The following is a 72089-nucleotide window of genomic DNA, read 5'->3' on the forward strand; positions in this document are numbered from 1 at the left end:
GGGCATGATCTGCAGGTTAAGAAAGCTACAGTCGGTGTAGAAGGCCGATACTATCTAAAAATTTGAAAACATTAGTATGTGTCACGAGAGAATCATCACTTAAGAGCAGAGCTGGGTGTAGTGGGACTTGTTCTTGATAGAGTTGCGAAAAATACAAAAGCCGTTCTTCATGATAAGCAGGACATTCAACTAGAATATGAAGAATGCTTAAGGCATTGTCACTGCTCACAAGTGGGGGCATCTTCCCCACGAAGGAGGTAGCCTTGAGTCAGATGAGTGTGACCAATCCTGAGCCGGCAAAGGACAACCTCAAAAAAGCGTTCCTGGTGGCGTGCACTCTGCCATTCGCTCAAAAGAGGTTTGATCATGTGCAACTTGTTGCCGATTTCTTGGTCCCATTCAGCCTGCCATTTGCACTTAACGTGACGCCTGAGAAGGCCTTTGTAGTCTGCATAAGGAATGCTGTGGAGGTCAACTGTTCGCTTTACACAAGTACTTGCTGCGCGATCTGCTGCCTCATTGCCCGGAATGCCCACGTGGCTGGGAATCCAGCAAAATACAGTTTCGTATCCCTGTCTTGAGGCAGCAACAACCTTATTTCGCAGTTCAAGGAGCAGGAAGTGCTTGAGGGGTGTTAGTGAAGACATTGCATGCAATGCACTGAGGGAGTAGGTGTGTACGATGGAGCGAAAGAGCTTTTTATCAAGTATGAAGCCTATGGTAAGAAGCAGCTAGACCATACAGCTCTGCTGTAAAAATAGAAGCAGAGGAGTTGATTCGCCTAACAAGTTGAACTGTTGGGCCAATCATGGAACACCCAGCAGCAGATTCCGTCTTTGAACCATCTGTGTAGAAGGTTATATATTCGGAATACTGACTTTGCAGTGCTAAGAATTCCTGAAGAAACACACCATTAGGAGTATCAGCTTTCTTGTATCGCATGAGTGAAAGGTCACACTTAATGACAGGGTGCTCCCAAGGTGCTCCCGCAACAGTAGACTGCACTACCGGGGGCCTCCAATCGAGTCCCATGTTCTGACTGGCACTTTTCAATCTCAAAAAGAAGGGAGGCACAATTGTGGTTTTGTTTTGAAACACCCTTTTAGAGCGCATGTCTTCCACAGCCATTCGCGCAGGGTGATCAGAGATGGACCTGACCCTCAGAGAATACATAAAGCCCAGTGAAAATCTTCTCTTCTCAAGAGACAGCTCGTTGGCCTCTGCATACAGACTTGGCACAGGAGACGTGCGAAAGGCACCTGTCGCCAGTCGCAACCCAAGATGATGGATAGGATCGAGCATTTTTAGAATGGAAGGCCTAGCTGAACCGTAAACAATACTGCCATAGTCCAGCCGTGATCGCACTATCGAGTGATAAATCCTCAAATGGCGCGTCCGGTCAGAACCCCAGGATCGGTGGGACAGGACTTTAAGAATATTAAGTGATTTGTGAGCTTTTAATCTTAGATTCTTAATATGGGCACCAAAGGTTAGTTTGCTGTCAAATGTAAGACCCAGAAACTTGTGCTCAGGCTTCACAGAAACTGTGGAATTGTTTAGTGCAAGAACAGGTTCTGGAAGTAGTCCGCGTTTCCGAGAAAAGCACACACAAACTGTTTTATCTGAGGAAAACTTAAACCCATTTTGATTGGCCCAGGTTGATAGCTTATTGATGGTTAGCTGAATTCGTCGCTCACACAGTGACAGATTGCAAGATGACACAGAGATCTGAAGGTCGTCTACATAGAGTGAATATTGCACCGATGGGGGAATAGCCAATGCAAGGGAGTTCATTTCGACAATAAACAAAGTGACACTAAGAACGCCTCCCTGAGGAACGCCATTTTCTTGGACAAACACTTTAGATAAAGCTGTTCCTATCTGAACACGAAAGGTGCGCCTGCTCAGGTAGCTCTCAATGGTACGAAGCATTCGATTACGGATACCCATATCATACAAGTCCCTCAGAGTACCAAAACGCCAGGCTGTATCATAGGCTTTTTCGAGGTCGAAAAATACAGATAGGCAATGTTGTCGATGAACGAAGGCCTCACGCACGACTGTCTCCAGCCGTACTAAATGATCAAGAGTGGACCGAGACGAACGATAGCCGCATTGGTTCACACCTAGATGTTTATTTAGTTCAAGGAAATACATCAATCTTCTATTAATTATTCATTCAAGAGTCTTTCCAAAGCAGCTAGTCAAAGCGATTGACCTATAACTACCTGCACAGGATGGATCCCTACCGGGCTTGAGTATGGGTATGATTGTTGCCATTCTCCAGTCCAATGGAAAATAGCCCTTGAACCGATTAAAAAGGTATAAAACAATATCAAGTGTGGAAGGATGGAGATTGTGACCAGTCGGTAGCGCCCCCTCCAGTCCGCCCGTCTGTGGCCGCCAGGCTCGGCGGGCAACATTGATCACCGCGCCCAATAAACGCCGTTGAGCGCACGCCGCTCCAGTCAATCATCGTCCACCCTCACAACCAGGCTGCGTGTCGTCTCTTCTCGGCGGGTGCTTCGGCCCCCTTCGTCCACGTTCCAGAAAGATTGTGACAGAGATGTTGAAGCATATAATAATGATTACCATCTGGACCAGGAGCTGATCACTTAGAGTTTTGGAGCACCATGTTCAGTTCGTGTAAGGTAAAGGGGGCATTATAAGCTTCGCGTTCACCACCGGATGTTTTGAGTACCATACTTTCAGCTTTCCTTTTATGTTGCAGAAAAGCAGGCGAGTAATGCTGCGAGTTGGAAATGAGTTCAAAATGCTCGCCTAGGATGTTGCCCTGCTCTTTAAGATTGCTTTTTGCATTTTCCATTTCTTGAAAGAAGTGGAATAGTGAAAGCATGATATGAGCCATTTACTTTATGAATCCTGTCCCATACTTCCTTGGAAGAAGTACTACTATTGATAGAGGACGTATATTTTTGCCAGCTCTTGCGTTTCGCTTTCCGACGAATGTACCTAGCACGAGCTTTCATTTTTCGGAAAGATATCAGGTTATCCCGAGTTGGATAACGTCTTAGAACACTCCAAGCTTTGTTTTGCTGTTTGCGACTCTCTTTGCAGTCTTCATTCCACCACGGCTTCGGTCGTCTAGGGAGCTGTCCAGATGACCGCGGGATTGAGAGTGACGCTGCAGTGAGAATGTGAGATGTTAAAAAGATGGCTGAGCTCATCAATCGAAAGCTGATCGAGGCGAAAACAGGCCGAGTGACGACTGCTTAAAAAGGCTCCAGTCTGCTTTTTCAAACTTCCAGCGTGGATGGCGCGTAGGTGAAGACTGCGGAGTGTCGTTACATTTTGAAATAATGGGGAAGTTGTCACTTCCATGGGGATTCTGATGAACTGTCCATGATAAATCGGGTAGCAGATTTGCACTGCCAATAGAAAGATCGATGCATGTAGATGACAAGGATGAAGCACTAAAATATGTAGGATGGCCTGTATTAAAAAATGCATAATGACTGTGATAATAATATGGATTCGATTATCTTTCCATGTGTATCTGTATGATCACTTCCCCAGAGGGTACTATGTGCGTTAAAATCACCGAGTAAAAGAAAGGGCTCTGGAAGCTGGCTTAAAAGAGAGTCGAGATCTTGTCGCTTCAGAGAAAGACAGGGTGCACTCTGAAAAAAAAGGGTGTAGTGGTTACACCCATGGGGGTGTAACGGGATTGTCCCATATAATGCACCCCAGATGACACCTGGACTAGTGGTGCATGCATGCACCGCATTTAGTGGTGCACATATGCTCCCTCTCCTACACCCCCAGGTGTTCAGACACACCCCATTCATGGGTATACTAATGTTCTCTTTCTTACACCATCTCCACTTATTGGGAATACATATACACCCCATTCTAGGGTGCACAAATATTCCCTTCCCTACACCCCCACCATCTTGTGGGAGTACATGCACACTTCATTTATGGGTGTACTAATGTTCTCTTTCTTGCACCATCTCCACTTATTGGGAATACAGATACACCCCATTCTAGGGTGCACAAATATTCCCTTCCCTACACCCTCACCATCTTGTGGGAGTACATGCACACTCCATTCATGGGTGTACTGTTGTTCCCTTTCTTACACCGTGACCACTTATCGGGGACATTGATGCACCTTAATTTAGGGTGCACATATATTCCCCTCTTGACACCCTCACCATCTTATGGGAGTACATGCACACTCCATTTGCGGGTGTACTATTGTTCCCTTTCGTACACCACAACCACTTATCGGGGATATTGATGCACCTTAATTTGGGGTGCATATATATTCCCCTCCTTACACCCTCACTGTCTTATGGGAGTACATGCACACTCCATTTACGCGTGTACTGTTGTTCCCTTTTCTACACCATGACCGCTTACCGGGGATATTGATGCACCTTAATTTAGGGCGCATATATATTCCCCTCCTTGCACCCCTACCATCTTATGGGAGTACATGCACACTCCATTCACGGGTGTACTATTGTTCTGTTTCGTACACCATGACCAATTATAAAGAATACCAGTACACCCCATTCTAGGGTGCACCAATATTCCCCCCTGCACCCTCACCATCTCGTGGGATTACATGCACACTCCATTCACCCATTTGCAAAAAAAAGAGGCATACGAAGAACCTTTGATAACAAACTTCGTTTATTTCAATTTCGTTCCTTAGGCGTAACTTGCGCTTAATCCTTAAGCATAACTTGCGCGACCACGGTGTGGCCCAAGGCCGTCAGCTGTGTGAAGGCCAAGCCAACTAGCCTCTCGATGACAGCGAAAGTCTTTTGCGCCCCTGGAGCATACTTGATATTAAAGGCCCAGTACAATGAAATCATTAATGAGACTGAGCCTAAAACATCAAGTCCATCCAGGGTCAGATCTTCCACTGTCACCAAGAAGCTGTCGGCACTGAAGGCTGAGTCGCCAGAGAAGAGCACCGTTGGGTGCATGTGCACCTTGCTTGGGTCCTAAAAAAAAATAGAACATAGAAGTTAGTGCAAGTCAACCAAGAAGCTACTTTGAGCTGTACAGAGGGTTCGGCACTTGTGTTTTAAAAAAGTGAAAGCATACAAAACTATGCAATTCTTTTTTCTTTTTTTTAAATTTCACTTTACCTAAGAAATGCGAGTAACCTTTTTCCGAGAAAACTGAATTTTGAAAAATAACTTCTCGATGTACAAGAGTATTTTCAAACCTGCTGCGAGTTGCACTGATGAAATCCACTTTCCAGCACATTTACAAATCTGCTGCAAAGCTGAGTTTAAAAATATGGCCCAAGTTGCCTTTGCAGTTCACATTTGATTGTTTTGTCAAAGTTAGATGCAGCAACACTTTGCCTTGTCAGCATACCAGTCCCAAGTGTGAATGCTGGGGGAGCATTTTCTGAACAGATGGTTATAAATAGGCCATATACATTATAGGTTCAGCTGAAAGATACCAATAAACATTCACCAGTCTCAAAAATAAAAGATTGGTCAATCTTTTATTCAACCTGTATGTAGCTCCTTGTCAGACACATCCACCCGTATTCACCAGGCGCGAGTAGTGCCTGTTTAACCACTGACTAGCGACGTCATCGACTAAAATGATCACGTGGCAAGCGATAGTCGCCGCTAAGTGAGCGCTTGGTATTCACCGGTCGTGTTTAGGGCCTAGTCGCCCTGTGCGACTAAGGAGTCGACTAACAAATCTTAGTCATGGGGTAGGGCTAGTTTGGCCGGTGTTTAGCGGGCGACCAGCGGCTTGGCGCCATGGCCGACTCGTATCACCGCTGACCGCCAGCGCTATAACAAAGCACTTACTGTCTCGGAACGCTGGGGGACATACCTAGAAAGAATCGGAGGAGCAAATATTGACTAAATAGCCATGTTCAACGGCCAGAGACATTGCTAAAGCGATCTCGGCAGGGCGGTGGACGGCGCGAAAAAACGCATTTACGGGCGCTTCCATATTCGTTTATGTCGCTGGCAATGCGGCTTTCGTGTTTCTCCCTGGCGTTGTTTTGAAATTTTTAGTTGTAAAACTCTGTCTAAGACAATATGTCTCTCATTGTAACTTTTTTTTCCTGATAAACATTTAAATATTAGTTTTTATAAGATAAAATACCCATTTACGCAGCGGCGTTGAAGTTCGCGTGCCCGTGACCTATCTTTTTGTGTCACTTCCGCTTCTTAGTTCTGACTAGATAGTCACCCGCTCGCTTCGCGCTCGTGAATACCGCAGAACATAATCGCCCGTTAGTCGCGGATTTCTCGTTTAGCTCGCAACTACTTAGTCGTGCTACTAACCTTAAAACGCCTCTAGTTAGCCGCGCCTGGTGAATACGGGTGATCTTGACTAGAACCATGCACCCTCCTTGTCTATTCAGAAATTCACGTGGGTCTTGAAAAAGGCTTTTAAAATCACATACTGTCCTCTGGGGCCACACACTCGCCTAGTAGAACAGCCGCCTAAGGCAAAAGCATCTACAGGCTTCTTGCGCGCGACAAATACAAGCTCAGAGATCTACAATGCAGGTTCCTTTCTTAGCGCCAATACCAATGCTGACACCATACTATTTTTAAATCTTCATGCACCGGACTGCCCACCACTATCCCAAGTGTCACTAGACATTGTTGGGATGTGTGTAACACAAATGCTAAGAGAGTGTGTTCAAAATTGTGCATTGAGAACAGGAAGGAGCACATGGGCATGACAGCCATTCAATGTAATCATGCCTCTATTATAAAAAGGAAGTTAAGTATAGATGCTCCTATGAGATGAAGAGATGTAAATAATTGGAATACTTTAGTGTATTGGGTGTTTTGTTTTCATTGATGTCGAAACAAGGGGTACAGGGAACCTCCAGCCTCCAGCCCCCCCACCCCCCTCCCCTTCCAGAAATTTCAGACAGGTATAGTAAACTCTGTGAAGGGGGCGGGGTCAAGCTTCCGAACACTTCCGACACCACTGTTTGTGTCTCTTAGTCATTGTCCCTGATAATTTCCACCTTCGTGTTTGCATGAGATATACCATCACCAAAATACACTGGTGTTTTCAAAAGAAATAGATACCAATAGAGATCTGCTGAATTTTCTTTTCTCTAATCACCGGAAAGTATATCACCTACTTATAACGAGAAAAAAAAATGGGTGTGCTTTAATGAAGAAAACTTGGTCATTTATATATGTATTTATTATATTACAGAAAGCAATTGCAATACAGATGAGAAATGAAACACAAGGTTGCTAGGTGGGTTGAAATATCACTCGTTTGTACCATTGTACCATATTTTTGGACTATAGTCCGCAGGGGCGATATTGGGGTCAAAAATAAAAGTTTTTGCTTAGATAGTCTGCACCCGCTATACATAGTTCGCACCCGGTGCATAGTCTGCACGTAAAAATTATACACAGCACACCTTGACAAATGCCTGCTGTATTAGCTCACATAGAAGTTTGTATCATTTGTTAAATCACTATTAATATACTCTGTTACTCATAAAATCTTTCCTATCTTGTCACAGTGAAAGATCAAGAAAAATACAAATCCTTGTATGGTCCATATTTCCATATAGTCCGCACCGCGTAAAATTTTAACTTTGAAACATGTATAGTCTGTGGACTATAGTCTGGAAAATACAGTACTTACATGAACATGCATTTCTTTCTTCAGTTTTCATGGTGTACATATTTCACAAATGAACAAGTCATATTTCTATATCAGGTGTTTGATTTTAATGGAAACAGCTTTATAAACAAAAGAGGCTAACATCTACATGAATATCGTGTTTGATGTGTGCTTCTTGGGCTCGGCAGACATTAGAGTAGACATAATATGTTAAATAATTAGCTAAAGCTACTTAACTTTTCAGTTACTGACCTTATGAACCATATTGCAAGGCTAAAGCAATTTGCAGAATTGAAAAAATGCAACCGGCTTGGAGATATTGCTAGACAAAGATTGGTCTTTGTTTTAATGTCGAGAGTTGGGCTAGTTGGTATTCGTTGATCATAATGTAAAAACAGCGCAAACAAACACGGACGAAGGAGAAGAAACACGCAGACGGTACAAGCACTGTAAATCTGCACCCCTCATTTCCACCCAGTTTCGGAAACTTTGGTAACACAGGCCAAATTTGCCTAATATCTGTATCTAAAAGACAGTGGCTTTTCTTTTGATTCCGTAAATCAATTTAGCCTTGCACGGCCTCTGTCTTCAAAATTGGGAGTGCAACATGGGCCATAAAGCCCATAACTGAAAAGTTATTTAACAAATTTTAGCGAATTACCCAACAGATTGGTACGGTTATCACCTCCTCTAACGTCTGCTCAGCACAAGAAACACACACCGTAGATGGATTCATTCTCTGTTTATAGCACTGTTTCCATTAAAGTGAAACACCCAGTATGTCCTTGACATTATGTGTGGGGCCCAATCAATAGTAATTGCTCATCATTCATGGAAAAAGAAAAGCAAGACAAAGACCCCATGGTCCTTTATTGAATAAAGATACTTGTTCACCACAAAAAAAAACGATAAGACTTAATGTGCGCCCATATTCACCGTGAAGAAAATAACTTCTTTCCAAAGAAATAAAAAAATGCCAAACCTGGCAGTTGTACATTTTTTTTTATATGCAGCATGTCTTCTTTTGTGTGGGAGTTGCAAAGGGGGGAGTACTAACTAATAAAGGGCATTTGGCATGCCCCAGCTAAGGATTGAGGCATGCAACTGAAATTTGAGGTATGCCTTGTCCACGATAAACCTGTGAAGTTAAGGGCACCTTGGCTGGAGTTCCTAGGTAGCTTTACCTAGGAACCTAGGGGTCCTAGGTAGCTTTACCTAGGAATCCAATGAAGAGACTCAGGTATGGGCAGCAGAAACTGTTTGACACATTAACGTCAATCAAACTCAATGCCTTAACATCTTGTCTATTACTATAGGTTATGTAAGTTATCATGCTTACCAGTTTTTGCAGGTAACTGCCTGCATCCTCCTTCAGAAGTCGAGGAAGGAGCGACACAACTCCTGTGGCAAAGCAGCCTGCAATAAAATTAATTACACCATTATATCAGTCCAGGTTCTGCCAAGCTACGCCTGAAACATCTTCAACTGGTGATTTTGATTTGTCAAGTTAATTTCCTCCGCTATCACTGCAACTGGGAACACTTGTGGATTGCCATGGTCCTAGCTAGTACTGCTCGCAGAGGAGTTGATATTGACAGAGAAAATGCAAGTTTTGCTATTCGTCTCAAGATCAAACCGTGTCGCCACCGTGCGGCCAAAATCGGAAACATGCTGCCGCGCGTCGTCTGCTTCGGGCGCACATTCACAAGCATGAATCTGGACAATGCAAGCCCGTTTCCAGCTGAGCTGGACCCTCCTTATTAGATGTTTGATGTTTTTGTTGTTGATTCTTCTTACTAAACCTTGTATTGTGTTGTATTGTTTCACATGTGTGGAAATTCAACAAAGCGATAAATATTAGGCCGGAGGCTTCCATAATCTTAGTGCTGTGGTTTGTAGAAACTTTGGTCCTACATATCCTTGTTAACTCGCATAATCCATAGCTTTCATAAAATGTTAAATATTGATTGGAGCTGGGGGTTAAATAAAAAAATTAACCTGACTGATCGCCAACCGTTGATAGAATAATCAATCGATAAACCCGTTGATTATTCTCCAGTCACATTACATAGAAGACTTTAAACTACACTTCTTTTACTATTTTTACTATCTCGTAAATGGCATATGGCATTCCAATTTTAAACTTTGCAATGTGACGCTTACAGAAATGTGAATAAGGAAAGCCTTTTAAAGTGAAGTAATTTTTAAGTCATTATTTAAACAGTATAATCCTCCCCGATGACAATTACAGGCATGCCGAAGTGGTTTACCGTGCACTCTGTCCTAAAACAACTTTTACTTTTCCTGACTTTCACCAGCACAAGATTTCGATTAAAAGACAAAAAGAAATATTGCAATTAAGGCATCACTGAAATAATCTGAAGATTAATCGATGAACTGCGCAACCCCAATATGCATTAGGTGAGGGCAGAGGGTGACGTGAAAGTCTCGTGAGAGTCGCTAGCCCTCATCAATAAAATAATGTCGCTGCAGCCGATGCTGTTTGTGTCGTGGTGCAGGTCGTTTGTTGGAATCGCAGAGTCTACCATGTTTGAATAGATTATTATTTAGCCAGAAATTTATGATTTTAGCCTCCTGACATCCGCGGCTCTCTGAAAAAATTGAAGTGGGTGAACCCACAATACCGAGAGAAGCATCTAATAACACGCATGCTACTGCGTTGCTCGGTTACACTCATTTGTTCCACTCGCAGCAGATATATTAGAATAGTTTGTTTCACTTATTTCCGTTGTCTTGCCAAAGAACAGTTTGCAGATTGTAAATAGCAGAGGAACTCTCGCTGGCTGCAACAGAACTCATTAGAACGGTAATTTCCAACACAGCACTAACTTTTCTTCATGCTAAATATTTATATTACTGCAAAAGCTAAAAGTTACAAGAAAATACACAGAACCTGCGATTTCACAGCCTACAATACCAGTATTATGTTATCAGGGTTGGAGTTCATTGTTTTGTTGAATTCCCATGCTAATGAACCGATACATCTATTTAAAAAGAAACAAGCATATAACAGTGCAGTTCACATGAGATAGGCATCTGTCATGGTGATCCATGCTTCCCAACTTCTGCCTAGAGCAGACGACGCATGCACACAAGCGATTATTAAAATTTAGGCCATATGCTGGTAACACAACTCGATCTTCACTGAAGCAGCGAACAGTACTGCACCATTTTCCGCTAAAATTGTTTTCCCACCAATACTGTGCGACAAAATAAACGCAAGAATCTACACCGCCCCGCACGCAAACGTGGTAAGCCTATAGGGCGGCCATGGTTCTATCCCCGCTTTGATGATGACGATAGTGCGACAGTAGTGCCACCTTTAGGTCGATGTCGAGGCCAATAGCTTGCTCTGCAGGTGATCAGCGACACTAAGAGCGACAAACACATGTTAGGTTGCTATGTCGTTGCTTCTGCAACCCGTTGATACGCTCTCGGTTTATGTTTCCCAGTTGCCCTATTCACAAATGCCAGTCCTATTGCTCCCTCAGACATACAGGGCTTTTCTTTATTAACTGCACCAAATTTTGAAAAAAGAGGAATGTGAGATAGGGTAATTCGAGCCCTGGGGCAGTGCTATTGGACACGGCAGCCACGAGAAAAAAGTTCAAATTAGGTAATTTAATTACCTAATTTCAACTTTTTTCTAGTGGCTGCCGTGGCCAACTAATTAACTTGAGATTTTCAAAAATTGAAAAAAAGGGTCGACCTACATTCGTGTAAATATGGTAACTAATTAAATTAGTTGCCGTATTTACACTAATGTAGGTTGACCCTTTTTTTCAATTTTTGAAAATCTGAAATCTGAAAATCGACTTATCGAACCAAAGCATTCCACCACTGGCAAAAATGAAACAATCGCGATATCATGACCACCCCGACTTGTTACGAGTTCAGCCGGCTGTACCTCTAGCATTGCACTATTCTTTGTGTTCATTTTACAAATTAATTATTTTTTATTTGCACAAACGAGTATTATTGATAGCAATTTGCAAATTAACCCGAATATACGGCGGTAAACAGCGCACGGCGCGCCCGGCTCCCGGGGGGTGGCGGCACTTCTTGTAAGAGCCACTCTGGAGGCCGCTGCAACAGCCTCACAGCTCACTTGGCTCACTCACCCCGCAGCTTCTCTTCGCAGTTTTTCGTGCGATTCACGGTAGCTCTAGCACATCGTTTGATCGAGTGACGAGATCATGCTTTAGCGCTAACTATGTTTTTTTGTATTGACATGCGTGATCCGGGCAGTTCAGGTTTTCTGTGCTCGTTTATGGCCATTCTTCACTCAGAAGCAACCAGCAACTTTGGTGTTCGACGCAAGTTCGACCTGTCGGAGCGGTGATGCTCCAGTGGAGTCAGGAGTGGCGCAGGTTCTTAAACTGTTACGGCAAACAAAGGAAATTCCGTAGGCCAAAGTCTGGTCCCCGAGTTGGAAGTCAGGCTTGCAACGTACGCCGCAAAAGTGTGCAATCGGACCCTACTCCTGACGTCCAATGCGATCACCGAGCAAGCGCGGAAGATACGGTTGATCCTGCCATTTGCGAAGTACAAGATTTCGTTGAACGCCGCCGCCGACGTGCTTCGAGAAAGCGGCAGTGATGATGACGGGACTGACATCCTCAGTGCGGGCGAGTCGTAGTGTAGTCGCGGACGGAGTGAGAACGACATTGACCAGCTTCAGTTGTCCCGCCTCCAGCGTGAACTTCCCAGTTTGGATAACGCCTAGGCATCTCATGCACCTCGCGCGTGCATGTGCAGCCAAAGCACGCCAGAAGGCATCAATCGCGTGTTGGAGGCTTGGCTTTCGAAACAGATACTTTGCCATTCTCACGTGTTCACAGTAAAATACTCATCTACAGATTTTTTTTGTTTTTTTTTTCGCTGATGTGCAATGTGGGGGGGTCGACTTACAATCGAGTCGACCTACAATCGTGTAAATACGGTAGCTAATGAACCAAAAAAGGCATTTTTAAAAAGGGGACTCCACCCTCAGCCCCCCTGGGGGCGGTTTGCTCATCTTGCAGCCGCGGCTGCAACCAAGAGGGATTTTTATGTCGCCTGACCAGCTCCATGGGGACAAGAAAGGACCTAGCGTCTATGCCTAAGGGCAGAGAAATCCGTGCCTCTTCGAGTACTAATGTCTAATTTCGCTCGCAGAAACTAACTGCCGATGCTTTTAACTGGGGTCCAATTAACCGCCCCTTTATACTTTATGAGCGGCAGGTAAAGTCATGGCCAGGAAAGGTAAATATTGGCCGAAATAAAGGAAAAATCACCTGAGATAAAAGTGGTGGCAGTATATTTATATCTCCGCGCTAGTGCTGGAGACCTAAGCCTTCTGCTTTAGTTGAGAGGTAAGAGCGCCAGTGCTTGTCGCGGCGTGAAAGTTCCAAATTCAAACCTTGCTGGAAATTTTTTTTTTTGTGGTGCTTATTTTGTGGAAGCTTTTTTCTCTTTTTAATTGACACAACTACAGTGTGTATAAGTATGAATTAGGTGCCTCCTGTTATTGAAAAGAGTCGTAGCAAGAGCATTGTATATCTGAAAAAGCATAAAAGTGCATGTAGTTGCTAGGGGAAGAAAGCTTTTTTCGGCCTCGTTTGTGTTAAAGTCATACCAATGCTGTAATCTTGGTTTCCTTTTAATGAATATTAAGAAACGATTGTATTGGCACGTTAACTTGGCTTGATGTTTTTTTTTTCTTCCGGTGTGATGATTGAATAGGTGGGACAAATAGTAAACACCGTGCAAGTGGATGACTTGGACAATTTGTAAAAAGGATCACAGTTAAGAGATAAGACATATGCACAATATATATATATATATATATATATATATATAAAAAGAAAAGCTTCTGGTGCGATTTGAACTTGGGAGTTTCACGCCACGATGACAAGTCTCGGCGCTCCCACCTCTCGACTACAGCAAAAAGTGAGTCTCGCCGACGAATGGCGTGGGTATATAACTATACTGCACCGCTTTTATCTTGCGATTTTTCCTTTATTTTGGCTCATTTTTACCTTCCTTAGCGTAACTTTACCTGCCGCTCTTAAAGTATGATGGCGCGGTTAACTGGACTTCAGTTTAAAGCTTCTGTGGTCAGTTTCTGCAAGCGAAATTAGACAGTTGTACTCAAAGCGACATGGATTTCTCAGCCATTAGGCAGGGACACTAGGTACTTCTTGTCCCCATGGAACTGGTCACGTGACATAAAAATGCCTCTTGGCCGTAGCTGCAACCGCGAAGTGAGCAAACCGCCCCACGGGGAGATGGTGAGAGGCAAACTGTAGTACAAAGAATTTTCATCCTGGCTGAAAAATATTCTGTAGGTCAGGTTTTAACAGCATGTGTGCTTGAAACATGCTTCAAGCACTGCAGCAAAGCTGAAAAAAAGGTAAAAACTCGAGAACAGCTTACCACCCTTCTCCCCTTCCGGCAGTACATCCAGGCGCTTGTGGAGTTCAACGACTGAGGGTTTGAGTCGCCATTTCCTCTCTGCCAAGGTCACAACCCTCTTGCCATATTTTTTTATGGCTGCCTCCAGCTCAGTGTCTAGATGGTGTTTCGTTAGGAGGTGGAACTCCTGACGAATCTGTGCCAATATTGGAAAATGATAGAGAGGAACAATTAATTGGTAAAGCCCACATTAACTGCAGGCACTTAGAAATCCTGCAAAACAATGCACAGAGGCTCAATGAAAATGCTATAGTCTGTTACAAGTTAAAAATAGCAGAACAATGTAGAGGAGGAAACCACGTCTCTTCGCCGTGATTGGTGGTTTCCTCCTCTCCAGTGTTCACTTTGCTAACGTGGAGCAAGGAGAGAACTCTCTGCTATTCTTGACCTGTAACAGTCAACTTCTGGAGCAGAGGCAAGATTTCGCTTAAATAAGACTCAGCAAAACGTCAACCGCTGCCCTGAGGCTACCAGAAAGCTCCTCTTCAGCTGAGTATCTACAGTGTTGTCTAAATGTCAAGACGAGACCTAAAGACAAGACGAGACGAGCTATGACACTGTAATTTACTAGCTGAGTGTGGGTAGGCGGTGGATGCAATTAATTAAAATACCAAGCACGATACTTGACCCACTCAGAAATTACAAAGGAAAACAATAAAATTCCTGTGTATTTCAATCTAGTCAAAAAGGTGTTGTCGTGGGTCATTGATCTAAAAAAAAGTGGAAGGAAGAACAAAACTTTTTACCTTGCTATTGTTCCCCGTTTTCTTTTTTTTTTTTTTTCTATCAAACTTCCCGTGGCCCACAAAAATGTTTTCTAGCTTTGAGAGAAAAAGGCTTAACCTCATGTCGGTCCAGGGGGGCTCGCTCTTCAGATAAGATCACGCATACGTGTCCCCAGTCAACACTTTTTCTTCACAATTTTATGCTACTCCTTCTATGTGTGACAAAACCAAAAACGTTTTTGCAAGAAAAAAATATTTTGTGAGAAAACAAAATTAAAACTACATGAAGGTGGCATCCAGTTTTGGAGTTTTGTCATTTTTGTCAAGTTTGACGACAAGTAATACACCAAATCATGTCTGTTACGTCACGCCACAGTGGTGGTGCTTCGGGAGCACTTCAGGTAAAAAGCTGTGGGTGGAAGAAAACAAGTGTGCCGTGCATCGCTATGGCATTTTGGTAGGTTATCGAGTTTATTTGCCTGCACACCAAAACGCTTCAGAGCAGTGTAGCTCGGGGCTGTGCGTCATGATCAAGGAAAGGTTCCAATACAGGTTTTCACATGTTTCAAAAGAAAAAACTCGAACTGAAACGGGCGTTGTCGACAAGTGCTGATGTGAGATGGCGCGCTTTCTGCCACTTTAACGTGCACGTGCGGCGCCATACGCGCCGATAGAGGCATGTTTGTTTGTTTATGGACTCGAGTTGGTGTATAGACAACATACAAATAATAGAAAACTCAAATATTTTATATAAATAGTAGCTTTAGTGACTATATTCACAAATATTTATAGAATATTGAAATACATATCACGCGTCAAAAGTGCACAAACTTGGCTACTTTGACATTTTTGCCTCATATTTGAGATTTTTTATCCCGTCGTGTCTTAAAGAAGACATAATATTGAAAACTTTTGTATGTCTTTTTCCTAAAAGGGTCTTATCACCTAAATAGAACTTGTTGACATAAGTTACAATTAACAATGGTTACAGGGCTTCAAACATGTCCAAAAGTGAAAAGTCCCGTAACTCTAACGCGCAATAAAAAAATTAGATTAATATCTTAGATTTTTTTAAAAATTAAGGTAAAGCAGTCCACACACTATCGGTGTGTTTTTCTATAAAAAAAAACACATAGCATTATTCTGCCACCGTCAAAACTATAGCGCTTCACACTTCACATAACTGGCTAGTTACTCCCCACACATTGAGGATTAACATACAAAAATATGAACAAAAACAAAAATGTCGACCGGATGTGTGTGATTCTATCTGAACAGACCCCATAAAAGTTTTATTGTTTTTATTTTTAACTTTCAACTGGGACAAGTCTTTGATATTTTCATAAATTAAATCCACCATGTAGCCGAACTGGTCTGGTAAATTACAGGGTCGTAGCTTGTACATCCGATTTTCTGTGATTTATTTTGGTCTTGGCCCAACATCTAGACCTTCCTGTACAATATGTGTCATATAGTTTTTAGACAATGGGGTTTATCCGTCTCAAGGAGCACATGATATTTCCACTGTAAATGAGCGACTTGGTCAGTGCAGTGTTGCTGCTAACCTAAGGTCTCCGATATGCACCAAGAAGACGTCTTCACTTGAGCACATGCTGGTATAATGCTCATCCAAAATGAAACAGACCAGGGTGAGCATTGAACTAAGAATCCCCGAGTTCTGCAGGGTGAGCTCTCCCCAAAGTATCTACGGGTGCAAAATAGGACAGATAGCACAAGCTGCTATTCTGATGCTCCGCAGAGCATGTCCTGCTTGAGTTTGCCAACCAGCCCTTGCTACTTTTTATCAATAATTATTTGCGAAATTTCAGGAAAAAATACAATGCTGAGACTTTGTATGTTTCCATGGCAGTCTCTAAGGGTTGCTTTCCCTCTCCAACTTAAAGTACTATCGTGGACACTACGAGCTGAAACTACACACGGCACACGGAACTATTAGCACCACCTGCCGCATTGCTTCGCAAACACCGACAGACTCCGACGCCAAAGCAAATCTCCTCCTGCAACCGTTGCGAAACTGTGCTCTTCCAGCCGTCTGCTAGCGAGATGGAGGGTGCGGCACCGGCCAACCTTGCACTGGCTACGGAGGCTCCCAGCCGTCTGCTAGCAAGATGGAGGGTGCGGCACCGGCCAACCTTGCACTGGCTACGGAGGCTCCAAGGTCACACTTGTCATTCCCCACAAATACAAACCGACACCTGCGTCTGAGCCATTTAATCACGACCCGATTATTGCACGATAAGTTGAGGCACCGCATATGGAGATAAAAGGCACTGCAGAACTTTTTAATAAAATTTCTGTTCGGTTTGTGCTGTTTCATGCAGAGCAATCACGCAAGTAAGAAAGGAATCGGCATTGAAAAAAGAAAACCAGGTGCGTAACAACGGATTTTGCAATCCGCTGCTGCCATGAAATGCACGTGAAGCGTATTGATCGTGACGGTGGTTCTGTTGACAATTGTGTTCGCTGGCAGACGGCCCAGAAGTGCTGAATGGCGCAACGAGTGCAGGAGGAAATTTCTCTCGGCCTAGCATGCACCGGTGTTTGTGGAGTGATACGACAAGTGGTGCTAGTAGCACCGTGCACCATGCGTCTTGCCATTTCAGAACATAGTACCCGTGATAGTACACATGGACCAGACCACATCACACCTTCCTTGTAAAAGAACATAAAATGATAGAACATGTGATGGGGGCTACAACATATTCTTGAGCCCTTATCTGAAGCATGAAAGTCTCTGATATACAGGTGCTGCTCTGGCTAACAGACTTTCAGTGCATCTTAACACTGAAAAAAAACTGTGCAGTAAGAACAAGTTGCTTGGCATGTACAAAAATTTTGAAAATATAGAAGCATTCTGCAGCATAATCAAAAACCAATTACCATATTTTCCTATGTATAAGACACTTTTTTTCCAAACCTTTCAGCGGTGTCTCTTATAGAACAGTGTGTCATATATGTATATTTTATTTTTCCTTTTGGCAAACTGAAAAAACTCCTGTTGATGCTGATTAGTCTTTTTATAACTATTATGACAGCTCAATGCAAATGATGCATCGTAAATGCAAGTCAAGCTCCCAAAACTAGAGTTCCATAACAAAAAACAAAAAAGAAAGTCAAGAAAACGAAAAGAAAGAAAGAAAGAAAACACGTTGCTTTGTGACGTGCTTCGAGTAATAAAATGTTTCTCCTGCAATTATGCAGGATCTCTTAATGCATGGTTGTGCTATTTTTTCCCCGCAAATTTGGCGCTTCATAAGTGTTCTTAGATACGCGTCTTATACACAGGTGCGTCTTATATGCCAACTCTTACTTAGAAGAAACTTGCAAGAAGTGGGGGGGTGTCTTATTAAACGATGCATCTTATACGCCAGGAAACACTGTACATCTTTTTGTGTTGATTTATTTCACATTTACTTGCCCTCCATGCCTTTCAACGAGGCATGAGTCGGAGAATATATGATATTCAGGAAGAACCAAACAAAAAAACAATAGTCATGGCCCCCAACACTGCCAGCCTGTCACCAACAATAGAATGCAGTTTGTGCAATTGAAACAAGTATGCCTGATCGGAATTTCTTTTCACGTCCTACCTAGCCTAAAGCAGCATGACTGAATAAATGTAAATTATAGTCATCGTCAGCTTCCTGTGCTAAGTTGGCAAGGCTAGCGTAGCTTCCACAACGCTGCATTCCCTCCCACTTGAATTAAAAAAAGGTGAGGGCCTCGCCCAAAGAGCATGTGGAGACGTATTTTTGTCTTTCCTCTCTCTCTCTATTTTTACAGACTTTTTCTCAGTGTTCTGGACACTAAGCTAGCCCTGCCAAATTAGCATAAAAAGGTGACGCCAGGCATAAATATCTTAAAAACGAAAAATGGTAATAAGAGCTTACAGCTTGGGGATATTCAAGTGCTGGATACTTGGCCAAAATGTCGGCCACAAGTGGCTGTACCGACTGCATCCAGTGCCTGCGTTCGTCGAATGTCCTCTCCATCGACAATGCAATTTTCTGCCAGTCCGGGTTTGCTTTCCGCACCTCCTTGGCCATGAAGGCCAGATGGCCGGCAACAGAATCTTCGTCTTCGGCGTCACCCCAGTAGGTAACACCGCTGAGCTGGAAAGGTGTGTTACAAGCATTATTCAGTAGCATTTCCTAATTCAGCACTAATATGATACACTCAAAATAAATTCTACTTAACAGTACATTCAGTGCCTTCTGCTATCTGCACTATATCAGCAAAGTGGTTTTAACAAACGTGAAAACAATTACGAAATTCAATTATGCATGCTAGGATGGTCCACAAGGGTGCGACTACTTTAACATATCAAAGCACCTACCGAAATCAGGCACAACGAAATATTGGGTGCTTGTGTGTCTCAAAAGAATAGCAAGATGATAAGTTACAAATAAATAAAAAATCACTCATCAGGTTCATTTATTAAGCATGAAGGAGCAAAAACCTTGAAAGAGTAAATCTGAAGCTTGATATCTAGAACAGGAGTGACCAAACTGATGCTTCCCAAGAGCTGCAGGAAAAGCATAGTGAACAGTATATGATTCTACTAAGCACCGGAGGAACAAAAGAATGAAGTGCAGACTTAGACGTTCTGGTGCCTTACATGTCTGGCGATGTGCTGCACTGCCACTGCGGGCCTGGCGTCAGCGCTGTTCTGCTTAGCTTCACTCGCCTTCTGGTGCTTCGCCCGTGCTGCACCAACACCTGGCACGGTGCTTTCCATTGCGCGCCTCCCATTCTTTGCCTTCACGCGCAGGTGTGCTCGCCAGACCTCCTGGAAGAAAGCAGTACAAGTGCCCATGATTCCAATTTTCGATTACACCAAAGTAACACAAACTCACATATTTTAAACAAGAACCATCCCTTAGCTTAGGATACTTGGCTACGAGCTGCTCTGCAGCAACAGCGTAGAGTGGTCCAGGATACCTGCATGGAAGTGTGAAAATATGCCATTCATTTTCCTCCTTTCTGTGCTTCGATTAGTTCTACGCTCTTTGTCATACCACCTTTTGTATATCAGATGTCCAAGCCCACCACCGTATTTTAGTATGTAATGTAATATACTGAGAAATTGAACACCTCTTCCACAGGCCAACAGGCATGGAACAAGCTAAACATAGCGAAGTCTGCAACTTCCATAAAATAAAATGCCAACTCACAGTGTGTAACTGCAGAGGTCATAGTATATGTGGTTGACAATTTGCCTCTTCAAATCTTCCGACACATCTGCAAGCCCTTTCACTCTGCTGAGGGCATCCTCCACATGGTCTGGCATCCGAGGGAGGCGATATCTCGACACGTCTTTTGTTGCCGCCTGTGCAGGACGCTCTGCACTCTGAAACAGCAGCAGTTCAGACTGCCTGGAACAATGGAACAAAGCAATAATGATAAAAGTCATAACATTATATAAAACTTTCAAAAGTGCTCTTCCATTTTTTGAAAGGGAACATTGCATTTGAGTAATCCAGGCTCATTTAATGGTTGTGCTCACTGAAGAGTAGTGAAATTCTAAAGTGCATAGAAAACTTCCTCGGCGATGTACTATCTTGGACTCTGTTAGCTATAACACAGCAGTCGTGGGAGTTCCATACCGCCAGCGCTACATAGCAAGTGCCCTCCGAAGCACTGCGCCAACCGCATGTGGTGGAACATCATACTCTGTCTTCGTCATCTGCTAGGTGCAAACGAGACGCCACCACAGCGCTTGCAGATGTTTGCTTCACAGGCTTTTGTGCGTGCCTCTTTCAGTATGGGGATTCCGCTAAACATAATCAATGTCGATGATTGCATATATATCTAGGTGGAAAACTTTTCTCAATCGGACAGATGGCTGTTGATGGCCTTTCCTCGTTTCAAACAATTTCACAACTGGTTTGTAAATGCATACCTGCCAACCCAGCAACATGAATATTTAGGAGACCGCCGCGTGGGATGGGGGGTCAAAACATCTTTTTTTCTAGTTCGACAAGAAATCTTGTAAAGAGGCACTCTGCGCGGATCACACTGTCTTCGCAGTTGCTTTGAAGTAAACTGCTGATGGTGCCTGGCTTTCTATGGCACGAACATGATTGTGAAGCTTTCGTGAAGCGATGTGCATCTTGATGTCAGGCTTGCTGCCGTGCAAAACGCTCACATCACAGGCACACATGTTACAGAAGCCATACTTGTCAGCTTTCAGTGAAGCGACAAAGCACGGGTACTCAGTCGCGTATGATCTCAAAAATACTTGCAAGAACTTCTACTTGGTTTTTGAAAGTGCCATCTATCGATCCAACTAAACTCGGGGAAACACAAAGAATAGTTTGGTGTTCCGCACCTCACTTGACGACCTGACAAAGCCAACTGAAGCCTAGCGCACCCATGATCATATAAGATGTGTTCCAAAATCCACTTGAACTTACTCAGGAGTACAGATCTCGTACCTTGGCGTTTGAAAATCTACTCTCGTTTTACGCTGCTGCTCTGAGTTGTCATGTGGTAACCTGCCAGAGTAAACTAAACCTACTCTCGAGTAACTCGCACTGACACATGCGTGATGATTATGGCAATAGAGCGTCAAAAAAAAAAAAAAAAACTACGGCAGCCACTTTTTGGGAGATTTGAGGTCGCATCCGTACAATCGAGACATATATTCCAAAATCGGGAGGCTCCCGAACAATTCGGGATAGTTGGCAGGTATGTAAATGTATCATAATGAAGCAAGCAGTAAACACTGGATTCATTATCAGTCTGGGCTTAAATATACACTTATTTATTTACAACTCCTTCTAAGAGTCGGTAAACTGCTGTGGCAGTGTCCGCTTTGCGCCTAGCAGACGACAGAGTTTGAGTGCAACCTGGAAGAGCAATGCTGCAGCACAGAATCGGTGCTGTGTTCCGGACAGCGTCTGCTGTGTGGCGCTGGGGGTACGAAACAACCACAGCTGCCGTGTTATAGCTTACAGTGTCCACAATAGTTATTTTCTTTAAAATGAAGATTTGTTTACTATTCAAAAGGGAACATGCAGAACTCTGTGACATTCTCCAAAAAAAAGTACATATAAAATAAAAATTTAATCAAAATAGGTTTGGAGCTATAACTATGGTGCTTGGAACGTGCATCTGACTCGTGTGTTCACCATCAATGCCTCCCATGCATTGGAAGTGGCTCCGAAGCTGCAGCAAATTATGTCATGGGAGCTGCCATTTCATATTGTCGCCTGTTGCGATCCCGTTTGTAGGATGTCGAAACGCTGGCAAAGATGGCGAGTGGATGCAAGGGCTGCTGTCTTAGCGTCTCAACCAGTGCCTGAGAAAGTTTCTTTCGAATGACTAGATGCAGAGCAAGCTACAGCAGAACAGGCACCTGCCATATATGCCCCCGCTTTTGTAAGGCCCGGTTCAAACCAAAAATGATTTCTCCTTTTTCTACCGCTGGAACTAGGACAATTCCTGTGAGACACTGTGACGTCACAGTGGCATTTGCCCAGCATTCCTCCTGTCCGAAACCCCACAGCAACATCCTGGCATCTTGCAGGAATCATCCTAGTTCCGTACAAGGAAAAAGAAAAATCCTTCGTTTTGAACTGGCCGTAACACCACCAGGAACGTGGCCAGCAACAACATCGCACTTTTGTGACATCATCAAGCGGAAATCAAGGGACCACTTTTTGGCCATGGTAAACGCACCAGACGGAAATGCATTCCAGGCTCCATACTATGAATAAGATTTCAAAAAGATTATTGTGAGAAAAAAAAAATAATCAGCAAAGGCTGTTTGGGGATTACAACTATGTTTCCTCTTGCATGTAAGTGATAACTCAATAAATATAGTTACTTTAGAGCAGGAGACTGTCTTTGTTAGATATAAATGCAGCGCAAAATGATCAGCTGATGAGTCAAGTTGCGGCTCGCAAATGATTACGTCTTGTTAACCCAGTGCATCATGTCATCCATTGGAATGGGCAGCAGCCAGCAGTGATTCCCCCCCCCCCCCCCTTGGTTTTTCTGAAGGCACCCCCTTAACTCGCAACGGCTCCTCCATTCTCAATGCCCCCCTCCCCCCTAAAAATTTAGACACCGTGCGCCCTAATTTCAATTTCTGGGGAAACCCCTGACAGCAACTGAAATTTAACTAGTTCTAGAAAAAAATAAAGCAAAGTATTTATTTGGAATTACCCAGTAGCTACTTCGGTAGCCCCAGCTTCCAGCTGGATTTCAAGTTTGATTTTTGAATATTGTTGTAGAACAGTGATTCCGTCCAGGTCGACATATTCTTGAAAGCGGTCATCGAACACCTAGGTAGAGCAAGAATGTTAGTAACGAGATCATATTTCATAGCAGGTTTAACCACAGCACACTGGAGCTGACAAGTTTCTGCGGCTGCAAAGAGGCTAGCTACTCATTCACATGATCACAAGCCAACAATTTTCGCTCTAGTTGAAAAATAGTTCTCTTGCACAGAACACAATTTCCAAATGTGAGTGAGCCCAATATAGCAATAGACAGTGTTGAAAAGTTGCCTGTTTTCACTGCATGTTTTTTTCTGTTTTCTACCCCAGTCTCTGATATTACAGTCATGGTAGCAGCCTTCCACAAGATTTAAAGGCACACCTGAGCATTTCCGGCCCAACCACATGGAGCACTTTTCACGAGGTTGCGCATCTGTCCGCGTCAGAACAAGGGATAGGGCGGCCAGCCACATGGGGACTTGCACCTGCCAGCATCGCTAGACCGTCTACTAGGCTTAAACAATCTGACTGCCACTTCAATAACTGAGTTGGTGACCTCAATTAACGAGGGACAAAAGACAACAGGTGGTGGGCGAGGGCTACAGGGTGCGCACACCTATGCCAATGCCGACAACAATGCCCCTTTTTATTGAAATGGGGCTTCTAATGCTAATGCATTTTAACCGTCCATCAATACCTCATTCCTCGATGTGGATACTCAATGAAAGGCACAAAGCTTGCACTAGTTTGTTGCACCTCAAGAATAGCAGAAGAGTGGAGAGAAGGACACCACCTCCCTACACCAGGATTGCTGGTTTCCTTCTCTCGAGCCTTCACTCTGCTAATGTGGAAAGAAGGGAGCTTTGCGGGAGGGGCTTGCTGCTGCTGTTTTGAGTTGCAAAAGTACCCAAGCACCAAAGAGCATGCACGGAACAGAGGTCTCGCATGCATGCTATGGCACGATGAGGGCTTTCCGCTGGCTCCATATCTAACTTGGCAGCCATCCAATTTCATGGGCTCACTCACCGAAGCAGTTATCATGGCAGCGGAAGCTTTAAATTGTGTCATCACGTACACACAATACTTATAGTCCCAGCAGGCGCCTTGGTACTTGAATAATTAAAAAAAAGTCTATTGTACAGTAAAAGCTTACTTGGATCAGCAAGCTCTCTGGCTCAAGGTGGCTGAAGTGTGGAGAGGTCCTCAATGCGATTAGGACATCTTCAAGCCGGTAGGAGCCCCCGACTGCGATTGTTTTGCTGGACTGACCGAGCCTTACCAGGCACGTGATGTCCATTTGATCTACAAGCTGGAAGTAAATGTGCTTCAATATTTATTTCAGTTACAAGGAACATTCCTTTGAAACACAAGTGGACTTGAAGATGAGCTGAACAGTACTAGATTTAGCCTCCAAAAACCGAGTTCACGTTGAAACCGAAACCAACCAAACTGAAGCAACCTAATGGCGTCGAGTGCGTCAGCGCCCTCTATCCGCCGATGAGGCAACTACTAAAATGAAAAGGTCTATAGCTTTACTCCATTTTATTTGTCCCACCCAGCCTCAGGTTCTCTTTCAATGCAAAATTATAGTCCTTTATTTTAGTGCAGGCGTGCATATACAAAATGTTTTGGGATGACATTTCTTGCGGAAACAGGCATCGTAATGATTGGAAATAAAGCACATGACGGTCGGTCGGGGCCGTAAGCGGTGACTGTTAGCGAGTTCGTTTCACACGCGCTGGCACCGTTCGAGTTCTCTCCCAGAATGCATCGCACTTGCAGGGTGTTGCACGGAGAACTGGGCTCAAACGAACTCGCCAAGCGCACCGAGTGCAGAAGACTGATGCTGCCGCCATCTATGTTGTCGAAAAGGTACCGACCTCAAACCGAAACTAGCGCCTTTTTGTTCGGAATGATGGGTGGGAATGCGAGAGTGCAGTCGCTACCACCATTTATCTAAAATTGTTGGTCGCTGCAACCTGTAGTTTATGGTTGCGATGACTTCAAGGAACTCGGCTGTCGTAGAGATATTTACAGACGGCGTAAATTTCCGCAACCAGCTGTCTACAAAGCAGCTGGTTGCAATCTTTCAATTCGTGTAACCGTTTAAACTGAAGAAAACTGATGATGCTGTCCGAGCAGAGGCGTGATCCGTTTGAGCATGTTATTTCACGTAAACCACTGAAAGGGTACGGCTTAAAACTAAACTGTTAGAATATTGAGCAAAACTTTTCGTGTGACTTTAGATTTCGGTCGTCATTACAGGTGGATCACATATTAGCCTTGGTGAGGGCGTCGAGAACGAGAGCTTTCTCGAACAAAATACAACGGGGCAAGTTAGCTGACGTAGGTAAGTGTTAAACATGATGATGTTGCCCAAGCCTCGGGTAAAGTGACTATGTTTAGCTTTCTCTGATGCTTACTGGGCAGTCAGAGGTTTCTGCTGGGGGAGTTTTGTCGACAAATGTTCAATTTTCCCACCACACACGGATGGTGATAAACATATCGGGCCGCTGATGCGTTTGTTCTGAGCAATTTTTACACACTGGTATATTTCAGCGTTTGTACGGCAATAGAGCGACTTGAAACCTCCAAATAAAGCATAGTCTGTCAATTTCTTTCTTCGTGAAATAGCAGACGCTCACAATTCAAGCTCGCGCCGCGGTTTATTCTGTTGCCCGCGGGACGAGATTTCTATAAAAAAAAATCTACTTTTTTTCGTTTAGGTTCCGCGACACATCGTAGCAGACGAACCCTCGTCGTCTGCTCCCGCTCCTCGCCGGAGCTAGGCATGATGGGATTGCATTTGGGCGCACTCCCGATTTTCTCGGTGCAGCGAGCGCATGCACGCGTGGGGTGCCGCCGCTGAAACGAACTCGGAGAGTGCAACCACTCGTGGGGTGACAGCGGAAACGAGCTCGCTTTACGCCGCAAATAAGCACGCGTGGACAGGACAGCCAACGAAACGAACTCGCTTAGTGTCGTTTACGGTCCTTCCCGGCGCAATGAAATGCAAAGCTTTTGATTTGGCCGTGCGGCGAAGAGTGGCTTCGGTAATGAGCATGCAACCCATTGTGCAGCCAGCAAGAAAGCGGCAAGCCTATCGCTTGCCGCAAACTTGTTCAGGATTTTGCGAGTGGATCGACTGCTTTATTGCCTTTTTCGTGGAATCCGTTTCTATGAGCGCAAATAAATTGTTTCGAAAGCTCTGTGGCGACCAAAAACGAGTACATGGACAGCACAATGAACTTGATACGTGCGGCCGTCCCGAAAGTGGTACCCACATTGCCAAGGGCCGACACCGATCGACCGATCCGCAAAATATAAGAAGCAAGCTTACCAGACACAGTTGTTTGGGTAAGAACGAAGGGGGGTCGATACGAATCAACGTGTCGCTGCAACGGCGCTGACGACACGACACCACAAGACAACCCTAACGTGCTAACGTAACGAGCCGACGAGCCTGCTGACAAAGAGACAGGCGTGATAGGGAAAATGGGGAGGGGAGCCCTAGCGGGAGCAAGGAGCTCCGGCGGCTGAAAAAAGTTCGCTAATTTAGGCAAATATTTCCGTTCACCCACCGCTCACACTGGAATAATTTGAAGGTATTAAATTTCTTTCCTTTTTTTTTCAGATTCGGCATATTGTTGAGGATCACTTTAAGGATAATTAGGCGATAAGGCGATAACAACCATCAAACCCGAGCAACACTGTAATTGTTCGCCCCTAAGCTCACAGTGCGGTTACAGTGGCTGTAGTGCGGTGGAAGCTGGGTGCTCGCCGGACCAATCAATGGCCTGCCTCTAACGCCTGACCTCGCTCATCGCGAGTGATTATGGGGGGGGGGGGGGGGGAGGGAGGTTATCACGTGCTGCAAGGCCGGCACTGGTTTAACGAGCATGCAGCTTCCACCCCACTGTCAACGTCCTGTCCGTTTTTTTTTTTTTTTTTGAGGGGGGGGCTTGGCTTCCGTTTCCGTGCTCTTGTTTTATCGCAAAGGTTCCAATGCCCTCCTGGTTAAGATGACGTTTTGGCCATGCCCGCTGTGCACGTTTTTTGCACCGAAATTGATAAGAGTCGTCAATCATGTCGCAGAAATGCATGGCTCCGAGCCTAACATCACAATACTCTGTGGCGTAGATGGCTGCTGCCATACGTTCAAGGTCGTGAACTCTTATTGCCGTCACCTTTACCGAAATCACCGTGAGCACATAGAGCCGCCCCGTAGTGGCATCTCTGATCCCAATGCGTCGGAAGTGCGGGACCCGATAGTGGCATCTCTGATCTCGATGCCGTCGGAAGCGCGGGACCCAGTTGTGGCGTCCCTGATCCCGATGCCATCGGAAGCGCGGGACCCCACGGAAACCTGCCTGATGGAGGACAGGAATTTTCAAACTACGATGATGAAGCCTGGACTACTCCCGTTTCACAAGGGGAAACGCCTGCCGAAACATTTTATGATTTTGTTCAGAGCCTACAAGACAGCATTTGCAGCTTCTTTTTCCAACTCGCAGAAAAGCACAAGGTACCACACAGTACCTGCGACAAAATCTTCGGGGATTTTCAGTGACTACTCGAGGTCATCCTGAACAAACACGCACAACAGGTGCAACAAGCCACCTCTTTCGCCGACGGCTCCACAGACAGCCATTGTCCATTTGGGGAGGACTTCCCACGCTGTCTTTTTGACAAAGTACGCAGTAGGTACCAGAGAGAAAAATATGCAAGAACAAACTTCTTGTATGTGAAGCCTGAAGAGCATCTGTTGCCAAGCCCACAGAGTTCTCCATTCCAGCACATCCCTATTGGGAAAGTTATCCAGAAAGTTTTCGAAGTTCCAGAGTTGGCAAGGGAACTCCTGCAACCAAGAGAACAGGTGGGGACCGCACCGGAAGTCCTAAGATGTTTTCGTGACGGCACGGCATCCAGACAAGTGGCAGCGAGTGCCAGCTCCAGTCAACCCACGCACAATCTGAACCTCTTGTTGTACACAGATGAATTGGGGATCACCAACCCCTTGGGGGCCAACCAAAAGCAGCACAAGTTGCTTGTTGTGTATTTCTCCTTCCTTGACCTGCACCCAAGGTACCGTGCGACTCTGAAGCACATACATCTGACACTGATGGCCAAGTACAAGGATACAGAGGCTGATGGACGAGAACGTGTTACAACCTCTGCTGCAAGACCTGGCCGAGCTCAAGAGCAATGGTCTTCAAGTTCGGTGTGGTGAAGGCACCATGACAGTGAAGGCCACGGTTGCCGCAGTGTGCGGCGACAATCTTTCGCTGAACAAGCTTGGAGGCTTTTCCTGCTGCTTCAGCAGTGGCAGGGTATGTCGCTTCTGCATGGCAACTAAAGCCAGGCTGGCAGAGCTCACGAGAGAAGAACTCTGTGTGATAAGGAGTGCAAATCGACACAGCATACACTTATCGGCAATTGCTATCAACCCATCGTTGAAAAAGCAATACGGAGTAACCGGGCCCTCTCCAATGCTGTCCTTGGAAGACTTCGACGTGACAAAACAACTCATGCCAGACATAATGCACGACATGTTTGAAGGAGGATTTGCAGTTGTTCTCCATTATGTTCTTCAAGGGCTCATCCAAGAGGGCACCCTTGCATTGTCAGACTTGGAGAAGGTAGCCAAGTTCAAATTTGGCTTCAACGACCGAAAGAACAAACCTGAGCCTCTAAGTGTCAACTTCACCAAGGACCACCGTGCCTTGAGAGGCACAGCTTCGCAAAAGTGGTGCTTGTTTAGGCTGCTCCCACTGATGATGGCCTCTAGCATCCCAGAAGGCAATGCGCATTGGGAGCTCTACCTAAAGTACCGGGAGATCACAGACATGATTCTTGCTCCTGAGGTTCCCACTGACTTCGTGCCATACCTAGAAGACAGAATTCAAGGTTTTCTAAAGGACTTCAGTGAGACATACCCATCAGCCAGTGTGCCCCCCAAGCTGCACTATCTTGTCCACTATCCCCGCATCATCCGAGAGTATGGGCCCCTGCAACAGTACTGGTGCATGCGCTTTGAGGCAAAGCACCAGTACTTCAAAGGTCTGGCATTGAAAACCAAAAATTTCTTGAACATCACCAAGACCTTGTCTACACGACACCAACTCCTGCAGAGTTACGAGCTCCATACCTTTGTCCTTGACAAACCTGTTTATGCCACAGGTCTCAAGGTGGTAGCCCCCGCAGAACTCAACCAGTGCGCAGAGAGCCTGGCATCTGATGGCCTGCAGGTCTGGGAAGCCAAGTCCATCGAGACAAGCACGGGAGTTTACCAAACTAACGATGTCCTTCTCATGAACAAGACAATGTCACTGAGCTTTGCTAAAGTTAGCACAGTGTACATGGTGAATCGTGAAGTGTTCCTTCTGCTCAATGAGCTGCAAGTGGAGAGATTCCGCAGACACAGGTGCAGCTATAGAGTGCAGAACACCGACAACTTCTACCTCAAGCAGCCTGGTGAAGAGGCCTGCTTCCAACGGTTGGACCTCTACAACGAGGGAGAGCTTGTGCCAAAGTGGGACAGCTTCTATTATCCTTAAGTACTTCCAGGAAGACCAGTGGACCCCCAAAAGAACTTGTGTGACTTCGCACAAACCTATCTTACTGACTCAAACCTTTTGCACACTATGAAGAGACGTGCCAAGTGTGATGGCAATTACAGCTGGACTCTATATGTATCTTTATCTTGTTTATGTGCCACAAACCATGCCTAAATGTTTTTCAATAAGCAGTGTTACTAACAAAATGAAGTTTTAAAACGTAACTGACTTCTGTTGTCTATTAGCTTGTTTTTTTTCATGTGGAACGGTAACCATGACCAAAACACTATAGTTGGTTACAAGTCAAGGAGGTAGCGGCAAATGCCCCTCAAAGAGAATCTTGTATTCCTTTGCCACCAATCTTGTCCCGTTGTTACCATGATATCACGACCTGCTCGAACCAATCTTGTTCTTGCAAAAAAATATTTTCAACATGGCTGCCGGGCAGATTTTTTACGACTCCAGCACCTTGCAGCAATTATTCTGCTCTTTAACGTGGTTTTTCACTTACCCGAGCGTACGTCGCTAAGTCATAAACGCGTCCACTTTTATTCGCAGTAGGTTCTGTGCGACAGCGTGCGAATCCAGCTAGAGCATTGCCATTGTAAAGTTTGATGCGGGAATAAGGCCTAGCATTGTATAGGGTGTCACAAAACAAAATTTACAGTGTCTTTTTTACCGCAAAAATAAACTAGGCATCGCCGAGCGCTCATTCTCCACCCAAAGGTAGCGCTAGAGGTCACAACCAGATGCCAAAGTTTCAGCCCAATCCGATAACTTAATCAGAAGTTATAAGTGATTTTCTGAAAATTTCGATGGGAAAATGGCGGCCGACGGAGTTTTCAAATATATGGGGCTCTATGGCACCAGAAACCGCAAACGGGCGAAAACGGGTTTCATTTTCCAATTGAAATTTTCAGAAAATCGGTTATAACTTTTGATTAAGTTATCGGATCGGGCTGAAACTTTGGCATCTGGTTGTGACCTCTAGCCCTATTTTTGGGCGGAGAATGGGCGTTCGGCGATGCCTACTTTATTTTTGCGGTGAAAAAAACCCTGTAAATTTTGTTTTGTGACACCCTGTACATATGTCAGACGCCGTCTGCTTCGTCTACCTCAGGTTGCGCCTCAACATTGCGACGGCACCTGCTTTTCTTCGCAGTGGTTTCCGTGGAGCGATGTTAAAATACAGCGGTCACCAAACTCTTCTTTAAAAGTGTAGTGGGCTGTGCGGGATGGGCATAAGTCAACCGCAAACAATTTGGACCGTATCTTTGCTGGCGTTAATAAATAGTCTGTTTAATGAAATTACGCCTTCAAATCAGTATGCACTCATCTGTGAAACGTATCGCCTTTGTCAAGTTTCCGTGTCGCAGTCAGCTGCACGGTAACCTATGACTGCGATAGTATCCTTGTATGCACCCTCGTTTGCAATAATGAGCTAATACATACATGTGACATACAAATGATAAAGCCAGTGATGCGTATGTTACAAATATTTAATTGATTTTGTTTTGGAGGTTAAGAAGCCGATATCTTCTTTTGGAAAAATTTCAGAGAAGTTTAGGGAAGCAGATTTGGTTCTCTCAAATGCTTCCGAACATTCTACTAGCTCTCAGAGGCCCTGTCAGTTGCTTGTTTATGCTTCAAACCCGAGTAAGTGACGCGTGTACCCCCACTCGTGTCATGGCCAAGGTATTACCGGCAAACACGCACCAACCTTTTCAACTTACTGTAGAAGGAAAATTTTGTCCACATTATTCGATTGCAGCATTGGTTTAATAATTTGTAACACCTGAAAAGTATGTCAATAAAAATTGATTGCAAGGGCAGCTTCCTTTCAATTCATGAATTGCGGCTTTCTTATATGCAAAATATTTATTTAAATAAAAAATTTAAAAACATACTGAATACCCAGATGTCCTGATCTTGGTTCGAATGCAAGCAGCATAATGGTTTGTCTTCATTACAATAAAATTGACAATGTTTAAATCAAGCAACGACAACGACACAATAGAGGAGACTTAAAAGAAAAGGAAATTAAACCAAGAAAAAATAAAATAAAAAAAAATAAAAAAAATCTTCTGCTTGCACCACAAAGCAATGGGCTCGAACTACCTAATTATGTTTCTGACATGTTGATCTCTGCATTATACCAGGCCGTAACCATGAACAAGCTCTTCAGAGTCTGCCATCGTCTTTCGCGTCTACCTTGGCAAAGTCAGACTCGTGTAGAAAACATATCGAACTTCTTCTTGGGGGCAACTTCGCAGTCCTCGTTGTCAGAGCCTCCATGGAGGCTCTGACATGTCACTCCCAAGGTTTCTGTCGTTTCCTCCGACACATTTCATCAACTTTTTATTGACACTTGTTTCATTGACACTGGTCGTTTTATTGACTTTACCACACTGTGCAGTAAAGTTTCATCGACACGCAAATTGCACGCTGTACGAACATTTCGCAGTGCGTTTATCATTGGGGCACATGTTAAACTATCCAACCCACCCAGTTCACGATGCTTTGTGGCGACAATCTGTGACAGTTCATTACAAAATTGTGAACCCACCCGACCCAACCGTACAGAGCACTAGCACTGGGGTTTTGCTTTCCACTGTGCTAGCACAAGTTATTGTCACTCCCAGGGTGGCTGCAGTCTTGTGAATGGCCAGAGGCATCCCATTTATGATTCAAAACAAATCACTGGCAGCGAGAGTTCGCTGTCAACAGTGTTGAGACGTTATTATGATTCCCAGCCACAGACATTCCGTTTATGCTTGAGACAGATTACTGGCAGCGAGAGCTTGCTGCCAACAGTGTTGACACATGTTATTGTGATTCTCAGCCACAGACTCCGTTTATGCTTGAGACAGATTACTGGCAGTGAGAGCTTGCTGCCAACAGTGTTGACACATGTTATTGTGATTCTCAGCCACAGACATTCTGTTTATGCCTCGAAACGGATCACTGGCAGTGAGAGCTTTTTGCCCACAGTGGTGACACACATTATTGTGATTCTCAGAATGGTCTCAAGGCCTGTCCAAACAGCACACTTCAGAAATCATGAGGCGACACGACTCCGTCAAAAATTGTGGAAGCTCAAGCGTCTGGCAGTCCGATGCCTGTTCGAACAGAACCAACCAAACATCACGACTTCCTTCCTCGCTTCCTCCTCTTTTCGGTGGCCTTGATAATCGTCAGATTTGACGTCACATATGCCACCTGCCAATGCAGTCTATCTGTTCTGCCGAGCCCTCGTACCCTTGTTCGTGCTCTAAAATTTACTCAATCTTACTCCAGTGTAAATAAAGGTTTTGTACCTTTTCGTTCAAAGCCCTACCCACACCTTACTGCTATTCAGCGCTTGAAGTCTCCCTTAAGTTGAGGGGGGTCCCTAAAAGAAGGGAGGAGGGCGGGAGGGGGGGGAGGGGTTCTGATGAAATGTACTAGATGGACATAAAATAAACCCCACAGCTGACTCTGCCCATGCTGTACCTGCAACCCTGAAATTGCTAATCCCCAAATGTCACATTCCTGAAAACAAGCTATTTTATTGCAAGATATGATTTTGATTTCACTAATGCTGGGGCTGTGGAGGAGGGTCCCATCCCTTAAAATCAGTGGGGGGGTCCGAGACCCCCTGAGACCCCCCAGCCTTTAAGCCCTGCTGCTATTCTCAGAGTTGCCTCAACTGTGTGAATGGCTACAGGGGTCCTGTTTATGCTTCAAAACAGATCACTAGCAGAACTCCCTGCCCAAAGTGCTCACACATTATTGTGATTCTCAGAGTGGCCTCGTGTAAATGCCCACAGACGTCCCGTTTAGGCTTTGTAACAGATCACTGGAAATGAGAGCTCGCTGCCCACAATGCTGACACACATTATTGCTACAGTCAAAGTGGCCTCAGTCCTGCGAATGGCCACAGGTGTCTCCCTTGGACTCCGAAAAAAAGCACTGGTACTGGGATTTTACTCTCCGCTGTGCTAACACACGGTATTGTTATCCCAGAACTGCCTCAGTCGCATATTTCAGCCTCAGTCCCATTTATGCTTTAAAACAGAGAACTGGCAGTGATCTGTTGTGTCGTCTTTCATAGACAAAAAAGAGCTTATTTGCAATCAAAATTTGATTCGTTGCATAGCAAAGATGTTTAGACAGCAGGAAGCCAATATGGCATCTGATGTCTCTGCTGTACCCACTGAACACGAAGTCGTCTATTAGACATCTAAAAACGTCTTGGCAAGAAGAGCAAGAGGTCTTGTATATGTCTTGGCAAGACGTGATAGTCTAAAACGTCTTGAGTCATCCTGTAGCCGCCCTGTAGACTTCATACCACTCCCTCTTTTTTGCGCTAAAGGACGTCTTGCAAGGCGTCTCCTAGACATCTTAGAGACAGCTGCAAGACGCCCAAGACATCAGTTGTCTCTTTGAGATGTTTTCTAGACGTCTACGTCAAGATATCTTAAGATGTCTTGCAAAGATGTCTCATAGACGTCTAGCGTAGCCCAAGACGTCTCTAGCTTAGTCGAGCCGTTTCAAGCCGGCTAAAGTCAAATTTGGGGGTTTTACGTGCCAAACCAACGACGGGCATCTGGCACGCCCCAGCGGAGGACTGAGGATTAATTTCGACCACCTGGGGATCTTTTGACGTGCAACCGAAAGCTCGGTTACACAGCGTCTTCTCCGCAATAAACCTCCGTCAGATTGCGGGCACCCCGGCCGGGATTCGAACCCGCCACAGCAAGCCGGCTACAAGACGCCTTGTGCTCAGGGGGTAGATGGGCTGCAAACTTTTGTTTTCGCGAAGTTCAACTCGATACTGGTAAATCATGGCGCAGTGCAATATATATCCTACGTAGAAATGCTTCCAGTCCAAGCTGTGTTATGGAACCGGAAATCGACTACAGCTGGAGCTCGAAATCTATATTACCAGCCGAATTCCAGGCTGTTTCCACCCAGGAATGGACAAATTTCTTGCTGGAAATTAGATTTTTCCTGATTTAGCTTGGAAACTTCCAGGTGGATCATGTACTGCCAAGCTAGAATTTCTGATTTTCAGCATGAGCAGCATTCATTTTCAGCTGTAACCAGGATTTCCAGCTGCTGTTGTACAATTTAGCCAAAAATGCGGCTGGAAATCTTCATTTCCAGCTGGAAGCTGCAGCTTATTTTATACACGTTTTCGAGTCCGGTCTCAGGGTGCCAACATCTTGCTCAGTGGGGTGGGCTTGGGTGCGGCCATAATCCAATTACGACGCCTTAGCACGGCTTTGTAAATGGATTATGACGCGTCCAAGCGCACCAAAGCCGAGCAGATGGCAGCTAGCGCCTTGAGACCGGACTTGAAAACGTGTATAGACCAGCTTAGACATTATCCCAACCAAAAGAAAAGTTTGTCTGGTGGCCGCCACATCAAAAAGCCACAAACAATGCTATACGGCAATGAAGCGGAGAAGCATGACAACAACCTGAGACACGGAAGGTTAGTCGTGGACAAGAACGACGATCCGATTTTATAGCATATAAGTAGTCCTTAAAAGGACCGTTTTGTGTTCCGAGATGTTGCACACTTTCATCTTAATGTTGCATTAAGCTTTGTCAAGGGGCTTGACACCAGACAGGTCACTCTCAGATGGGGTGTCCTCTCCATCGAGCTGGATGACGATGGGCTGGATGTGAGCACTTCTGGCACCGCCTCGTCCGAACGTTTCGTCAATGTCAATAACGTGCCTCACAGCATTAATCCAGTTGTCAGTGGTGATCGTGCCAACTTCTTTGTTGAGTGTCCCCACATCGACGAACTTGAACGTCGTGTTTCGGGCAGAAACGCCATTCTTGATTTGGGCCCATATCAGTTCGATGGGATGAAACTCGCAGCGATACGGTGGGAGCCTGACCACAAACCAGCCAGCCGTCTCGGCAGCAGTGTCCACATGATACTTTAGGTTCTGTGGCTTCACCAAGGCCACAATGTCGAGGAGGTGCTTCTTCAGCATCTTGGGGTCCTATAAAATTTTTTTAGGTGTCAGCCACTGTCAGATGTCGTCCTTGCGGGAACTCGTCGTCAGCACTTTCTTCAACTGCCGTGAATGATAAGGGTTGCCCATGACGATAACGCTTCCTGTTGGCAGTTTGTCAAGGACACCGTCGAACCACTTCTCGAAGCGGGCGCCACCCATTTCTTCGTGGTAATCGCCGGTCTTTTGGCCACGGAACACATCCAGGCAGCCATCGACGAAGCCTTCATCGCTGCCGATGTGGGTGACGGTAAGACGTTGGCCCTTCACCGGTGGCTGCTTGAGGCCCAACAAGAGACCATGCATGAAGGCGTCGTGAGACGAGGCAACAGTGGTGTCTACCCACACCCTTCAGACAGTGTGCCCTGCCGTCATCCATGTCTCGTACAGGTAGGAGGTCTTAATCCGTCCATCTTGTCAGTGACGTGCGATCTCGTGCAGGTACCCCTGCTGCCAGGCGACGATGTCCTCTTGTTCATTCAGTCGCGAGTTTCATTCCCTCTTGTCATGCTCGAATCCAATGTCATGGAGAAAGTGACGCACAGTCCAAGCCTTCAACAAGGAAAGTTCAATGCTTGTGCAGAACTCGGCCGTTATCTTTTTGACTGTGGGGACCTCGCTCTGTCGAAAGACACAGTGGACGCACAATCTCAGCGCGCACAACGTGAAGTCACCACACCAGACTTTGCGCCGCCTCTTGCCTTCACTTGCTGGGCACTTTTGAGAGGGTCACAACTTGTCCCTCGGTTGCTTTCGCCAGGATGGTCCGTACACCAACACCAAGCAGCTTGCTGATTTCAATGACTCCTCCACAGTGAGGCCGGACTGGCATTCATTACCAGCTGCCGTGAATCTCTGTTGAAAACATTGCCGCTCTTATGCTTCCTGTAGAGGCGCCTTGGTATTGACAGCGAGGCTGCACCAGACTCTCTTGATGAAGAAGAATATGACAATATGACATATTCTTCATCATATGACAATGTGAATTAGGAAAACCTCTGACACCAACAGAAAGGATATGAGCTAGGGAGAACCATGGTTCATTTTGTAGAATGGGTTTATATGAAGAATAGGGTGGTTATAACATGGGAAACCAAAACTACAAGACCAGCAGCAATAAAGAGAGGATTTAGACAGGGTTGCCCATTGTCTACCCTGCTCTTTGTGATATACCTCAGTGAGATGAAAAAATGATGAGAACAGTGCAATTTAGGTTTTGACCCGACTTACATGGATGAAGGACATAAAGTAAATCTAGCATTGCCAGGGTTAATGTATACAGACAGTACTCATATCAGTAAGTAGTGAGACAATACAGGAACTTATTAGGATTTGTAGCAGGGAAGGAGACAGTTTAGGCCTAAAACTCGGTAGGGACTATACTCTGTTTCATACTTAGCGTGCAACGCTGTCAAAGCTACTGGCGCGAGCGCGTGGCTTCATCTATGGTTTTGTTTGCGCAAGAACGCGTGCAAACGATCAACGAGATTGAGCCCCACGCTCGCGTCAGTAGCTTTGACAGCGTTGCACGCTAAGTATATGAAACAGAATATAGTCGGGTATAATAGATGTCAACGACGAGAAGGAAGAAACCCTGGAGATAGAGGACACAGTGATAGAATGCATAGAAAAGTGCAAATATCTGGGAGTATGGTTAAGTGAGGGAAGAAGGCATCTAAAAGAACATGAAGATATTGTGATAAAGAAGGGGAAATGAGATTCAGCTACTATGAAATACAGGGCACTCTGGAAATATTATAGATATGAAGTCGTTAGGGGTGTGTGGAAGGGAGTCATGGTGCCAGGACTGTCATTTGGGAATACGCTATTGCGTATGAGGTCAGACATCCAGGCAGGTTTAGAGATACAGCAAAGGAGCGTGGGTAGGTTGGCATATTGGGGGAACAGGGGAATACACCAAATGAGGGAGTACAGGGGCATATGGGCTGGGCATTTTTCGAGGGTAGAGAAGCGATCAGTAAGTATCTATATATGAGAAGTCTAAACACTAAGTGGACAAACCGAACCTGCAAGATTGGACCGTACAGAGCATATCAGTAGAAATGGGAGTAAAAGAAACTGAGGCGAATATGTGGGAAGAGAGAATGCAAGGGAAATCAGCTTTAACAGCATACTTGGCACAAAAACAAGAAACAAAGAAGGAACAGTTGCATGATAATTCATTGGAGAGCTCATTGCTGTTAGAAGTTAGAACAGGGGTGCCAAGAACGAAAACAAATAGGGCTAAATTCCAGGAAATAGACTCTATGCAACATATGCAACAGCGAAAAGGAACCTACAGGACACGTAATTTTAAGGTGCACCGGGCTTTGTCCCACTTTCTTGGGGGGAGATATACGGATTTAGAGGGGGCACCATGGGATTTGTAGACATGGATGGACGATTGGATAGGGAAGGAATTGTGGTAACTAAGAGGAGATTGGAAAATCGGTGGAAAAGATCTAGAGAGAGGTAAAAATACAGATAAAAATAAGCAATGGAAACACTTTAAGGGGGGGGGGGGGGAGGACAGGTTGTGTTAGAACAAAATTTATACAGATCTTAAGAAAGAAGGGATGATGATCAAAATGTTAGGCTAGGTGGCACAATCTGATGACCGTTACAAAGGGTATAGCCATTACCATTCATCAGAGCCGTGTATACAGAGTTTGGTCAATGGGAGCTGTGTGCGGGCAGAACCAGCGCATGCATCAGACGCAGAAAGTGGGCTTGGCATGCTCTTTTGGCCAACTAGAAGCTGAAAAGAATCCCCTAGCGGTGGTAGCGAGAAACAAACTTAGTCGTTTTAATAAGCGCGTAAGAATTAAATGTAGTAACCCTTTATGGCTAAAAATAGGGTTCACGTACTGTTGCGATCATGATCATGCAGAAAGATGTTAGGAACGAATGAGCCGCTCAACTCTGTTTTGCTCGCAGAGTGTGACCGCTCAGAAGGCAGATTCCCGGCCCTCGGTGCTTGGCGTATGGTTTGTGTCAATTGTTCGGCCGCTAGTCACAATCTTTCACCATGATTCTGTATGACCGTAATTGAAACATCATGTGCACCATATTTTCAGTCACCGAGAGTTACTACGATGCACTTATCAAGTTTGCTTCTCGAGACCACCGCCAGAGTATTATTACCGGCTTCTGGTTGGCCACATTCGAATTTGTGAAGATGCCCTGGAACACGCCCAGCCTGCTTTTGGCCAATGGCGCCTCCTCATTTGTCTCCTATAGACCTTCCCAGAGGCAGTTTCGAACGAAGCGATTTACAGCGCGCGTCCCTGGTTTTGAGAGAGTATGTCAGTGTTGTCCGATTGTGCTGGGCTGTGGGTTTTCTAGTCGGTGAGCTGTGGCAGCCTACGTAGGCACACTTCCGGACGCTGGGGGAGGCTACATTGCTGCATTATTTTTTTATTTTATGTTCTATGGCGAATATAATTTCTCAAGGTTTTGAAGATGGAATTCTACTATTTTTGAGAACAAAAACAATGAAGTGAAAGCTGTTTTGGTGAGTCTGTGCACGACAGAACAAATGCAACTGGAATGTTTGTTTCATATGATGTTGATCTTTATACGGCACCGCAGACTCAGCCGTGTCAATCTACAAAGGTCTTAACCGTCAAAAATATTTGACCACACAGGATATCCGAACTGCGTGGATATTCTCCGCCCACAACATGAAATTCAACGAGTCTCATCAATCGAACAACATATATTGTACGCACCCCACGGTGCCGCGTTATCCGAACAGGACTTGAGAAAGTTCTTGAATAACACAGCATATCCAATATACAGTGTCGACGATAGTCACTTCAGGACGATCGGCCGGAATCTGGCATGTTTTGGGGCACATGTAGAAGAGAGCTGCTTTTTTTGCACAGCTTCAAAGCAAATGAACGAATGTGTCTATTCCGAGAGTCCTCTGTCTATTCTGTCCCCGGACCCGACCCTATCAGCTATTTTTCGCGAAGACCCGGATCATAGCCGAGAAGGCTTTTTGGAGATTATCTCAACGGAAATAATCCTCCAAGAACACCGAACTGCCTGCGTCGTGGGCTGCTTGATGTTCGCTCTCTTCGTTCGCTTTCTGCGAAGGCTGATTAGGCTACGAGCCCTGGTATTCCCTGGTTCTCACAGTGGAAGATAACACACAAAGGGTAAGCATCCTAGACAGGCAAATAAAGCAAAAAAACTTTTAAGGAAAGGTGGCGAACTCCAAATGCACAATGCAGGTGGGGAGTCACGCTGACCGGGTTTCCACAACTCAGGTCGGTGGCAGAAATTTCTGGCTGATAGGGGTCGCTCGATTCGCAAAATGGCAGCGGCCGGAGAGCTTTTTCTTCAAAGGTCTATACTTTCCAACGAATGGTCAAACTCTCTACATATACGGCTCTGCTATTCATCCATCCATCCATCCAGAATCTGAGGAATCGCATTACAGTGGCTTAAAGGGCAACTCCGCTTCATTTTTGGTTTTGAAAAACAATGCAGTCCTCTTCAGAATCGCCTAGGAAGACCACACGTGAAATGTTAAGACACAGTTCTGTCTAAATGTTTCTTAAACGGTCCGGCAAACTTTGCAATTCGCCAAGTTGCCGAAATCGGCTGACTTGAGCGGGCGAATTCAGGCGCAACCAACAGCGCAGTCAAGGCTACGGCATGGGCGGAGCCAACATTGAGCTAAACGTCATCATCATGGCCCCCTTTTGCTTGTTTTCACTTCTCCGAGCGAGCGTAGTGCATGAGGTCATCAACGTCATGCACTACGCACTACGCATGGCGAAGAGCGAGGTGCAGACGACACTCGCGCCTGCCACACGCCCGCCCAAATCCCGCCCATCGTTGGGCCGAGGATCACGTGACATCTCGTACCATGTGATGGCCACGTACTTGGCGGCCCGAGGCCAATGTTGCTGGGCGGAGCCGAAGTTTCGGTTTCGATTTCCGCTTGTGTTTAAAATTAGATTTAAAAATATATATCCCATTTTTCGCGCAGCAAACGACGTAGTGTGTTTTACTAGGGCTTTTTAAATCGAAATAACTCATTATCCCGAAATCTTTGGTATTGAGCGGAGTTGCCCTTTAAAGGGGGTAGTGTAGTTAGTGCGTAGCCTCCACCATGCATCGGGAACGGCTGCTCCTTGGAAGACGATGTAGGTGGCGCTTCGATCCGCAGCTCCATTGGGTGCCTCAATCGGCCGGCAGATAGAGGCACCGTAACACGCTTCATAACTAATATAAATACCTCAAAAACAATGATTTGTTTCCAGCGAACTTCCAACATGATTTGGGTTTGAAGGTGTATAAAAATGTGAAACTAGCAGACGACAGTGTAGTCGACAGCTGCGAATCGGCCGGAGCTGGCCGGAGCCAAGCTGACTGTTGTATTCGCGTAGGCAGAAAGACTACCGCTGAATACTTCCTATTTATTCTGGTCCGGCCGCTGCAACCGGTCGGCAGATCGAGAGCTTGCGAGTGCGCGCGTTCAGTGGCTGCTGTGCCAGCATCATCATCCTCTAGCACAGTGTTCCGACACAGGGTAGAACACTGACCAAGCTGGTCAAGCTGGAGCCATAGCCGGAACGACTGTGCTGCAAGCGCCAGCGCCACCCGCGGCCGTCTTCTAACGCTGTGCCGCTTCTCCGGTTTCGTTCGTTACACTACCCCCTTTGAGCCACTGTAATCACATTTCGCTGTCTCCACGTTGGGATTCATAGCAGAAATAAAGGACACCTTCAGATTTGTCAAAACCCGAATCACAGGGGTGTTGAAAACCCGAAACACAGGGTTTTTTAGTTTTCTCCGCTTTCCATGTTTACCAAATGCAGCGAATGCACGGAATGTATCTAATTTGTGTAGGAAGGTTATCCAGCTAAAACCAACAACCATATATGTAATAAGGTGGTGAATCGGGCCAGTTGGTTGACGTTATACATGATGGGGAAAACAGCTCAGAAAACGCAGACTACGAAGAGGAACCAACACGACAGGACAATGCTGTACTCGCAACTGAAGAATTTTAATAAAGGAAACAAAGACAGAAAAAAACATACACAGTATCTTAAAAGATTGCACAAACAAAGGACCACTCTTGCCAACCATGAAGCGTGTCAACAAAACTACCAGTTCATTATGTGACTCATTTTTTACCACAGGAGGGATATCTCTATTGCTGAGCGAGTGATGTAGAAGCCAAAAATACATAATTCGCCTCGGCTAGGTGGCGCAAGCTGCCGTCCACAACAAGGTCTGTCTGTAGCCAATATCTATCCATTAGAGCCCCCCCCCCCCCCGCCCCCCCCCCAGAAGGGGCGTTTTCAGCAAACTAGTTTCTCGACTGCGGAGGCGTTTGAAGCGGGCGAATCACGTTTATGAGGAGAAGCTTCTACTTCGTTCTTGACTTGTAACTGGGTATTCGCAACTCCAGTGAACTATAGAGGGCGCGCTGCTCAAGCAAAATAGTGGATGAAATGAGGTCGTTTTCGTCGTTCAGCACGTGGACCACCCCAAATTCCTGCACTGCAGCGTAAAATCGGTGTTACATTTGAAAGCAAAGCGATTTTCCGACGGTAGAAACATTCTTCTAGTCAGTAAGTAGGAATGACACGGCGTAATCATAAAAATAATTACTGGAAACGATGTTTGTTTCTATGCTGCCTACGAGAACCAAGCAGCGATAGCAGACGACAGTGTCAAAACACCTCCTCTCCTGAGCTTCTGGGCGCTGCCGTTACGCGGTGTAGATTTCGCTGGAGTCGCGAATAGATGATCTAATCAAAACCTAACCTGCTTTCCGTAACCAATATCTTTTGCTAAATTTTATAATGGGGTGTGGAGGGGGGAGGGGGGGGGGATTTGGCAGCCGAATGTGTTAGTGTACCACAGGTTGGAGCCTGTAGAGAGAAAAGCTCATGGATTCTGGGCTCGATCCTCACCTTGGGCAGGGTATATGTATAAGGGTATTGTACCGGCAAAAATTTGTATAATAATCACTACAGCCTGACGATTCTTGAAACCACATTTGCAGCCATACTGCCCTGGCCTTTGAGAAATTGTAAGTTTGAGAAGTTTTGCATGACCTGTGCAGTTTTGCATGACCACAAATATGGCCACCAGTGAATATCGCATATAGAAAAAAAAAGTAAACGACAATGTACAGTCGGGCTCAGTGAAATGCAAACGAAAGGTTTGTGGTTTTTGGTACATGCTGTACCACCTGCAAAGATTTATTTATTTATTTATTGCATTTTTCTCTGGAGCCCCTAAACAGTCCTTGGGCCTACATAACGGTGCACCGACTGATATGCACAAGCAGTGTAGCATAAGAAGCAGGAACATAAAACACAAGCATAATACAAAGATACAAGGACAAGCACGTTGAAAGTGAAAAAATTGCATAAAGTGCTGTGGGTGTGTGGGCCATCACCTTCACACTGGACCCTCACTTGGCACATTCTCAGCTTCAGCGTTGTGCCTCAGTGGCCCCGTATGTATCAAAAACCACAAAGCCTCGTTAGAAATTTACTGGGCCCCAAGTGTGCACAAATAATTAAGTATCCTCAATGTGTGTTTAAACACAGGAGAGCAGCAAACAGACTTGGAGCTTGAAGAAGACTTTTGGCCCAGATCTGGAAAGCACGATATGTACTTGCGTAAATATGTAGCATTTTAATTTTCTTACTTTTTGTATTGTTTTGCTGGCCTGCATTTTATAAAAAAAAAAAAAAAGTATGTGTCACTGCTGCAGCGGTCATCTCAAATATGCTACCATGAAACTCAAATTCGAAGGAAAAAACAAAAAGAACGATGCGCCCATGATATGCCTCAAGGCTTGTATGACCGTATTAATACGATCGTATGTAGTGCGGCATTAGTTGATATGACCTGTCCCGCAGGCAAGCGTTAGCAGATGGGAAGCGGTTTTGAGGTACTACTTTTGCATTTAAATGATGCTTGGTACACACAAAAAACAACAACATACATGGTGGGAATTTACTTACCAAGCCACCCATTTTGCGGCCACGCTGTGGTCCTTGCACCCATAGCAATGTGCGCTGACGTACTCACACACTGTATCGGAGCTTCCATCGGGCCCGCGATGGCAGAAAATTGCTCACATGAGACACACATTCGAGTACACACGGTTTCGAGCGTCTTAAAACTGGAGTAAGCAAGAACGTGTGCACGTAACATTCCTGCACACATACTCCGTCTGTCTCTCCCTGCGGAATATTTAAAGCGCAAGCTAAGTGGCGAACGTCAAGTACGGCGGTTTTGGCCAAGGCTCCGTTGACCAAATTTCGACCCAGCTAACACAAAAAGAGGGGCGATGGCTTTACTTTGATACTCCAGTGTCTCTCCCTTAACGCTGGCAAAACACCGCTGTTCTTGAAATGTCAGGTGGCCCGATAACCGAGTCACTATACTTCGTTTCACCTTATCTGCGAGCGAAGCCAAAGCTAAAAGCGCGAGACCAGCGCTTTTTGCGTTTCTCCCCAGCTCGCGCGCTCGAGCAAAACCTGAACGCACGGAGCTTTCGTGCTCGCGCTTCCAGCTTTGCCTTCGCTCGCACATAAGGTGAAACGAAGTATAGGATTTACATAGACACCGTAAATTACTATCGCCGCACCTCGCGCTCTCATCCACGATTCCTCGAGTCACCATACACACCACCGCTACACACACATAAAGCTCGCTACCAGTGTTGTCTCTTCGCGTTCTTGTTGCTGTCAAAGGCGGATCAAAACTAAAACAACTTTCAATGTGTTCATTTTCGCCGAACCTTCGGCCGTAATAGGTTTTTATTTTGTAAAATTGTTGCTGTGATGTAATTATTGCACAATAATGACAAAACGTGTCAATCTTGTTTAATTTACAAGCTTTTAGTAGTGTTGTCTAAAATCCAGCCAAATCCAATCACGACCGCTTGACGATCCAGGGCGTAATGGTGTATCGTTACACCCTCGCCGCACCCATCGAGTCACTTGGGAGAGGAGGATCTGCGCGACGGGGACACTGATACACCTTTTAGGGCGCCATGGGTGTATGGGGGCACGATACACCCAGGAACACCCTTTTTTTCTGAGAGTGTGGAAACTAGACTGAACAAACAGTTATGGCTCTATGCAACAAGAGACGAACAGCAATAGCTTCGAGTGGCGTCTGAAGCGGAACCTCTGCACACGGAATATGTTTTGGAAGCACCACCGCAACGCCGCCACAAGAAATGGACGTGCTAGGGCGGTCTTTGCGAAACACACTGTAGCGTCTCAGAAAGTTGGTGTGAGATGTATTCAAGTGTGTTTCCTGCAAGCATAAGGCAGATGCCTTATACCCTTCTAAAAGGAACTCAACATCTGCAAGGTTAGTGAATAAGCCACGGCAGTTCCGCTGAAGAATTACAGAGCCCATTTATTTTAAAGGATAAAAGATTTCATAAATGAATTAAAGCAATTCTGCATGTGCTACACACTAAGGAGGAACCACCGGCTTTTTTCCTTTTTGTTTTGATTTAGTGCATGGTTTGCCATTCCATGTCCTCCTGATCCGAGGAAGGAGCTGAAGAGTCGGCAATGTCAACAGCTCCCACTGCATCCTGAACCTTAGACGCAGGTTTGCTAGTTCCGACGTGGTCGGAGACCTGGACCACGAGTTTCCGGCCACGGCCAGACCCCGCCGAAGAAGTCTTCGACGTACCAGGCTGGGACCCTCCCACATTTGCGCTTTCAACGTCTTTTGACATTGATGGAGCAGCAGGTGGGCCCTGTTGCTCCGTAACAAGGCTCCGAGGGATTGTAACGACGGCCTTGCTCTCCATCGTGAGAAGAGCCACTGGCACGAGGCTGCCGGTCAGCCAGAGGTCGTGCCTGAATCGACTGTGGAGTCGGTGTGCTCCCAGCGTTACCTGGGGCACTCTGCTTCCCCGCAGGTTGTTTCGGGGCCTGAGAGGGGCCTGCCAAGTCCTCAAGAGAGAACTGAGTGGCCCTGGACTCCATACGTGGTGCAGGGCCCCTGTGCACCGCGTCGGAGTAGGTACCTTTCGAAATGAAGGAAAACCTTTGTTTAGCTTCAGGGTAGGATAAGTTCTCTTTGGCTCGTAAGGTAAGGATCTCCTTTTCTTGTCGCCACAGCGGGCAGGACCGAGAGTAAGGAGGGTGAGGACCCTTGCAGTTCGCGCAGGCAACTGAATCTTCACAGACGTCGGCCACACGGTCGTGGCTTCCACACTTTGCACGCATCTCCCTCCCCCGACAGCTGCGCGACCCGTGACCAAAACGCTGGCAATGGAAGCATCGCTGTGGGTTCGGGACGTACGGTCTGACACGACAATTCAAGTAGCCAGCTTTGACGACTGCAGGAAGCGTGTGATGTTCAAACTAAAGGATAAGGTGGTAAGTTTTCACCTCTGCACCGTCACGCCTCGTCATAATGCGTTTCACCGCCACTATTCTAGATGCCCGCTGGCCTTCCAAATTCTCATCTTCACTACTGGAAAGAAGATCATCTTCCGAAATCACCCCTCGAATGGTGTTGAGGGTTCTATGTGTGCTCACTGTGACCTGTATGTCACCTAGGAATGTCAATTTTAGAAGCGTAATGCTCTGGGACTTTTTGGCAACTTCTACGAGCAGATCACCAGAATGCAGTTTCTTTGCCTTGTAATCAGCACCAATCTGACTGTCGAGAACCTTCGCTACAAGAAACGGTGACATCTTAGAGAGAGGTTTGTCAGGGACCTCGGAGTGGATCACCATGAATCTTGAAAAAGTTTCATCTTCTTTATCTTTTACAATGACTGTTCGTTCGGGACGATGCCTCTTAGCGGCACGTCCAGAACTGGGGGTTTTGGTTTGGGGGGTTGCCATAAGAGGCGAAGTTTGTTCGGAACCTGTGGTGTGCCGCCCACCACGGAGCCCAACATGGGAATAGATAACGCACCATAACAAAAAGGGCTTTGCTTTAGACGTTATGCTATGAGCACTGCCCAGGAACTATAACCAAGTGTGGTTTTGGACAAAGGGTCTGTCGCCACCCAAGGTTAGCCCTTGCCGCCAAAGAAGTTGAGAAAGGAAAGAAGAGGAATGAGAAGAGTGAAAAGATAGAGAAGACAAATGTGAAAGAAGGCAGGGGATAGTAGAAGATGTGGCGACTAGACTGAATCATCCTGGCCGGGCCTTACCAGGACTCCCGTCTACGAGAAGCGGGGGCCGAAGTGGTGTATTGCCTCGCCCGGGGGGCCCCGAAGGGTCCAAACCTACCCCAGGCTCGGCTCAACCGCCAGGATGCCCTTTTCCCCAGACACGGGAAAGCCACGCACAGTCAGACGTGGGCGGGCGAACCCGCATGGCTCGGGGTCCGTGGAGACGCCACTCTCCAAACACCTGCTTTCACAGGTGCCCCCTGCGGGGAGAATTTTTCGAGCTGTCAGTTCGAAAGTCGCGAAAGTGCACGAAAGTTGACGCAATTTAATCAAGTGCTAGTGCGAAAAAAAAGTTTTAAGCATTGTTTAAATATACTATAGATTCCTGAAAGCACTGACTTGCCACAGATTTAGAGTTGCAACATGCCAAAAATTTGGCACGTTGCACCAAAGGCTAGGGTTACGTATCTGGCAAAGTCTGAGCGCGCAACGATATGTAGTTCACTTTTGCGGTGAGAAAAACACTATTCTCTTTTCTCGGAAAGACGCAGTACTTTGGAAACTTGTTTTTTTGTAAAACTGAATGCCACTTCAGAGCTGGAGCTAAACATTTTGCTGGAGAATTTTATGATAATAGAGAACACCCAGAAATGTGTCTCTCAAACCTCTGTAATTATGCAGTATGTGTAACTATGCTATAAACGCTGCAACCATGCAGTATGTGTATAGTTACAGCATATTAAATGCCCTGACACCTAGTCGTTGAGTATTGTAAGTATGGAATCGGACTTAGTCAACATGGTCACAGTCCTTTTTTCTTTGCAACGTAAAAATACATGCTCGTAATTATCTTCTACCAGAATTTGCCCATCGACTATGGATGTACTGCATATATCGCCGAATGCTCTCCTTCAAGCAAAGTAGAATTTTAGTGGATCCATATTTCTGACCAGTCCGAAATGCCGCCTGCAAAGCCTTGTGGGGTGGCTTTGGCTGCCTTTTGCTGCAGCATCGAAGACTTGATTTTTAAATACAAAAACAGTCATGTTTTATGAAGGGAAAACGTCGTTGTTTTTTATCGCAAGCTAAATATGAAGACTTATATAGGTCATGTAATAATTTAATCTATATTGGTGCTCCTAGGGAAGCTGCAGAGGAGAAGCTGGACCAGGAGGAAACTACCGAACCAGAGGGCAACGCCTGAACAACAGGCCGACGGCCAAGCAAGAGGAGGTCGAATGGATGAATCTCTTAATTATCATAAAAATGTCAAAAATCATCTACTAGAGTTTCATTGTCCAGTTATCACAAACGGTTTCCCCAATTGGTTCCAATTGGCAATGCTCAATTGGGTATCAACAATTGGAACCAACTGGGATTTTTTCAATGAGGAGTCCGAAATCACAAACGATTTTCCCAATTGGTCGTGCCCAATGGGTTTCAGTTGGCAATGCTCAATTGGGTCTTGACAATTGGAACCAATTGGGATTTTTCAATGAGTCCGAAATCAGAAACAGTTTTCCCCATTGGTTCCAATTGTCAGAAACCAATAAAACCCAATGGACATTTTTAACTGGGTTTTCTTTATCTCTAAGATGTGTCTCTGCCACTCCAAGGACGCCAATGCTGTACGCTTGAAGTATCTGGAAAGCCTCTTCCCACTTTCCCGCTCTTCTGCTTCTTGCATGTTTAGAAAAGCAATCCTTACTCCTCTCTGCCTTTCCTTTGCTCTTCTATTTCGTAATTTTGCTTTCAGACCCGTTGCCCCCCCCCCCCCCCCCCTCACCCGTGTTTCCTTCTTTCGCTATTTGTTGGGGACCCCCCTCTCTCTCTCTCGTCCTCCATTGATCGTTCCTCCTCACACCCGGCCTGCGGCCGATACTTCGCTGGGGGTACTCATTGCGCCGACTCTTTACTAGCTGCTCTAATCCCATAGGGCGTCTAGGCTGGATAGTCTCCTTCCCTCGCTGGCATTCTGAGGTGTCTTTAAGTGGATCTGCTGCCCTAAAAGAGGGGCTTTCATCCTCTCAATCTTCTTAGTCACTCGCTGCACTCCTTCATTTGAGTACAGCGTGCCCTCCTTTGTGAAGCACCTGGAATTTAGTACCGTCTCCATGTCCAGTAAACGCGCCATGATCCTTAGGCACATTGCCCGTATCCGTGCATTAGCCTTAGTTGCATCTCCTTGCCCCGGCTAGACACCTCCGGTATCGAACAGATGATAAGCTCGGCCCCCTTCTTTTCCATGTTTCTTCCAACTTGGCTATCAGGTCCTTCACTTTGACCTGCAAGACCTCGTTGAGGCCCAAGTGGAGCACATATTTCCTAGGGATTTTTCGGGCCTGCCCTCATACCAGGATGGCCTCGTGAGCCTGGTCCACGGTCGCTCCCCTTCGATAGTGAAACTCAACACTGTCCTTCACCCCAACTTCCCGGACCAGCGCCGCTGCAAATCTTATTACATTCCCATCTCCTGCCACAATGATTTCTCTTATGACCCCCCCCCCCCTCCCCCTTAGTGGACTCCGGCTGGTCTCTGCTCTTCGTTGTTAATCGACTCTGCCTAGTGCTCCTGTCTATCTTCTGCCTTCCTTTCCCTGTCACTTTCCCTCCAGCTGCCGGCAAGCTCTCCCCTGGCACCCCTGGCGATATCGCGTTGCCCTCCGAGCGCACTGGTGATATCCTGTTGTCCTGGGCTTGTTCTTGGCCGGCTGACGTTGGCACCACGCTTTCTCCCTTCGCCTCGGGCGCTGCGTCCTCCACCTCTGCTTCCTTGATCACTGTCGGTCCTTTATCTTGCATCTCCATCATCCTCTACAATCTCGTGCACCTTGCTGCCTCAATCCGCCTCTCTTTCTCCAGACTCGCTATCCGCTGTGCGAGAAGGCAGTCACAATGAATAAGGAAAAAAAAAGATAGAAATGCGGCGAAAAGGTTTTGAGAACACATCAAACCGCAGGGGAGAAAGACAGAAAGTTTTCAACGCTTAACTACCACACAGAAGGGGAGAAGAGTAGAGGGGAAAGAGGCACGGGAATATGTTAGGTCAGACAATCGTAGAGGCTTTATCCCAGCTTGAGCAGGGGGGGACAGCGGATAGCACTGACAGCCGCGATCTAGAGGGGGAGCAGAATTACGTAATAAGGCAGACGACAACAAAAGGATGGAACAAGGCACAAGGTAAGGTTCCAGCAAGTACAGCGACAGGGCCAGACGACTTACCCATGGAACTGATAAAGACACTAGGAAAAACAAGCAAATTTAAGTTACGGCATGTGATTAATTAAATAATTATCGGAGAAGACGTACTTAATCATTGGAAACTCAATAAGATGATACTAATATACAGGGTGTTTTATTATTCTTTCAGATTTGTTTAAAAAAATCCGTAGAAGCTGCACTGATGCGGTTTGTGCAGGTGAGTTATACGGCCGGGGGGACACAGCAAAGCGAGATAGTTGCCACTATCAGTCGGTTAATTAAATAAATTTCTTAATTAACTTTTTAATTAGTGTAAATAGACATATAGTTTCAATTACAAACTTGCTGAGAATCATCGAAAACCCCTAAATTAACTCTTTTTAGAAGGATATAACGCCGGAGCAGAATTTTAAGGCGTTCTGTAAAAACGCTCTTCTTGGAGGCGTTTGTAGATTTTGGTTTCTTCTCGGAGCGCATCTTTGCGCCCGCGATTCTGAGGCCAGATTCTCAAAGCGAGCTTACGACGAAAAAAATGCGTACGACAAATTTAAGAGAAAATCCGTATTCTCGAAACGAAATTGTCGTAACTTTTGCGCAGGTTACGACAGAATCCTACGACAGCTCCGAAGCTGTCTTACGCACTTTTTTGCCAAGATGGCTGCTTACATCGCTTTGATGCTCAATCGCGACGCCGACAGAAGTTTGAGGCGCGAGCGGGTGTTCCGCAGTCGCATTACAGTAAACGACGTGCCAGAACACATTTTAGAACGTTACTACCGGTTGCCAAAAGAGGCAATACTCCGGCTGTGTGACGCGGTAGCCGCTACCCTTGTACGGCCGACGGCGCAAAACTGCGCGCTGCCGGTCGACGTGCAAGTGCTGGTGGCGTTGCGCTTCTACGCCATTGGAAGCTTCCAATCTGTTGTGGGCGAAGTGGGCCACCTAAGCCAGGCGAGCACATCGCGTATTGTGAACAGTGTGAGCCAGGCCCTCGTCCTGATAGCCGGCGAGGCGATCTGCTTCCCCACCACGCAACGATCTGCGGCCCTTACGTCGATTGGTGAGTACCACAGCCTGAGAATACTCAAGGATGTCGATCCGCCGGCGTAAATGTAGTCGAGCAGTTTTATCGCTTTTCTACAAACGTGCTAAATCACAGCGTTAAGGCAGTGTGTCGGCTTACCGTAACTTGATATCAATACCGGCGCGATTGAGCGAAGTCCGCCGCCGCTCATGTGGCGAGCACGCACAAACACAAAACTTGCTAGAATGGCTCACGATCATCGATCGCGACGGACAAAGCGAGCTTGCAATAGAGCTTGCTGCGTCTCGCTGTCAGCCGCATACATCGCCGAAACACCAGATCTCGGGCAATTCACCCCCTTCAGAATAACACGGAGGTCAGTGTACAGTTGTGAACGATTTTGAGCTCCAGGCTTGTGGATGTTAAGATCGTGGTCAGCGTGCCCTAGACACTCCCTGGTAAACAAGAACAACGATGGTGTTTGGGTAAACTATGCCGTGGCAGAGGATGAAAGGCAGCATTTCATAGAGCTTCCAACAGTATAACAAGTGCTGCACAATTGTGATTGAGAGCCTCATTTCAAAGCACCAAATTTATAGGTCAGTGAGCAGATTATTGCATGTAGAAGAAACGAGACTGGCCTCCTCAAGCGTGTCGACATTTTTCATAATTTCGGGGCTAATCAAAATATCTATATTCTTTATGCAATATTGGTATTTACATGCTTATCATGCAACTAGTATACTTTGTGTACACATAAGTTTTAAAAAGCGAATGCTACGGCTTCCTCGAGCCAGCCTACGCCATGAAGCGAAGCACGCAGCAGCTCTCCACGGGAAGAGCACTCTTTGACGATACAGTGTCACATGCCTTGCTTCGACGTTCTGATCGGCTTGTTGGGGTTGCACCATGAGCCGTTTGCCAAGTTATAGTGAAATGGAGTGTACAAGGATCACTGTTGTATTGTAGTTGAATGCCTGTTTGCTTTTCATTAATTCTTCAGGGTTTTCTGCAATCGCCGGCTTCCCCAGGGTGCTAGGCTGCATCGATGGAACGCATGTGGCCCTCAAGGTAGCCAAAGCCGACAAGCCTGACTACCTGAACCGCAAGGGCTACACGTCGGTCAACGTGCAGGCAGTGTGCAACGCAAGCAATGTGGTCACACAACTGACCGTGAAGTGGCCAGGGAGCACACATGATAGCTTTATGTGGCGAAACTGTGATTTATATGAGCAGTTCGTCATAGGCACCGCACCTGATGGTTGGTTGCTTGGTAAGTTTCTGATGAAAATATGTAGTAAAGCATTGTTACACAAACATTCAGAGCCTAATGCTAAAACAGGGGTGCACAACATGTAACCCGCGGGCTGCATGCGGCCCGAGGGCACTTTCTGTGTGTCCACGCAGTTCCCAATGAACATTTTCTTGGCACGCGTCATTTTTTAGTTGTGCACCTCTGTGATAAAACAACAGTCAGCAATATGATTGCAAGAAATAATTTCCATTTGTCTCCCATGGTTGGGAGAGTCCAAAGTAGTACTGATCAAAATGCATTTCTGCCTGGGTACTCTGTCCAGCCGTGGCTCATGACCCCAATTCGAGCACCCAAGGACCAACCAGAGTTGGACTACAATGAGGCCCTGACGAAGACTAGATAAGTCATCGAGCGGACGTTCGGGCTCCTGAAATCCCGCTTCAGGTGCCTGGACAAGTCTGGAGGCTTCCTACAATACAGACCCAAGATCTGCTGCAAGATCATTGTGGCCTGTGTGGTTCTTCACAATTACTGTATGCGCCACCACGTGTCTCTAAATGAACCACTAGGTAACATAATAGACCTTTTCCAGAGTGGAAGTGCCCCTAATGGAAAGGCATTACGCAGCGCATTTTGGTTTTCAGTTGCTCAACCTCAGTTCCGTCATCACGTCGTGACCAAATGCACTGCCACATTTTACACATACTGTCGCAATAACTTTGAGGGCTCGTAGATCAAAACTGAAGCCCTGCCACCTCTTTCCATGGCCAACTCGCTGCCAGAACGCAGTTTCACATGCAAGGGTTTATAGAAGTAGGCTACTACAAGGCTGCTTTTTGGTGGGCGTTTTTGCACAATCTTTTTATATATTGGACCGCATCTGTTCACTTGACACTCTTAGCTCTCCGAAAATCTACCTTACATGTGAACAATTCGCGTAACTCAATGAAATAATTTGTATCACCGGACCTATTTTTTTTTGTGCAATGAAAACGTTTTTTGCAGTAAGCAAGCTATCTTTCAGAGCTGGCTCAGGAGAATTATTAGAAGACATTTGTTTCTTGCTAACCACCTTTAGCTTACAAGTTCTGTACAAGCTAGCAGGTAGCAGTCACCATATGGAATTGGCATTTCCTGCCTTAGATTTTTATGAGTGGGAAAGCACTCTAATGAATATTCTCTTATGTATACAGTTGACCTGTCTGATGATGATGATGATGATGAAGAGGAGGAGGAGGAGGAGGAGGAGGAGGAGGAGGAGGAGGAGGAAACACCCACACCAGCACCAAGAACTAGGAGGGCACGACCCATGGTGGCGGGTGCGGCTGCAAGAAGTGCAGTTGTTCGCCACGCTTTTACTTAAAAGTGTCCTCTTCCACAAGGAGCAAGTAAAGGTGCTGGAGACAAGCATGTGAGAGTGCTCCAATAGAGTTTACTGCAATGAAGTGTTGTCACATGCTTTGCTCGGACACTCACTTGGCCAGTACCTTTATTTGTTGGTCAACAGATGTTGAAACGGGGCAAAGTACATAGGTTTATTCAGGAAGAACAGGAGCGTTAACAAATTGCACTCCATATTTCTGTGCCTTTAGGGCCACTAACTGTTGCTGCGCCGCTAGCATGCCCTGCTGCGCCGCTAGTATGCCCTGCTGCGCTGCAACCAGCGCATCGAGCCGCTCCAGGATCGCCACCTGCGTCTGCAGGATCTCATGTCCCACATCTTCGTTGTCGCCTGAATTGGTGGAGTAATGATTTGTTATTTTTTAAATCGGCTATGGGATATGTATACACAGATGTGTCAGAGATCCTCAAAATACTAGCTCAAAATGAACTTTAATTTTGATTTAAATGTTTTTTTTCATGTGTCGTGAAAAGTGCCTGTACATAAATATCCCCTCTAGCTTTGTGTTTTGAAGTATTTCTGAAAATAAATTTGTCAGCTTTGAAGTGTGGTCCTGTTCAGGATTGAAAGCATGGAGCACAAATAATCATCCAGTTTTCTTTGCTGCAATCATAGTTTGTACTGATACATGTTGCATGGATGTGTGACATAACCATTGTCATTCACACTTTAGACATTGAAAAATACAGGTGCTAGCAACCATGTCGGAGAGCTTTTGAATGTCGTCTGTGTAGTTTAGAGGTCTTCCAGTGATGTCACAGGTTCAAGCGGAAGTGTTGGACGTTTAGAAGCTCCTCAAAAAGTGACGCACAGCAAAAACGTTAATCTAACAACAACAATGCAAGAATGTATAATCATATTAAATATGTGTTTTAAGTATACTCACTCCGTCGATCTGTTGGGGGTGTGCTGGCAGCTATCTCAACAGCAGCGCTTGCAGCTGCAGCCCTTACTGCTGCAGGCCGTGCAGATGCAGGCTGTGCTGATGCAGGCCGTGCTGATGCAGGCCGTGCTGATGCAGGCCGTGGTGTTGCAGGCCCCGGTGTTGCAGGCCGGGCCGACGCAGGCCGCGCTAATGCAGGCCGTGCTACTGAGGGTTGTGAAGTCACGGCTTCTGCAACTGCACCTCCACCCAATGAATAAAATATGTGGCGCTTCATGCTTACAGACTACTGTGTGATGGCTAAAGTGCCCGACACGGCCAACAAAACAACGTAATAATCGTACAATGTGTGTGAATGAAATTGGGTGGGATCAGAAGCAAAACAGATGTTAATGTATGAGGTCAGTCTGGTGTACAATTCTGCTGGTTATGCTGGAGATGAGGAATTTGGCCAGTGCAGTATGATTGCTAGCCTAAAGTCTACATGTATCGTGCAGTAGTGATATCCGACAGCACGCCGATACGATCTTAATCCAGATTAAAGCTGGCACAAATATGGAATGAAAACAGGATTCCTGGATTTTGAATGCGTGCTTGGAGCTGCGGAACACTAACACACCAGGCCACCGATCCTCCTTACGGAATGCCTGACCCAAGTAACGGTGTGCACTGTGTGCACCAGCAATCTAAGGATTCCTGGCATGTCGTGATGCTTGTCGGATATTTAATTGCTGTGTAGTCGCAGTGGTGCGGCTAAACCCAAACTTGTTCGCTGCAAACTCGGGTTTTGGATAACTGGAACAGGGTTCGACAGTTGAGTGACAACTTTGACCAAATGTTTTCATTTTCTATACATGGGCAAGACGTGAAACATGTTACTAAATATTTCAGATGCCGAATGTAAACACTTGTACAAGAATACCCATAGCGTTGTTCATAATACTCACTCTGGTTGCACAGCATGCCATCCGAGGTACTAGGACTGGGACAGAGAAAAAGAAAGCACTTGTAATTTAACTGCAGCTGTATATATAGCACTTCAACTCGTTGATAAAGATACAAACTGACCTTGAGTGCACCGACCAACTTCGTTGTGGTGCAGTGCTGGATCCAGCACCCGGATCTATGACGAAAACTGAAAATACAATGTAATATTTTCACAATTTTATACGAAAATTGAGATATCGTGAACTTACAATCGGGGGAGATCTCCGAATCGCGATCGGCAGCTACTTGGGTCCGTTCGTGACGCTCTAGAAAATTGAAAAGGAAGAATCGCTCAGTTTTTCAATCAGCCTTTCATGTTTCTAGTGCTAGCAATACACGTTCGACATCATCAACCAGAGTGAAACCTCCCAGTATGTGCTGGGGGGGGGGGGGGGGGGGGAGGCACCTTGCGCATTGGTGAACATTTAGCACTTACCCAACTGCCGTGCTCCGATGTCGAAGGCCCCTTCGATTCCTACTAGGGAGGCTTCGCTGAGGAGGCCGATCACCCGCTCCTCGGCGTCCGTTAGCTCCGGCTCTCCCGGGCCACCACCTGTCGCAGTTTGGCTGCGCCGGACTGCAGCGCCTATACATTGCAACAAGGTGGTACATCACGTGTAGGTCTACACTCAAATTGTTTAACTGAGTAGAGAATCTACCAAGCCTTACCGCGGATTTTATTTGCACTCTTGTAATCCGTCCACTTTTTTCTTACTTCGTTGACGCTCCTCCGGACTCCGGAGACCGCGAACAGCGACGCGGTAATAATAGCCCACGCTCGCTGCTTGGCTAACGAGCCGTGCGGGCCACTTGTTTTTGCCTGAATGGCTAGCTTGTGGTCTTCGTAACCGTCGACCAAAGCGGTAATCTCCGCTTCCGAGAAATTTGACATTCGCACATATTCACGCGCACGTGTGTTGTTCTAGGCGTTGTAAACACGCGCACGTGTTTGAAACTACGCTCATTGGTGGTTGGAGTCGCCGAAGACGCCGTCGCCATAGCAACAACAAGCTCTCGCGCTATTTGGGAAAAGGCGAGACACCGGAAGTCGTCGTTTTTCCGTAAGAGGTCGTAACCGGTCGTAACTTTCCTCCTCTCACTTAAGAACGGGTTTGTGAATACCGTTCCTGCCTCATCTTACGATGATCGTAACTTTACGAACATCGTAGCTAAGATGTCGTAGGTAAGAGGTTTTTTATGAATCTGGCCTCTGCTCCCCAGTGGTCTCGGCGCAAAGCCACCTCCTCGCCTCCCTCGTAGAATGGAGGGAAGCAGGGCGCATGTTTGTTGCGCGTCTCAGCCACTGGGGACGACGACTGCCACCGCGTAGATGCGCTCCGATAAGAAACCGCAATCTAGAGACTCGTTCAAATGTAGCGTTTTACAGAACCCCGTAAAATGCTGACTCGGAATTTTACGGCATTACCGGCAAAACCACTAAATCAACTCTTTTTCATAAGAGTTGATTTAGTGGTTTTCGATGATGCTCAGCAAGTTTCTAATTGGAACTTTATGTCTATTTACACCAATTAAAAAGTTAAATATTTTACTTAATTAGCCGACTGATAGGTGCGACTATCTCCCTATACTATGTCCCCCTGACCATATAATGGTACGTTTATGGCGCGTTCACACTGGAAGCGGATCCGCGCATTCTCAACCGCAAAGCGGCTAGGATCGAGCGGTTGGAGCGCGTTTTTCCCAACCGCTTCGGGACCGATCTCTCCCAACCGCGTTCACGAACCGCAAAGCGGCGACCAATCGCAACGCGACGCTGACGTGACGTCAGTGACTTTCAAAACAAGATGGCACCTGTCGCTGGTGAGGCATCCAAGGCGCTCTAGCCCTAGCGCTGTAGTCTTAGCTTTCGACAAATCAACGGAGAAACTTGATGTTTACGCCCGTCACTTGAATCCGCCGCGAAAAGAATTGACTCGTAATTTTAACGGGCTTTGCACTGGTGATTTGATTCGGGTAAGAGTTCGTTTATTATTCCGGGTGCCACAGCCTAAGCTCGCTGTCTTGTTAATCTCTGCCTGTAGAACGTCGGGACTCGGAACCCGCCCCTGATCGACCGAATTGTCAGCTTTTCTACACACTAAAGGCCCGTTCACACTCTTGCGACTGACTTCGACCGAGAGAGACCAGACCGGTTTTTAAGCCTTTTACAACTTCTTAGGACCGGATGCGCTACAGCGGAGCTGGGGTGCTATGTTGCGCTTTTTGGACTCCCAGGAGACTAGGGAGAGGGAAGTGACGTCAACGACACAGCAAACGCAGATTGGGTGTTGATTTCGTTTTCTTCTGTCAACATCCAATCTGCGTTTGCTCTAGTCGTTGACGTCACTTCCCTCTTCCAAGTCTCCTGGGAGTCCAAAAAGCGCAACATAGCCCCCCTGGTCCTAAGAGATCGTAAGAGGCTTAAAAACCGGTCTGGTCTCTCTCGGTCGAAGTCGGTCGCAAGAGTGTGAACGGGTCTTTAGATAATCGCGTGAGCTATGGAGAGCTTTCGACACCGTGCATGATCACCACGAAGGCCGATAGAGACGTCGTGAGCTTGATTGCGTAGCTAACGCACTATTGCGGAGGGGGCAGGGTACCTGCGCTAGCTCGACCTGTAACGTTTACTACTAATAAAATAAATAAAGGGAACCTACTCAAGGAATAAAGTGTACGTACCAGACATCGCATAGGTAATCCATACGGCGTTTATTTGAGCTTAATGTCAAACAAACAGTAGACTCGATCGACGAGCAAGTGACGAGAGGAGAGTCCGCCACCAACGAAGCCACCACCGGCTATTAACCCCGAGAAGTTCGCGTGGCGCCCCCTTACGGCAAACTGGGGTAACGTCACGGCGAGGAGAGAATTTTTCCCGGACTCGCGCCGCTCGCCCTGTGGAGGCTGTGACGACGCTAGCTGTCGGCGCGCTCGTTTCTATTCATTTTTTTTGCGTGTTTTTCGTAGGAAGTGTAAATTTTTATATGTGCCTTTATTGAGGTATGGCCTGTGGCTACAGGCGAAACTTAAACCAACTTTTTAAGCATGGTTGACAGGGCAGGCAACGCATGAATCGCAATTGGTATATGAAAATAAAGCAATATAGCCACAATTGCAGGAGCATCACTATAGATTTACATCTCGCACAATAAATGCTGCTGGTGGTCTGAATGAATTGGCAGGTTATGTATACTATTTTTTTTTGTATCTTTCTAAACAAGATCGCCGTAGCAGAAAAGCTACACTCTGCTCGAGCAGCATGCTAAATACAGTCTGGGCCATGGGGAGAGAACCACAAGTAAGACAGCCCAAGTGCAGGGGCAAAGTAAAAAAAAAAAAAAAAAAAAAAAACAAGGAACATTTTGCTATATATTGCTCTCATTTGACCTTTACTGGATTCGGATAGTATTTCAAAGGACTACACGGGAGGTATCTGTTGACTTATTTATATCAACCCTCAAGTTATGTATAACAAACCTAAGCGAAGGTGTCTAGATCGTTATTAGTCCTTTAAGCCCTAAAATTGTGATTTTACTTAAATCGAATTGTCCTAAAGCTAAAATACCAGAAGCTTTTCTCACGCAGACTGTCGCCCTTCACAGGTTCCACATTATCTGCTACTAATGCTGCATCTACCACTGGACAGACAATCGAATGCATGGTTTTACTCCTGTTTTCCTCTGTTGTCAGAGAGTCCAGCTGTAGGGAGTTTGGAGACAGGAAGCTTTTGGAGACCTGCAGCAGTGCCTCTTCTAATTGGAAATGACAACTCAGACTAAACGGTGTATTTTCCGAATGCCCAAGGCTGGAATAAAAATGTCTGGAAAAAGTATAAACATTCCAAATTACGGCACTATTGCTGCTCATATTTTGCATATCATACAGGCAACTGGGAGCAATTCGGCCGTCTTTGCTGCTACCATACAAACTAATTTCCAGTCATTGTGCATCTTCTAAGAAATACGCCTGCATACGTGTATAAACTATATAATTAATTGACGAAGAAGCTACATTTATGTAAAACAACCCTGTTCCGCAATTTTTCGAACAGCGGCGTCGGCGTCGCCGTCGGCGTAACCAAGGTCATCCCAAGGTCACGTGACCCCTCCCAAGGTCATCTCAAGGTCACGTGACCCCACGTGACTCCCAAGGTCACGTGACCCCTCGAGGTCACGTGACCCCTCCCAAGGTCATCTCAAGGTCACGTGACCCCAAGACCCCACGTGACCCTTTGAAGGTCACGTGACCCCCAAGTCACGTGACCTTCAAAGGTCATCTTAAGGTCACATGACCCCAAGGTGACCCCCACGTGACCCCCAGGTCACGTGACCCCTCTGAGGTCACGTGACCCCTCAGAGGGGTCACGTGACCCCCGAGGTCACGTGGTCTCCTCCCCAAGGTCACGTGACCCCCAAGGTCACGTGACCCCTCCCAAGGTCATCTCGAGGTCACATGACCTTAAGGTGACCCCCACGTGACCCCCAGGTCACGTGACCCCTCTGAGGTCACGTGACCCCTCTGAGGTCACGTGACCCCCCGAGGTCACGTGACCCCCCCTCCCCGAAGTCACGTGACACCCCCCCCCCCCCAGGTCAAGTGACCGCCCCCCCGGAGCATATTAAAGAATGAGGGGAGGAGGAGGGGTCTACCCTCCCCTCAGTACCCTTCACTCCTCCTCCTCAAGAGCTGCGCTCCAATTCGGCGTTACAGGGATTTGTAAACGGCTTTCACTTTTTTTTTGGTTTTTTTATGCATATTGTTACAATCTGGCGATGTGTTTATTTTGGCGCAGGCACCAGTGGTCTTTGCGCCGTCATCATTTTATGCAGCTCCTACAACTAGGCCGAAGCGTCTTTTTCAAAAGAACGTAATTGAGTGCGTCGACACAAATGAAAGCGACTTCTCTTGTGACGAGAGCAGTGGAGACGAAGCCAGCATTGATGTTGAAGACAGCACCAGTGAAGAAGACGAGGACGTCAATGAGCTTGACGGGGACCAAACCACAGAACGGACTGACGTTAGGCAAAGTGATCTGAAATCCAGGTACGCTAACAAGCGTTACACCTGGCGGAAGGCTGCGTTTGACCACCAGCTGACCGTTTACCAGGACGAGTTCCCACTGCCCCTAGCTGAGCCTCCAACAGCCAAGCAGTATTTTGATATGTTCGTCTCTCGGAGCATGATGAAGGAATTCGTGGAAGAGACCAACAAGTACTACTTGCAGAAAAATGGAACTTCCCTAAATCTGACAGTTGAAGAGTTAGCATCCGTCTTGGGAATGTTTTTCAGAATGGGCCTCGTCGATATGCACCGAGTTCGTGCATACTGGGAAACAGGCAGTCGATATGAACTTGTTGCTCAAGTTATGTCACGCAACAGGTTTGAGAAGATTACAAGTCATCTGCACTTCACCGACAATGATGCAGCAACTGACCAGATGAAAGAGGACAAGTGCTGGAAAGTGCGCCCATGGCTGTCCTCCCTAAGAGACAATATGGTACGTGTCCCACAAGAGAAAAAGTCATCGGTGGACGAGATCCTGATCCCCTTCCGCGGGCGATCTCACATCCGACAGTATCTGCCTAACAAGCCGAAAAGCAAGTGGGGTCTGAAGCTTTGGGCGCGTGCGGGTGAATCAGGCCTTTGCTACGACTTCGATGTCTACCAAGGATGCTCCAGAGGCATGTATGGCTACCAGGAAGGCTACCAGCTGGGATTGGGAGCTGGTGTTGTGCTGCAGCTCTGTACAAGCCTTCCGGATAGAAAGGATAACCTAATTGTGGCAGACAACTATTTCACTGGTCCTCACCTTGTGTCAGAGCTCACCAGCAGAGGAATAGCGTACATTGGTACAGTCCGTGAAAACAGGCTGAAGTCCTGTAAGCTAATGGACGAAAAGTCAATGAAAAAGAAAGGCCGGGGTGCATGTGACTTTTCTGTGGCATCATATGAAAACAAATCCATGGTTGCAGTCAAGTGGTATGACAACAGACCAGTTACGCTGCTCTCCAACTGCAGCGGTGTGGAGCCAACCGTGACTGCGAAAGGGTGGGATAAAAAGACAAAAGATCATATCCTTGTTGAATGCCCAGCGGTGATCCTCGACTATAACAAGTCAATGGGCGGAGTTGATCTTCTAGATAAGATGTGTTACAGTTATCGGTTTGCCATAAAGTCCAAGAGATGGTACCTCTACATCTTCTGGCACACTGTGAAGATGGCTGCTGTTAATGCATGGCTGATGCAGAAAAGAATTGATCAGCAACAAGGACAGAAATCCGCTCCGTTGAGAGAGTTCCTGGCTGAGCTAGCAACAAGCTTGGTCCTCTATCTGAAGCGATCAGCTGGGAGGCCGTCTGAAGAGAACCTTCCGCCAGCCAAGAAGCAAGCATGCATGGCGATCCCTCGAGATGTGAGAACCGACGGGACACAGCACTGGCCCATATGGAATGAACGGCGGAACCGCTGCAAGGCCTGTACAGGCGGTTACACTTTCACCTCCTGCTCGAAATGTCAAGTGAGCCTGTGCATAAACAAAGACCGCAACTGTTTTGTGCAGTTTCATAACTAATGAGAAAGCTTCCTATGTTGTTTTTGGCTAGTCATGTCATATTTCATTGTGATAATAAAATTGTTGAATACTACAGTACGTCTCGACCACTGTATGAAGTCACTGCCCACTGTTGCAGATATGCTACATCGTATAAATCCTATGCTGTATAATATTTTTGTATGGCGAGTTACTAGAATTGCTCTTTGGTGTCCTTCAAACACCACCACAGAAAAAAACCTCATTCTGATTACATTTTCTAACACTGGGAAATACTAGGTTAAGACAGAATTTAAAGAAATGAATTCGGCGTACTTTTACCGGTTATATTCGGGCTAACCCGAAAACGCTGAGCCCTAAATATAGTATTTGAAGTTAAAAAATGCACGTCTCAAATAAGGCACTGTAAAAGAACTGAGGTTCTAGGCCACTTCGTTGAAAGCCAACTCGTCGACGCCAATTTTTCGAATCTGTTCTTTCGGAAGCAAGTTCGGACTGGGGAGTATACTCGATGGGCGCATGACGGTTCCCTGGGCAGTACCGAAGTCCGTATTCTGGCTATTTTGTAGCGTGAACTACACTGGCCGAGGTTGAGCAGTTTCGCGTGGCTCGCCTAATGAGCCGTGCTGCGCATGCGCGACGAGCAGTGACATCACACGGTGCACAGCTGGCACGCTGGAGCCAACGTTACTAGATTACCTCAGTTGTGGAACTCAAGCGGAAGGGGGAACCCCCCCTCACTCACTTCAATCCGCCAAGTGTCGTTCGAAGCGCCATCTAGATTTTCGTTTCATAACTGTGCGTTCCAAAGAGCAGAGATGAAGCGCCATCTAGACGCCGTGCTTCGAAACGTACGTAGCGATCCCAGCGATCCCGACCCGATTTCACCGTGCCCGATTCCCACAGAATACGCTGCAGTTACCAAAGCAGCCGTCCGGCGGCGCGTCGAGCGACGCTTGGCGAGTCGTGGTGATTGAGGGGGGGGTACTGTTCGTGCATGCAGCGTCTATGAGCAGTTCCGTAACTGAGCTAATCTAATAACGCTGGCCGGAGCCGACGCCGCCGCGCGCTCCGCCGCCGCCGCGCCCGCCTCGCCGGTCTGTGCATTCCAGAGGAGTGACGTCACAGCCGCGGCAGACGCACTGGCGTCACCGCGTGCCCAGCTGTGCGCCTTCGTTGCGCAGTAGGCAAGTCTGACGCTGCACCGGAGCCGCTTGGTAGCGCCTCTCATTTTGTGAGCATACGTTCACGCTGCGTATATCCTGGGAGAGCCGAGCTAAGCCACCGCAATTTTTCGAACAGTTTTGCTCATTTTGACGCGCAAGTTTGCGGGTGATATCGTTGACAATAAATGATTCAATCGCACGGCAATGTACTGTCGTTAGTTGTGAAAATAAAAAAATAAATAAAGTGTGTGCGGCAATGGTGTGTCCAACCCATGCTGAAGTGTAAAGCGTGTTTCACATGCAGCGATTTTGGCCATAAAGCGGCGCGATTTCTGTCGTCGCGGCGCTCGTGCCGCTCAACCTCTTGTGCTGGCCAGAGCGCCGCGACGGAAGAAATTGCGCCGCTCTAGGGCCAAAACCGCTGCATGTGGAACACGCTTAAGGGCACAGCATTGAGGCTGCGGCATGTTACTGCTTCACCGGTTTCCACTCGATCAAGGCCTTCGTCGGCAATAATCTGTGAATTCAACTCAAAACGTACTACTTCTCACGTGCAAGATCCAGCCGCGTGTTTCCATGAGATTTTATTCACGGCGAATGAACCCCGCAGAATTGGTGCCCATGGTACACCTTGAATACGCTCTACATTAAAGTCACCTTATCTTACCGGTTTCATCCATGCACCTGTAATCGGCGCATCTTCCGCATCGTTTTTTTTTTTTTTGGGGGGGGGGGGGGGTTACGTTTTACGCTAGGTGGTAATTACAAACCGGCGAGTACTACGGAACCTCACCGGACCGCCACAGACCAGGCAGTTCATAACTTTAATCTATGGATATCTTTTTCCCAATAACGTTTCCTCTTTCCCTGATACTTCAAAAAGACCAGACAACGCAGCCAACATCTACGCGAAGTTATCCCCTCTAACTACCCAACCTCTTCAGAGATTAGCGTAGTTAAGTAGTAGTAACTACTGCTAACTTTATTTGTTTTTAGAAATCACACAACAGCAGCAGCACTTGGGACACTTACTTCAGTGCAGTCCCGTCGCCACCAGCGTATATTTTTTTTATTGGTTCTCCACTAGCTGTTAAATAAAGCCATGCAATTTCCAACCCTTTTTCTTTATGTTCTGCTTTGTTTTCATAAAACGCTACCTATTACAGCCTTTTTACATGCGTGCTCTTTTGTCGCTGTGCTGTTTTGACTACGTGCTGTTTTGGCACGTGCTCTTCTGTCGCTGTGCCGTTTTGACGCCGTGCTGTTTTGTCGCGTGCTATTTTGACGCTGTGCTGTTTTGACGTGTGCTGTTTTGACCGTACTGTTTTGTCGGGTGCTGTTTTGTCGTGTGCTGTTCTGTCGCGTTCCCGGGAATCCCACAGCACATTCCCAACTTTTAGCATTGGTGGTACCATGGTGTGAGAATCGCGCTCCCTAACCCATAGATGATCGGATTCTAAACGAAGGCGCTTGCCTACCTCCTCCTGTCGCAGAAGAATCAAGTACGGCTCCTAAATCACTCGTATGTTAGTAAATTAGAATTTCTTACACGTAGGAGACCCAAGTTCGCACTGCCGCTCTACGGTGATCATCCAGATGTCAGCCATTTTAATAGGAACTAGCGCGCCCCCTCTTTGCCATGAAAGCTGGGAATGGCAGAAAGATGCGAGTCTCTTGCACTTTGGGACCACGACGCGCTTGAGCGAGCAGTGACTTAAAAATCTTCGTGCGGCGTGCGCAACAGCTGAGGAGCACTTACAAACGGCGGCCGCTAAAGTATAACATAACAAGCTCAAATCATCCGCTGGGACGACTGAAAACGTAACAGAAAAGCGCGGCGAAAGAAATGGCAGTACGAACCAATAACCTTCTGAAGTACGATCATGGCGTCAGGGCACAAGGTTGCCTGACAAACAGCCAACCCGCTAAGTGACCGCTGATAAGCTGGTTGTAGCATTTTTAGAATCGGCTTTAGAGTGTATCGCGGCATCTTATTGGTAGAATATTTTGCTGCGCCCGTATTTAGTCTCTGTGAATCAATACCTGTAATTTAATATTATACTTTCGACCGGAGTTGTTCTTTAACGCAGTATATGTCACGTGACTGCTGAGTTTTGAGACGTCGTTGTGTTGTCCAGTTTTCTCTTTCACTTCGTTTGATCCCTTGTCTCTGAATTTATAAGCATAAGCGTTAAAAACGATTGAGTACGAAAACGTGAATAGGCATGGGATAAGCAAACTGTGAATCACAATAAAACAAAATATAAAAGAAACGTTAAACATAAATTCACATTATTTAAGGTTTAATTTCACCGCGAATAGCCTTAGCGCAACTTGTTCCTTGCGGCTAGATCGATATTAAAGCTAAATATAAAAAGAAGAACGTCTTCCGTCTTTGAAACGTTTGGGGTCTTCCACGTCCTAAACACAATAACTTCGGAGCAAGCGGGATCTTCTAGAGTCCCAATGCATCCAATGTTTAGCAGCTGTCAGCATCACAAACTTCTAGGGAGCGAATTTGAGCTCTCGAGCTTGCGAATAGCGCAGTCCCTCCAACAATTCTTTCAACCGCCGGTTGTCACGAATTAGTAAGGAATTAGCATAATTTCATATCGCTTCTAGAGTCCGGAACCCCAGAGCCATTGTTGTGGGAAAGAAACGCGTTCAAACGACTTTCTCCCCTATTCATACTCAAAATGGAGCAGGGAGAAGCCATTTATCACTTATCCTGAAGCCTCTGTCTTCAGACAAATGAAGAACCTCGTAGTTTTGATTGAGACAATGTGTTTTGTTTGTGAGACGCACAAACAATAGCAAATAAGCGAAAAAAAGAGGCAACTCACAAAATGTTTAAGAGCCAAGTTTTCAGTCTGAAGTGTTTCCTCACGACGTCTGAAACATGGAGATGCGTATCCTCTTTGTCATCTCCATAATAATGTTTTGCCTCGGTGGTAAGTCCAGGAACTTAACTTTTTCAACTTGAATACCATAGAACGACCGGACTGTTTCCTCTGATTGATTCTCCCGCTTCAGAGGGCACTGAAAGGTCAAAATCATACTTCTTTTTATTATTATCCGAAACGACCGAAATTGATGCCTGGACATTACCCTCACAATTCGAAGCTTAGAAACTCAAAACTCGTAAAAAAAAAAAAAAAAAAAAAAAAAAAAAAAAAGGTTTGAGGTAATTTCGGGCACTTATAAGTTGTGAATGCGAAAGCATGCGTGCCCTTCTTCCGATCTCGTGTTTCGTTTGCGGCGTATTTGCGTCGGCCGCGCGAGCGCTCTCCCAGCTCTCCTCGCAGCTCTGACCTTGGACGCTTCATGTTACTTGCGCGCTCGCGGCACGGGCACGCAGGGCCATGGGGCGGTGGTCGTTGAAACTGACGGCGCAGCGGCCGATGGGAGCCTCGTCGACGCGCGCCAGCCAATGGTACCGAAGGCGAAATCTATCAGCTGTACTCCGCTCCTTTGGGATCGGGGAAACTAGGTGCCGTTGTCTAAACCTTTCGCGTGGTTTCATAGCTGGGAGCTGGCTTCACGTGAAAGGATTTGAAGTGCCATTCGGCGCGCTTCAGATGTTGACGTCGGCTCGCTCCATGCGACAGTTAATGCTTTCGCATTAAAAACGCACTTTCCAAAGGCTGAATAGTTCCCGTGAGATCCGCGCCAGTGCAGGGATGTTGAAAAGTGAGCCATCCTGCTCTCCCGCCTCCGTCGAACCGAACCAACAGAAGTGTCTTCCGCATCCCGCGATCAGCCGCGCTTCCCCGGCTGTGCCACCTATCGCTGTGAGTAGGGAACGACGCTTCACTTTTGAGTTTGTGAAGTTCTTTTAGGGCCCTTCCGGTGATCTCAAATTCTTTGAAACAGCGTGAGGTCGAGGAGGACGCGCAGTGGACTTTTGTGACCAACGTGGGGGGCCACGTCGCGCCGGTGCTTCGTGAAAGGCCTCCCCGGCGGAGTCACAACCGAACCTACATCACACAGACACCAAACCCAGTTGTGTTCACCGTTTGACGATTTCCTTTTAGAAATCTGAGAGGTCCTCGGGCACCGAAAAGAGGGCTTCGTCCGATTCCCCGATCATCCTCACTGCTACATGTGGCGATCGCTGCCATGTTTTCCGAGGGAGGATAAAAAGCCAGGAGGCGACATTGTTTCCGGACTCCGTATTTTTTGTATTTAAAAAGAAGGGGCTGCTGTAGTGTGTTCGCGATTGGTTTAAAAAACATTTTTTTGCGAATGCCGCTATTAAATATTATAGCAATGTTGCTTAGAAAGCTTCTAAATTTCGTAATTGATTATGCCTCAAACAAGAAAAAAGCGAGGAGGCGAGAAGAGGGAGAGAAAAACGCCAAAGGTGAAAAGGCGCACGCTCGTGTGGGAAATTGTCTCCTCGCGTTGTGGTTTTAATTTGCGTGTCTATGACACTGACCTCTATGACAGTTCCTGGATCGCGGGGTTGGAAGATGTGTCGCGCGAAGATTTCTTCTGGATCGAAAAGCTGCACCGGCGAGTTGCTATCAATAAAGCAAACAAAAACAGTGGCCGCTCTTAGGCACGATTAACCATGAGCATGTTCCAACACTACTGTGATGCATCACATGACAGCCCAAAAAGAGCAACGCTGCGGAAGAGCAACGCTTTCTAACACAAAAGCGTAAAACGACAAGTTGAGAATTTTTTTTAGGGAGGCCCATATGGTTGTGTGCCATCTGTCGCCGTCGCTGTACCCGCCCTTTTTCGTCGTCACTGGATGATGTCAGTTTCTGGATGGCCAGTGCCGCGATTCGCAAATACAGTGGTAAGAGTAAAGTAGAATTAAGTAAAGTAAGAGTAAAGTGAAGCGAAAGAAATCCACACGGCTTTGATTCTCGATCGGTTCCCAAGCGTGCGGAAGCAGAGACAGAGCACTTCGGCGTGCCAAGGGAAGCTTTGATCACGCCGAGAGATTGGTGAGACTTGCTGCGCTTAGTAAAACAAATTCACGATTTCTTAAAGGAAATTCTCAGGTTTTCAGAAACCTCTTCGTCGAATGACGATGAACGAGCAGAAAACCTGTCTTCAACACGCTTCCGCCCAGCGTCCGCAACGCTCCAAAATGTCGATTTTCCTTGTCCCGAGATGGCCGTCCGGTCGCCGCACTTGGGCTGCCGCGACCAAGCGGGGCTGCACGATCCAGCGAATCGTCATGAAGATCACATGGTTTATGACTACAACTTGCTTCGTTTTACGCAACAAAAATACATACGACCTCTGGTGTGTCAGTGCCCCTTTAAGCTGTTTAGAAACATCCTGCTAGAGCTCCATGAAAAGCAAGCGACAAACACCAAGCAAAGGTCATTCGCAAAATAGAAGCAAATTGCAATATTATAAAAAAAAGAATTACTAAGTGACAGTCCGATGCTAAGATTTGAAAGCTTCAAGATATAAAAGCTCATGATTATCATATTACACATTTTGATGGCTTGTTTTGTTCGTAAAATAAAAATGAACCCACGCCCATTTGATATCTTCATGCACACTGATAATTAGAAGGATCATAAGTGCCTTGTTAAAACCTCAAGGACTACGTGACAGTATTCCAAGACGATACAGAAATGTTCGCCAACGTAAACAGAGCATAATTTTTATGTCCAGATGTGCTCTGGACATAAAAAAGATGCTCCGTTTACGTTGGCAAACGTAAACAGAGAAACTGTTCAAGAATAGGTTTGTTTGTGAAGAATTGATGACACGCGAACTTAAGACAAAAGAAGTTTGTCGGTAACAAAACTTACTTGCGATGACTTCAGTAGGTGTACACAGTTTGCCAATCCAGGGGTACGAGACTCTAGAACCGAACGTGTTGCAGGGAACATAAATCAGTCAGGTCAGGCTCCACGGGAACTCCGTTCTATTTTAACGTATTCAGCAAGTGTTCAACTTGCAAAATACTTTCCTCAAACGACACTCCAGACTGGATGAGCGTCTTCCAAGATCTTTGTCTCGGGTGTATAGCTTTTCTCTGGCACCAAGCAGGAGTGAGACAGAACGTATCTTGGCCCTTTACCGCAGAGAACATTACGGTCCATTATCGGTGGTAACACATAAAGGGTTGAATAAAGACTTGAATTTGTGGCCATAATATCGACGGTGAATGGACTCACGCTAGCATAGGTCTTTGAGTCTGCGAGAAAAACAGGACTTTAGCAACGCGATCGAGGCAATACTGTGACCACTATAAAAATTCACTGTGGATCTGCGACGTGCAAGATAAGTATTCGAAAGATGTTATTTGGAGGCTCTTTAAAACTTCGCGTTTCCCTAGGACATGTATTTCTGGGAACGAGCACGTCAACTATGCATATGGATTATAAGAGGTTTATTTGTTACAGATGCTCGTCGAGACTCTCGCAGCCTCTGGTGCGAAATGCAACACGTAAGTTTCCAATATTCAGAAAAGGCGAAACGAGTTCAGTACCTCGTGCAATTAAAGCCACGTTAATTAATTTGTAGACCAGCTGTCAGTTCACGGGTGGGCTCTCTCAGAATACCTTCATTGGGGCACTTTAACTGTCTTTGTGTTAAATCTAGCTAAAGAATTGTCTCAATGACACCCCACAAAACTCCGAGAGCCTTTAAAAGAAATCTATATTTATCCGTAGTCGCGTGCCTATTCGCAGATTCCTGTAAATGCTGAGCATATTAGAAGATTCGCTATCGGTGGCAAAGCAAAGCTAACGAAATATCTCGTTCACATGTGTGGAACATTCTATTGCTGCCGTTTACGCGTTTTAAATGTTGTTGAACCAGGGTTAGTAGAAGTGCTACACCAAATTCTTAGCGAAAATACAACGTGAGGATCATTCGCTGCTGTGTACTTTCGAAATTCTCTACTGGATATTGACAGGCATGCCAGTAGAATCTGAGGCCACATGTGAGACCGAGGCGAATCAACTCCAATTAAGCTTTAATGCCGACAAGTCAGTGACAGTTATTTTTTCCCACGAGGAGGAGAGCATTGGAGCATTTATCCTACGGGGTGCGGCGATCCCTGTCTACACCAAGTACAGGTACCTTGGAGTGACACTATCAGCTACGGAAAACTACATCGCTGAGTACCACGAAAACCTCAGGACGTCCCCAGTGCGGAAGCGAAACATACTGCGAAGACGGTGTCTCTGGAGCTGCGACCAATACGTCGTTACCAGGGAACTTGGGAAGGCCGTAGCGGTACCCGGGCTGACTTTTGGAAACTCTGTCATTTCCATACCCTGCGAGCTTCGTGAATATCTGGAACGACGCCAGAGAGATATCTGACGTCAAGCGCTGGGGTGCCATGGAGCTTGTTGTAGGTGACGTCGGATGGTTATCTTTCGAGTCGCGAGAGGCCAGCAGCAAGCTAGAGTATTCGCGACTCCGGCATATGGACGAAGACCGCTGGGGACTTCGAATTTTCATCTACATTCACCTCAGAAACATCCATTCTACGTGGAGGAGTCGTGCCACCCGCCTCGGCACAAAGTTTGGAAACTTTTGCATGAGCTGAGCCCCACGAAAAATATTGGTTGCGTAAAGTGCGAACGCAGGTAAAGACTGTCGATAGGGAGCTCTGGGAATTGGGAGTGCAACAGCATACTACCATGCATTTGTATGCACCTTTCAAGACCGAGATCGCTCCAATGCCTTTCTACAGGAACACGCTGGGAAGTCGCCTACTCATCGAGGCCCGCGTCGATGCCCTGCGCACCAGACAGTACCGTAGAAAGTTTGACAGTAGCGTGACGGACATGACATGCAGCGCCTATGAAGAAGACGAAGAGACTACCGAGCATTTGCTGCTCACGTGCAAGAGGCTCCTGCCAACACCCATCAGGGACCCCCGCATCGAGCAGGCGCTCGGCTTCACGAATGAACATGACCATGCCTGTTCTAAGCAAAGACTGCAAGCGTGGTGGAAAGTGAGACGGTGATTTGCGCACCGAGAAGTCAGCGCGTACCGACTGAACCACCGGGATCGTGTAGCTTCTACCTTCCACCCACCAGGAGTCACCGACGACAGATGTCCTGACGACCTCTCCCCCTCGACCTTTCCCATTCCTTCTTTTTACTTTTTTTTTTTTTAATTTTAGCTTTTTTTGGTGTGCTCAACTTGGGCTCTCGTTTCAAAGAGATTGTGCCACAGAATACAAGACAATAAATACAATCAAGGGGTGATTTAAATGCTTGAGATAATGTAAACTTCCTCGATCAAATGCACGCTTACAAAAAGCGCTAACCCTTGTTGTGAAAACGCGTGCTACGAGCGGGTGCTCTGACACCATTTGCGGCCAAGGGCTGCTCGAAAAGCGGGCTTCCTGTGCTGGAGCATTTGATGCTACTTGCTAGGCAAACGCAAACACATCTGGGGCTTTAGGGTAATGGGCATTTGCGGGTCCGGCACGGTCGCAAATTGTTTATGAATGGTTTCCTTTCACCCCGTTATGTGACGCTTTTAGTTAAGTTTTGAGACTTCGTCCTTGTGCCACCTTTTTTTTTTTATTTTTTTCCATAAGAAGGCAGCTTGCTCTGAACAACAGAGCAGAACACAGAAAGCCTAGATTGAAGAGAGGGCCCATCTTAAAACATGGGGAGCGTTTGCATTTTAATGGCGGACACCTCCTGGGGTGATCGGTGATCACCAATGCGCACGCGCTGCGTTTTCGCGTGGCGAGAAGAAAAAGAAGAGGAAAGGCGGAGACGTTTGCAGACGGTCACCGCTTTTGTCACCTCTTGGCAGTTTGTATAGGAACCGAGGGACGTAATTAATGCCCCGACCAGGGCGCCCCTAACGGCCAGCGGGTCGGTTTCA

The 72089-nt window shown here is 46.3% G+C and overlaps 3 protein-coding genes across 3 annotated transcripts; 2 read left to right on the forward strand and 1 right to left on the reverse strand.

The window, feature by feature from the left end:
* Positions 1-13978: 13978 nt before the first annotated feature.
* Positions 13979-23048, reverse strand: LOC115320068. The gene is made up of 6 exons (XM_040215524.2): positions 23016-23048; positions 20018-20218; positions 19700-19784; positions 19462-19632; positions 18734-18955; positions 13979-14233 (listed from the first exon to the last, which is right to left on the reverse strand). Exons 2-6 carry the CDS (start codon positions 20131-20133, stop codon positions 13979-13981), a joined length of 849 nt encoding a protein of 282 aa, XP_040071458.2. The 5' UTR covers positions 20134-20218; positions 23016-23048.
* A 5170-nt stretch (positions 23049-28218) lies between these two features.
* On the forward strand, positions 28219-29625 carry LOC115308493. The gene has a single exon (XM_040215525.1). It carries the CDS (start codon positions 28219-28221, stop codon positions 29623-29625), a length of 1407 nt encoding a protein of 468 aa, XP_040071459.1.
* Positions 29626-57146: 27521 nt separating this feature from the next.
* LOC115328825 (piggyBac transposable element-derived protein 3) lies at positions 57147-62177 on the forward strand. The gene is made up of 2 exons (XM_040215527.2): positions 57147-57164; positions 60330-62177. The coding sequence occupies exons 1-2, from the start codon at positions 57147-57149 to the stop codon at positions 62106-62108; spliced, it is 1797 nt and encodes a 598-aa protein (XP_040071461.2). The 3' UTR covers positions 62109-62177.
* Positions 62178-72089: the final 9912 nt, after the last annotated feature.

The sequence above is a fragment of the Ixodes scapularis genome, unplaced genomic scaffold (genome assembly GCF_016920785.2).
Source record: "Ixodes scapularis isolate PalLabHiFi unplaced genomic scaffold, ASM1692078v2 PGA_scaffold4__175_contigs__length_147842914, whole genome shotgun sequence".
Taxonomy (NCBI): domain Eukaryota; kingdom Metazoa; phylum Arthropoda; class Arachnida; order Ixodida; family Ixodidae; genus Ixodes; species Ixodes scapularis.

Coding starts and splice junctions, on each gene's coding strand:
- LOC115320068 (XM_040215524.2), bottom strand. CDS start 20,133: ATGCCAGACCATGTGGAGGATGCCCTCAGCAGAGTGAAAGGGCTTGCA. Junction 19,785..20,017: donor GACCTCTGCAGTTACACACT/GTGAGTTGGCAT, acceptor ACTTCCATGCAG/GTATCCTGGACCACTCTACG. Junction 19,633..19,699: donor ATGGTTCTTGTTTAAAATAT/GTGAGTTTGTGT, acceptor GCTTTCTTCCAG/GAGGTCTGGCGAGCACACCT.
- LOC115308493 (XM_040215525.1), top strand. CDS start 28,219: ATGGACGAGAACGTGTTACAACCTCTGCTGCAAGACCTGGCCGAGCTC.